The following is a 72,089-nucleotide window of genomic DNA, read 5'->3' as shown; positions in this document are numbered from 1 at the left end:
TTTTATTACTCTTTCTGAAGGGGTCTTCCGTTTTGGCACTCTTTGCTATCTGCTGTCTGTAATTTATTAGGCTATGAGGAGTTAGTAAGGAAATTTAAAATTCTATTATATTTTAAATTTGAAGGACAGGAAAGAGATGTTATAGAGTAGATACCATTGTAGTTCGAACATAAGACCCTAAAAGGGTCGTGCTGTGCATATGTCGAACAAAGGAGTAGAAAACTAAAGTTTCTCGTCCTTCTATTGGGAATGTTAAAATTTAAGCGTTTTAGTAAATGCTGGCTATCTACATTCCCATTGAATAGGTTATGTGGGGAAACTACACCCATCATTGTCCTACTAATGGTTAAACTTGGAAAGTTTGTAAGTAAGAGTCTACTATTTTAAGATGGAAGGTTAAGATTTGCATCCCAGTTGAGACCCAGCTAAGTGAAAAAGTTAAGAAATTCCTTTGTACTTTGTAGTACATCATGCGGTTCTGATGTACTCCATATTGGGGACTCCAGACACATGAAGTTCATGTGGTTCATGTCATGAACCGTACTCCAGTATCGGACGGACCAAATAAATAAATAAGCTTTTAGTTATGTAGGGGTCGTTAAATTCTTTTGACCACCTTTTAATGAAACCAAGGACTCCTTCACATCTATAAACCATTGTGGAAATATGGTCAGCAACTTTCAGTTTAGAGTCTAATGGGAAACAGAGATCAATAACCTGAGTTAATTTTTCTAAGGCAATCCCATAAAGATATATGAACGTAGTCTGCGGAGGGCAAGAACGATAAAACGACATAAGCTTGCATTATGATCCATTAAAAATTAAATCGTTAGCTGAACAACATTTTGGAAAGTCATCAAGGTCAGACTGAAGACTGCATTGGGCAGAGATAAATTTGTATTGAAGACAAAGCTTAACATCATCTGCATAAATAAGAACTAGAGAGTTCGTTAAAGCAGGGGGCAAGTCATTTATAATAAGAGTACATAATAACGGGCCAAGATGACTTCCTTGAGGGACGCCAGATGTATCACGGACCAAACGGGAATGTATTTTTTTTAATAAGACTCTTTGTGTTCTTCCTTCTAAGTAGCTGGAGATCCACGTTAAGAGGTCTGTAGAAAATCCCAGCATATTCAGTCTACTCAGCAAGAGTGAATGATTGACTGAAACAAATGCTTTGCTAAAGTCTGTATAATAAAATCGGTTTGAAATCATTTTCAAAACCTATCTCTAACAAAGAATGTCAACTCCAGTAAATACGTGGTGGGGGAGCGACGCCTAATGAACCCATGCTGACTTTGAGAAACCATCCAAGAGCAAAGGTAATTGGCAGCATCGGGCTTTCCTCTATTTTATGTAAGGGAATTATGAAAGATGCCTTCGACTTAAGGATGTAGTGTGAGGTTCATGTGTGAGGTTGAAAAAATCGATTTTTTTTCGAAATATTTCGAAAGTACTGTTTATTAAGAATGTACTGTTAAAGTTTCAAATAAAAATATCAAATAATGACAGAGATACAGCCCAAAATCGAGAGCGTGCCTACACCGAATAGTATGAGTTACTCAGTAGCGTCTAAACTTTAAAGGCGTTTTTCTCGGAACGACATTTTTGTGTGCGGCACAGGTGATTAACAAAATTCTATGGTACCGATCTAGCTGAAATTTGGATATGTTGTTCTAAAAAGTAACACCTCTGTCCCGTACGACAATAATTTATTTTTTAATGATTAGTTTTTTTTTTCCATGAAACAAAGGTGCAAACCAAGACTGAAGAGCACTTCCGAATCGTGTCCAAATATCTGGACACTGTACAGAAAAACTATTACACGTACCAGCTGAAAAGCAGTAAGGGCCTACAAGTGGTAGTAAAGGGAATAGAACCTGATGTTACCGCCGAGGAAATAAAAACCGCCCTTAAAGAAAAGGGCTTCGCCGCCAAGAATGTTATTACATTCTAAATAAAGATAAAAAGCCACAACCCCTCTTCAAGGTCGAGCTCGAGCCAGAAAGCAGGTCGCTGAAGAAGAACGAAGGCCACCCAATTTACAACCTGCAATATCTTTTGCATCGTAAAATCACTGTTGAAGAGCCACATAAACGCAACGGTCCAGTGCAATGCACTAGCTGTCAAGAGTATGGACACACAAGGTCTGACTGCACACTTCGGGCTGTCTGTGTAGTCTGCGGGGACGCCCACAAGTCCGCTTGCTGCACTACCAACAAGGACAGAACCGTGAAGAAATGTGGAAACTGCGGAGGCAGCCATACAGCAAACTATAGAGGATGTATGGTGTATAAGGAGTTAAAGAGTCGCATGCGTCAAGCGACCGCAACGCGCAACAAAAATCCACAGAATGCGTACATTGCGTCAAAAACTACGCCAGACGTCTTCTTCACCAAAGCTGCGAGATCCTCATTCGGTCCACTAAACACCACAGACGGCTTCTCCTATGCCGATGCTCTACGATCTGGAAGGGAAATTCCAATTCAGCCTAACTCTCAAAGCGCTCAACTGGCCCCAGAACAGCCACACAGCAAAATGGAAACACACAGCAAAATGATGCTTACCCTCCAACAAAGTATGATGGAGCTTATGTCATTCATGAAAACGACCATGCAAACGCTTATTCAAAACCAGAACATGGTGATACAGCTGCTCGTAGCACAACAGTCTAAATAATCTATGCAGGCGCTACGAAGATCAATGTGGAACGCCAATGGTGTCTCACGGCATAAACTAGAATTATCACAATTCTTAACCGAAAACCATATTGACGTTATGCAACTGGTGGAAACGCATCTTACAAGCAAATACAACTTTCATATAAGAGGCAACACAATCTACCGCACAGATCATCCAGATGGGAAAGCCCACGGTGGAACTGGAGTTCTAATCAGAGAACGCATTAAACACCACTTTCACAAAAGGTTTGCAACCATCTTCTTGCAGGCCACATCCATACAAATTCCGTCAAGCAACGGAATCCTTTCAATCGCTGCCGTTTACTGCCCTCCTCGTTTCTCAATCTCGGAAGGATAATTTATGGACTTCTACAATTCACTTGGGGACCGATTTATAGCCGCAGGAGACTACAACGCCAAACATACGCACTGGGGATCACGTCTAGTGACTCCCACAGGAAAACAATTGTACAATGCAATTATGAATGTGAAAAATAACCTGGACTACGTTTCCCCTGGAAGTCCCACATACTGGCCAACAGACTCACGAAAGCTCCTAGACCTTATTGATTTTGCAGTGACAAAAAACATATCTCGCAATCTAATAAGTGCCAAAGCAGTCTCGGACTTATCATCAGACCACTCGCCTGTGCTTTTAACGCTTCTTCAAAGCCCATAAATAACCCCTTCAGCCTGACGACGCCAAAAACGAACTAAAATACAAAAAGTACGTGAGTGCCCACATAGAACTCGCCCCAGAATTTAACATGGAATCGGACATCGACTACATTACGAGCGCGCTGGAAGAAGTACTCGTTGCGGCAGCTAAAATCTCTACTCCTCATGGGAAAGAAGTAGACCGAAACAAATACTTCAAGTCTAATCAGCAAATCGAACAGCTCGTGCGAGAAAAGAGGCGCACGCGTCGTGATTGGCAAAACAGCAGATCACCAGCTTCAAAACAACGCCTTAAGGAAGCAACCCGATCACTCGACCAGGCTCTTCACCAACAGGAAGAAAATGCACAGCTGAGGTACATCCAGAATTTTTCGCCAACAAGCACAAAGTACCCCCTGTGGAGGGCCCACCCAAATCTTCGCGCCCCAATTGAAACGACCACCCCGATAAGAAACTCTTCGAGATGCAGGGCTCGCAGCGACGAAGACCGTGCTCAAACATTCGCCACACATCTCCAAAGTGTCTTCCAGCCAAACCCAGCCTCAAATTCATTCCTCCTGCCAGTAATTCGGCCAGAGTCCTCCCATCAGCCAGCCGCACCTTCATTCCGGCCGAACGAAGAGGGCGTAAACCAAAAAAGGCTCCCGGTGGTGACCTATTGACCCCAAAGATGCTGATCGAACTTCCAAAATGCGCTATAGAGGTCGTCTGCAAACTATTTAATGGAATCATTAATCTTGGCTATTTCCCAAAAAAGTGGAAGAAATCCATCATTATAATGATACCGAAGCCTGGAAAAGACCACACAATTCCGTCATCATACAGACCAATAAGCCTTCCATCTTGTTTGTCTAAATTGTTTGAAAAATGCTTGTTAACTCGCATAATATCACATCTGGAAGCTTGCAATATCATCCCGGCACACCAATTTGGCTTTCGAAGAAACCATGAAACAATCGAACAAGTGAACAGATTAACATCCGAAATACGCTCAGCCTTCGAACAGCGAGAATACTGCAGCGCTATTTTCCTCGACGTATCTCAAGCTTTTGACCGAGTTTGACTCATGCACAAAATTAAAACGTATTTGCCAACATACACCACCAAGCTACTGGAATCATACCTCTACAATAGGGTATTCTCAGAGAGATGCAACGCAGCTACTTCGGGCGACTAGTTCGAAGCTGGAGTTCCGCAAGGAAGCGCACTCGGCCCGTGTCTATATGTTTTGTATACTGCGGATATTCCTACGAGCGCACAACTAACAACCTCAACGTTCGCCGACGATACCGCTATCCTTAGTCGCTCCAGATGCCCAACGCAGGCAACAACCGAACTGGCTAATCATCTCACAATAGTGGAAAGGTGGCTGTCCGACTGGCGCATTAAAATAAACGAACAAAAGTGTAAACATATAACGTTTACTCTTAATAGACAAACATGCCCTCCGCTTTTACTAAACGGTATGCAGATCCCTCAAGCTAACGACGTAACGTACCTTGGCGTTCACCTTGATAGACGACTTACCTGGCGCAGGCACATCGAATGCAAAAAGATGCACCCAAAACTAAAAGCCAGCAGCCTCCACTGGATCATAAACTCACGATCGCCACTGTGCCTGGACTACAAGTTACTACTGTACAATTCAGTCCTAAAGCCAATCTGGACGTATGGCTCCCAGCTGTGGGGGAACGCGAGCAGCAGCAACATAGACATCATACAGCGCGCACAATCAAACATCTTGAGAACTATCACAGGGGCACCTTGGTATATTCGCAACGAAAACATCCACCGGGATCTGGGCATCCTCGCAGTGAAAAACGAAATCCAAAAGCAAAAAGAGTCATACAAAGAAAAACTGTCTTCGCACCCACATTTTCTCGCTCGGGGATTGGCTCGGGTTTCTAGCGTATTCCGCCTGAGACGCAACGACCTCCCAACCCAGCAATCGATTTTTAGGGCCGTCTCACTCCGTATCAGTCAATATGACTGTTAGTTAAGTTAAAAATATAAGATTTGATACACCTCTTGTTAGTCTCGCAAAAAGAAGATTCAAGAAATAAAAGCAACGTTAAAATAAAAAAAAAAAAACGTTTTTTTTTATCATTAATTTAAGATACATTAATAATTTAATAATTTTTTAATTTTTTGTTTTGTGAGTTCGCCATTTTGTTGTTTTAGATAAAAATATTTCATTCTAGTACGGGACAGAGCCATAAGCTTACAAAACAATAATCTATTCTAATTTTTTGTTTCGGATGACTCTAGCAGTCGAAATCACCTGCGCCAGGGACCTACCTTTTTTTTATATGTATACTTTGGCATGCTATAAAGTGTATTAAACTACACAAGAATAAATTAAAAAAAATATTTTCAAATAGTTTATGATGGCTATAAAAACATATTTGAAAATTGAAACGATCGCATTATTTTGTATTAAAAAAAAATTTTGTTTAAATAACCTTTAAAAAGTAGGCCGGAACATGAGACTACATCCTTAAGGGGAAAACTCGAGGTTTTCAAAGATAGGTTGAAAAGTCTTAGAAGAGGTTTGCACAGAGTCCTGGCACAGTATTTTAGCACACAGCCTGGTACTCCGTCGGCGCCTGGCGAATAAATGGGTTTGACCTTTAAAGATCAGATAATAAGCTATTCTCGGAGAAAAACGGACAGAAAATAAGATTTGCTGATTGAATGTTATATGCGTAAGGCAGATCTGTCAATTTAGGCGGAGAATAAGTTGTTTGACAAAACTGTGCGAATAGATAATGCAATAGCCTGATCAGAGGTCGCAGATAAATTTTCAAACGTAAGCAGTGGTGGGAAAGTTATATGTGTAAGCTTTGTGTTTACAAAATTATAAAACTGCTTCGGATCCTGAGTAAATTGTATCCGGCAGCGGCGTATATAATTCCTGTGACATTCAGCGTTATGCACGGTAAAATTTGACCGTGCTAGTAGATATCTTGAGAAATCAATACAACTGCGGGTTTTATATTTATATTTTAGTAAGAGCCTGTTTTTGGTATTTTTTAGGTTAGTGAGGCGTCTTGTAAACCAAGGAGAAATTTTTGAAGCGGACGGATATTTCCATGGCACACAGGAGTCAAAAAATGTATTCAAAGTACAGTAAAATTTCCAGTTTTCCAGCGCAAAACTGCAAACCCTGGAAAACTCGACACGCAGAAATGGCCTGGGAGAAAACGCGCAAAAACAGTGCTAGTAGAAACAGTCAGTAAAAAATATAAAATCCCACCACTCTTTAATATTGAACAGCCAGACGCAGTTTAATCGACAGCCCTATGCCACAGCGCAAAGTACCTAAGGATTTTCCTAAGCCACACAGCTTGAGCTGTGTTTTCTATGTCAGACCAAAAAAAATGAGGATGGCCTCGCTTTTCAGATGGCCTTTTTATACCCTTGCAGAGGGTATTATAATTTTGTCCAAAAATGTGCAACGTAGTGAAGGAGACATCTCCGACCCTCTGAAGTATATATATTCATGATCAGGATAACCTCCTGAGTTGATATGAGCATATCCAACTGTCCGTCTGTCTGTCTGTTTTTACGCGAACTACATCCTACATCCGCCATGTTTTAAAGTAAGAGAGTTCACTTTGTCAATTTTGTATGAATGCTACTTTTAGAAAAATAATACGACATGCCAAATTTCATAAGGATAGGCCGACTACATCATATAGCTGACATATAACCGAAAAATCGGAACTGGTTTTGGTGGAAATACCAACTCTAATATTTTTAAAGATAGAAGTTAGGTACTTTTATTTTAACGTTTGCGATATATATCCGGTTTTAACTGCAAGGGTGTATCAAATTCGACTACGCCCAAAGTTAGCTTTCCTTTCTTGTTATATGTGTTCCAGGGATGTCTTATAGTTGGTTCAGAGGCTTTCCTCGTTTCCGGCTTCCGCCCTGTTGAACAAGGTTCTGCTTGCCGTTTGGAGCGTGGCTAGCTCTGGTGACCACCAGAAGGGTTAAATCCGCTTTTTTTTGGGGCATGCCTTTTTTAAGGCGTTGTTGCATGTTAAGGCGTTGTTAAGTGAATATCCGAGAGGGTTTAGACTTTCTACGGTTTGCGAATAGTCTGGTGGCTGAGGTGTAATTTTTTTTTTGCAAGGATTTGTGAATATTTAGACCAGTTAGTTTCCTGAGGTTCTGAAAAATGTCTTATTTAGCTTTTGAAAAGTAAAGATGGTTTTATGTATCTATGGTCGAAGAAAAAGTGCTGATTCAGCACTCTCCAATGAGATGCAGAGCTGAGTATCCGTTTCGATACTAGTGTTAAATCTATCGATACTTTTCGGTTTTTAATAATAAAAGTGGGGTCATTTTCTCTATTGAAGAGGAACGAGTTTGAACTGAGTATAAAGTCAAAAAGAGACTCACCGCGGCCGTTTGTGTTCGTGCTCGTCAACTGAGTGTGGTGAGCATTGGCGTCGCATCCTTTCACGAGGCCATAGTACCCGGGTCGGAGTTGGCTGAAACTCCACGCTTACCGCCGCCATGTCATGCAGGCTCTAGTTTTACCTTCTGAACCTGCTATTAGTAGCTGTTAGTCCTTGGTCCCTAGTCCAGAGACCCTTCCTACTACTATACTCAGGTTTCCTGGACCAGGGCGATGTCGGCTCCATCCTCAGCGAGATGAAGCAATAGGGCAACCGAGCCGAGGCTGATGGAGGTATGTTAATCACCCTCCACACCGCGACCTCTTCGTCGTCGGAGATTTCAGGCCACAGCCTTGAAAATTGCCTGGAACCATCTCACGTCTTTGCATACGGGTGCTGGGCCCGGTTCCCTGACCAGGATTTCGAAGCACTTTGTGGCTAGGGTGGATTTCACCCATTTCCACATATCCCCCCGAATCCAGCCTTTGGGGTTGCCTCGGTCGATGACACCGACGAGGATGCGGCTTTTGGCTATCTCCGCAAAAACCTTTTTGATTGCGTTCTTAATAGCTTTGCCGTTGGTCCTCCCGGCATGTCCTGGAAGCGCACCCGCTTGGGCTGCGGTCGTTTCTTCTTTGGTTCTGTTTTCCGAACTTCGGTTCTGCCGAAGATGTGGGCTTCGGCGTCATGCCATATAAAGGTAGCACACTCTTGCCCATTCTACCTTTTTGAGCTACTTTTGGGCTAGGTAAAAATACCAAATGCCATTCGCGATCATTTCATATGATCATCATAATATGGCAGCTTTAGGATACCGTCTGCCGTTGCATTCATAGGTCGGTCATTTTAAAAATAACTTTATTTGTTAATGATATTAAAACTAAAAAATTCGAAATGTTGCGGTCTAAATGGATTGACCTGACCGATTAATAAATATTGACAAATTCTTTAGTGCTTCGACTTTATTATAGTAATTTTAAGAAATAGTAAATATAGTAAGTATTAAAATTAAAGAACGAGAAAAATTTAAAAAATATGTTGCGTTTCATTAAATTATTAGTGTGTCCGTTTATCCATATCAGCCAAAATTCCCCTTTGCGTAGTCGGACCATATTAAAGGGATCGAAGAAATATTTAAATTTTGCATGTAAACAGAACAGAACTCTCCAATGCTTCCCCTTACGAGGATCGTGCCAAAGAAGTCTAATGCCGTATATGTAAAGAGTCTTTCAAAGGAAGCAAGTCTGGCAGATGGTAGAGGCACCATATGTAAGCCTTTGTGATTTTTCATCTTTGGCATATCTTTTGGACTTTCTTAAAAAGAACTCGCGAACATGAACTACAGAACTCTTTCTGTATCAGGTTGATGACAGAGATTGTGATAAAATTTTGCGTGATAATCCTTGGCAAACAATTTAAAGATAATTGCTCTAAATCTGGGTTGATTGGGTTGGGCCTAAAATGGGTTGATTTTGTGGTTGATACGCGTCCAGATGTGATGGCCGGTTTGCGTAGATTTAGAGCTATTTATGGGTTGAACTTCTTTATGTGGATGTTGTGAGCCATGTGCATCTTGGGAAAATGCCTTCTCTTAAGTTTCCGTTAATGATCGTGATCATATCTGGACCGAAGCTTGCCTGACATGGATAGTCTTAGCTACTTCTATAATTTCTGGAAGTAGAAGTGGGGTTCTGTTGTTCCGCTTGGTGCTGAGTAGGTCTGCGTCGGGAAGAGGTGTTCTACAATGACTTTTATTATGGCTGCTTCTTAGGCCGTTCCCCACGGATCTTGCTCTGCAGCGTCGTACATTTTAAGAAAGCACCTTGTTTTTCCCTCCTTTATCAGCTTCCTCAGGATCTTTCTTTTTTCAGCAAAGTTCTCTCATTTCTGTTCGAGTTCCGGCCTTTCTCTGGTTCTTTGATGCAGCCTTATGACACTCTCTACGCGCTATCTCCAGGGACCCCCAGAGCACCATGAAGCCTTGAGTGTTCAGCAGGGCTACGTCTAAAGTCGCAAAGGTCTCTTGGAGGGTGCGACCAGTGGCGTTGGCGCAGGATGAGCCATTTTCCTCCGCGCAGGCGTTAAAGTCGCTTGCGATAACCACCTTGGATTCGTGCATCCCGTCCTGGGCTATCTCGCCCAGGGTGTGAGAGAACAGCTGCAGAGTGAAGTGCAGGGGCAGGGGCAGTCGCTCACTTTGGCCCGGATGAAGCCTATGACACTTAACGTACTTTCGGGCTGGCCGTCTGGAGCCCAGATTTCTGCTGATTTGGCGGAGTCTTTGATATAATTTTGGGTATCAGTTTTTTTATACGGCTCGCTGATTAGGGCTATATCTGCCTGCTTCTCTCTTAACACCTGCTCAAGTGTGCAGCTGCACAGAGGAAGCACTTTGCCTCGTTTCTGCAGAAAGCCACTTTGTGTTCTGGTTTCCACCATCTGAGACACCAATTGCTTCTGTCCGTATGTTTTTTGCAGATAGCGGCGATGTGCCCGAAGCTAAGAAACCTGAAGCAACGGCGCTGGGCCGTGCGCTTCCTGGCTCTGCACATGGTCTATCCTATCCTAATCCTGCCCTCGGACAGAATCTTAGATGGAGATTTGACTCCATCCTGATGGCCTCCTCCTGAGCCCGCATCGAGCTCAGAAAGCTGCCACTATTTCGTTCTTGGTGATTAGGTCGTCCAGGTCGCGGAACTCCAGGATGGTCTCATTTGTGACCGCTCGCATGCTGGCTGCCTCGCCTAGCACCTGGGATGGCGTCTGCCGCTGCTTGAGCGCGTTTGCCTCCTTAGTTACCACCAGTTCCAGCAAGAGTTTGTGTGGCTTTTGACCGTGTGGCTGATCTTTATGACGCTTTGGCTAACATCGTGTAGCTAACCATCTTGCCGGCGGGTGACTTAACGCATTTTCTTTCAGCTATTTGGTTTGCTCTTTGTGGATGAGGGATCTCCGCTAGGCCTTTCGTTCTCGCTACCTCGCTGTAGAGGCTCGTTCTGGTGTTGGCGTTTAAGCGTCGCTTCGTGAACTATTACTGCCCACGCTTCCCGGCTGCATCCGCACCTAGCACTTCCCTTCTGGGTTGGTCCTTCAGAAACTCCTTCAATCCCGCGAAAGAGTTCTTCATTATCTGGTTGATGCTTCTTACCTTTTGGTCGTTAACCTTTTGCCAAAAGGTCTATCAACATCGCGTCCATCTCGTCGATGTGAGTTTGAGAAGTTTTGGTCTTTTTCTGCGGTTGGGAACTACATGGCGAGGACAGATGATCCCGGCGTATGATCGCTCGCCATTTGCTTGGGAGGGGTTTCTTTCATTTGGTTTCCTCGCCCGAACCTCGCCTGAAGCTTCTTTAAGGGGTCACTTGTAGCTATCACCGGTTACCGGTTTCTGGGACACTGGTCAAGTGCGCCGCCGGCGGAGCAGTTTTTTTTTTTAATATAAGTTTGGGCTTCCATAATCCTTGCCCTGGCCGCGGAAATTTACGCGTGGGGGCTTCCGCTATTGTGGGTGACACCTGGAATTGTATTGTTTCTACCTTCAATTCCGTTTTTTTTTTTAATTTTATACTTGCTGCCAGGATTGCAATTTATACCTCCTGCCAGGCGACATAGCTGCCACCCAATGGCGCAGATGTAGACCACGCCGCCGCCCAGTGTGGGTCAGACGCTGCGTGTTTTTTAGATCCATCCATCCATTTTAGGAAATCCATCAAAGCTACGATGGGAGTTGTACCACCTCTACTCGGTCGCCAGTGCCCCATTTCCCGCATGTACCGCCGCGGCTTTGGGGTTGGCATTCGGTCAGGTCCGCTACCTTTAACACCTTGACTACCTCTCTCTCTCTCTTGGCGTCCTGCGCGGATGGTACGGCTGTACTGAGCTAATACAGGTCCGTTCAACCTCTTCACACCATATTCCATATACTTCAGGTATTTCAATATTTTTGATAAAATTCTGGCGGCTGTTGGCTTTAGTTGTTTATCCATATCAGCCAAAATCCCTCTTTGCTTATTAGGACCATATATTAAAGGAATCGAAGCAGTATTTATTTTTCCGCGGCAACATTTAAAAAATAATTTATAAAAGATATAACGTATTCTTTTCCTGATAGCCGATTCACATTTCCGCAACTCTTCACATATAATAACAAACTGCAAAACACATAGAAAATATGGGAAATTGTAGTGCCAAATTTGTTTAAGATTTCTTACTAGAAAAGCTCTTTTAAATATACAAAGGCACTTTATTAGTGCTTCTTTAAAATTTTTATGTTAACGATAGCGAAAAAACACACTATTTTTTTCGCGTAGGAGATGTTGTCTTTCTTAGTTTCCCGCTACTTACACACTTACACACCACTTACTGGAAATATATTGTTGGATTAAGCAAATATAAGTGGAATTAGTAGCTCCATTATTCACATTTTATCCCACATACGATTAACCCCCAAAACCGAAGTCTAGTTGTAGCGCCAGTTTATCAATGTTTTTGGGGAATTATTTAATTTTAAACTATTTCAAAGCTAATCTACACCTACAATTCAAAATTCAGCCAAATCAGACAATTTTTACTTTTTAAACTGCTTCCATACTAAATTGATTCAGTTGTTTTTTTTTTTTCAAGCGAAAAAGTATGCAACAAAATGTTTTTGCTAAGAATCCGTAACTTTAAACTTTAGAGGTAAGTAAGTTATTAGGTCACAAGCTTCGATCTTCAAAAATACCAAAGTTGGGACATTTACAATCGTTCAGTCATGTGGCAGCTATAGGATTTATTCGTTTTATATTCGTTTTTGTAACATGCTAGACTAGCAAATCTTGATCAGCAAACAAAATGCAGCCAACCTGGTGGACTTTTAAATTAGTTAAAGACATTTATGTTTTTATTGTTCTCGGCTTTTTCTTTGAATTCTGTTTTCGGAGACAAAAAAGATAGAACTGGACTCCTATTGTACCCACGCTTTTGTGCCATGCCCACTCCCGCTCGTAAACATGAAATATTGTTGTAGCGCCAGTTCGCTTTAGTGTTTAGAAAAATTTTTTAATGAAAAACTATTCTAATGATTAATCAATACCAACAAATGGTTACAAGAGTATGAGTGAAGCATACTGGAAACTTTTAGGTACGTCTCACCCCGTAAAGGTGAAAAGCGATAAAGCGAATAAGTAAAAAAAGGTAAACGGTTAAAACAGTGTGTAATAATAAATTAATAAGTTAAACTAAGAAAGGACGGCTTGAGTTACCATATTATGTTATACCTCAGCCCATCCATCCACACTTTAACTAACCTTAAAAAATGTGGCGGGAAAAACACATTTTTTTGTTCACGCAAATACTGTGCGAGTCCAAGTTCCGAGATACACGCGAATTAGTTCCGAAAAATTATAACACTTTAGTATGGAAGTCGGTATGTAAGCTACGGAAAAAGTTTTGGCAACAAAACTTCTTAAAAATATTTTTATGTACTGGCGCTATAGATATATGTTGGACGGAGGCGGTAGGGGGCATGACAAAAGTTTAAAGTAATTTGACCTGCGCTTCTGTCGTAGGAATCTTCATGCCAAATCCAATAGTTTTAACTCGTATAGATCTCAGAGATCGATGCGTTCATACGGGCAGACGGACATGGCTATATCGACTCGGCTGTTGATGCTGATCAAAAATAAATGTATACTTCATGGGTTCGGAGAGGATTCCCTTTCTATGTTATAATCATATAAACGAATAAAATATATCCTTGTACTCTATTAGTACCGGGTATAAAAAAAAAACTTGGGTATATTTTAAGAAAAAAACCAAAATTCTTGTGCGAAATTTGATATTCCAATAGACATAAATATTAAAGACAGAAAAAATGCTAAGTATTATATATTTTCCTTCCATGTACTTATACGAAACTATGCAGCTGTGCGCCAAGACAACAATAACTGCGTCTAAAAGCTTTTATTCGAATATAATGTGGATATTGGCGAAGAAGTTCCATTTAAAGAAAATACACGAATTTCGCGATGTTAAAATGAAGGTAAAACAAGAAAGAAAAGCTTACTTCGGGCGGAACCGAAGTTTATATACCCTTGCAGTTAATACCGGATATATATCGCAAACATCGGATATAGATGGCCGCTCCTTATGAGAATATCATAATAAAATCAATTGATTACAATAAAATAGCTAAAAAAAAGTACTAAGCTTCTATCTTCAAAAATACCAAAGATGGTATTTCTACCAAATACCATTTCAAATCGTTCAGTTATGTGGCAGCTATAAGATATAGTCGACCGATCGTTTTGAAATTTGATAGGTCGGATTAACTGACCAAAACTAAAATCTGAGGATGATCCTGACCAAAACTAAAATCTGTACCAAGTTCCAGCTTTCTATCTTCATAACACAAAAGTTGGGTCACTTCCGATCGTACAGTAATATGGCAGCTATAGGAAATAGTCGGCCGATCCTCATGAAATTTGGCATGTAGTATTATTCTGCCAAAGCTCTCGTATAAAATTTGAACTCTCTAACTTTAAAAACATCAAAGTTTTACCACTTCCGATCAATCCGTTATATGGCAGCTATAGGATATAATCGGCCGATTCAAGCCGATAGCTTTAAAACTGAGAGACTAGTTCGCGTAGAAACAGACAGACGAACCGACGGACAGACGGACATGCTCATATCAACTCAGGAGATGATCCTGATCAAGAATATATATACTTTATAGGGTCCTTCACTGCGTTGCACACTTTTGGACAAAATTATAATACCCTCTGCAGGGGTATAACAATGAATAAGATAATTCAATGTGGATGTATTAATGTTTAAAATTACTCGCTTAGGAATTTTTAAGAGCAAAAAAGTCCCGTTTTTTTTCAAATAAATCAAGATTTTGAGGGTGATAGAAAAATTTCAAACACGGTTTTATACTAAATTCGACCTAATGAAGAATTCCTACTAGGTCTCTCTAAAAGTTCCAAATCACAGTCGCACTGTGTTAGTGGTGGTGGAGCGACGCTTAATGAAGCCATGCTGACATCGAAAGATAATCGAAGAGCAAAAGTGTTGAAAATGAGGAGTAATTAGTTTTTCAAATAACTTTGGAATTGACGACAATTTAGAGATTTAGTTGGCAGCATCGGACTTTTCCCTTTTTTATGTTATGTAAGGGAATTATAAAAAATTCCTTTCACTTAAGGGGATAAATCGAGGTCTCCAAAGATAAGTTGAAATGTCTACTAAGAAGTTTGCACAGAGCCCTGGCACAGTATTTTAGCACACAGCCTGGTACTCCATCGGGGCCTGGCGAATAAATGGGTTTGACCCTTAGATCATATAATCAGAAAATAAGATTTGCTTAGTAAATGTTGCCTTACGCATAGGCTTTTCTGTCGTTTTAGCCAAAGTATAAAATGTTTATTGTCAAACGTAAGCAGCGGTAGAAAAGTTATATGTTTACGCTTTGTGTTTAAAAAATTATAAAACTGCTTCTAAAAGTTATTAAAATTGAATCCTATGAACTATGCATAGCTAAATTCGACCGAGCTAGTAGATATCTTGAGAAATCAATACTACTGCCGGTTTTTTTTATATTTTAGTAAGAGGCCGATTTTTGATTTTTTTTATGGTAGTGAGGCACCTTGTAAGCCAAGAAGGATTTGTTGAAGCGGACGGATATTCCCATGGCAAAAATGAGTCAAAATTTACTTCAGTCCATGCCAGAATATCAGACCAATCGTATGTATCAATAAGGCTATTAAGTTTGTGAAAACCACCTTTACGGAAACGCATGGAAACTTCTGATAGATACCAGAAATGGTTTAGATTGAAACCTCAAGCGAGGGGTGAAGTGGACCCTCTTGAATTGAAAGTGCTCAGCTCTGGAAAGTGTGGTATCATCAGGATTCGATACAAAACATAAGTCTAATAGCCGACCTAATGAATTTCTTACATGGTTATTTTGGCCTAGGGAAAAAAAAGGCCCCCAGTGCTACAATCTGGTCGCGATCTGTCATAAGATTAAATACATATTGATTAGCGGACAAATCATGCCAGTATGTGCGCGTGTTTCAGACGAAGGAGGTATATATGAACAGGTAATGCATAAACATTTAGCGGACAAAATGATTTTAATGCAAATAAATTCTATGTCATTAAACTGTTGTGACTTAACCTCTTCAGAAGCTAGCTGGCAGTACCGAAGGTCGTGTACGACGTAGGCTGGGATGGGGCGATTTTCTTGTTACAAGACTTCATTGAGCAGACAAGTTTTAATTCCATTCTGATAATTAAAAATATAAAAAAATATATAAAAAGTTTAAAAACAGTGTAACTTGAACCAAGGTGCCAAATAGGAGCCGAAGCGGGAGCTTTGGAGAGAGCGAAAAAAAATTGCAAAAAAAAGATGAGAACTTCTGTTGCCCAAGAAAGGATAAGTTCGGAGGATAAGTGAGGAGGATAAGTTCACTAATTTTTCTTATTCGGTTTATTCCATTTCTATAAGTTTTTCGAACTTAAGTTTTTTTTTCGTATTGGCTTGAGTGATTTTGTTTTCACTTATATATTAGTCATTGGAGCATTAATTAGTTTATGCTGGGCTCTGGTACAAGTACCGGGTTAAATTTTCCAGCAATCGATTGTCATGTCCCTCTGCTAGCAAGAACCACGTGACGGTCGCCAAGTAAAGCCACAAGGGCAAAGAAGGATTTGACATTTCAAAATATGTTTTTGCTTTGGCCGGATTTGCGGCCGTGTGTTCTATAGCAGAAGTAACTAGTTGCTGCCAGTAAATCTCTTAAATTTTCAAAAATCCACTTAACGGGTGGTGAAGTAATCTACCCTTGTGACCACAATAAACTCAACTCGTTTTTTGCCAGGCGTATCGTCGTCCAGCTGGACACTCTCTTAAATGAGCACAATGACTTATCAAAATTGTTTTAATTACATATGGGCATGTATAAGCTAAAAATTGACACTCACACTATTGTCATCAATCTTAAAAGAACACCAGCTGGAGAGTATATACGTAGATTCAACGAACCTCTTATTAAAGATAATGCTGGAATCATGGTTGGCGACCATGCAGCTAGGCGAAAAATCGTGACTCGAAGAAGAAATAATGGACTCCAGTTCATCAGTAAAATACACGAACACTTGCCAGCGAGCATTGGAGATATTCCAGGACGGCACAGGAGCTAACCTCTCAACTGAGCTTGGGGTACTTAGTGTTGCCACAACGGTGATCTTGTTATGATCACACAACTCCCCCACTCTCCACTCGAATGTAGCCCACATCGATGCTGCATCGTTGGCAACTTTGATATCACTACGTGCGAAGTATGTATCCAACGTGAACACCGGCTAGGCTGGTTGAGGGCGACGACGGACATTCTCCAGCATCCACACAGACTTCTGTCTGTCAGACTCAGCACACACCGTCTGTAGTTTAGCTAACTACTACTTAGGTTCCGGGGGAGTTTGCTAAGCCACATGGGGGACAAGCATTCGCGACGAGTCGCAGAATTGCGGAGATTCTGTTGGCCTACAAAAGGCCACATCCATGTACCTGAGGTACGGCTCAGCTGTACCTGAGGTATCCTGGTGATCCACGAGGATGTCTGCCTTTCCTAGGTGTAAACTCGCATTTCATCTGGAAGCACATCTTTCGTTCCCGTGCAAATGTATGGCTCCTGCAGCAGGGCAAACATGCAACCGGACTCCCTGAGCCGGACCGCGAGCTCTATGGCTGCAGCTCGGCCTCGACCACAGTTTGCTTGGATGAAGCCAAACATTAATGTCTAGCGTTCACCCTCGCAAGCACCGCCGCGTACATCGGACAGCTCGGTGCAACTGTTCAAAGCTTCGTGTCTAAATAAACCGCCTTTCGGAACTCCGCCTTAGGGATCTGCTCCTTTAGGTTGTGCTCTAGACAGAGTCTGGCATCCGGGCCTCCTAATGAAGATTAGGAGAAGTGTGGCCCACCAGCTCTACGCTTTTCTGCAGTCATACCTGGAAGGCAGGAGATTCCTAATAAGATGCGGCGATGCCATCAAGTGCATCAAGAAGGAGTTCCGTAGCGGTATACTTGGCCAATCTTGTGCATGGTGTATATAACCGACATTCCTGTTTCTACAGAGGAAACATGGCAGTTTATACAAGGTACTGTAATGTGTACGCGACACATGGCTCTGTAGGTTGAAAATTGTGTATTGTGTATTTTTTATATTATTTATGGTTATGATTTTCCATATTTTTAATGGATTTTATACGGCGAATATACTTGATCGTGCCACTGCCAACTTGAGACTCCTCCAGCATTTCTAGCTTACCGAAAATGCCCTCCAGAAAAGCTACAACGAACATTCTTGTATCTCTGTCTCTCGCAGTGGCTCAATCATACACGCACAACAATCGTAGTGCCCATCTCTTTCTCTCAAACCTCTAACCTCATGCAACATCTCTCTTCCTTATTCGTATCGAACTATCCTGACCATCTGGCGAATAGAAGGAACAAAGTGTACTAACAAACAACAATTGCAGGGACGAGAATTTTTCTTTGTTACACTGACTACCATAATTTAAGATCCGACACGGCCATTCTGACAATTTACACGTCCTCGTGTACTGTAATCTTAATATTACAAATATGACTTATAAATCCGTTATTATAGCTTGTGTTTTCTTTTACTCATCAATTTCGAATACCATTTTTTTTTATATATTTCCTTATTCTGAAAATTCGCACTTACTTCAAAATCTTTCATTATTTTACATTCTACACAACATTATACACAAATTTCAATTCTTATTCTCATTACAAAATTAAATTCATTTTAACGTTTAATTTATTTCATTTGCTTCTCAGCAATTCAAAATTCGACTCTAGTTATTGTCACTATGATTTCTTCTTGTTTAAGAGCATAGTCCCATCAAGAGCGCCACACGCCATGTTCCAACTTTCGTTTTTCACTTGTGCTTGCCCAATGACGCAGATAGCTCAAATCTCAAAACCATATCTTTAACTCATACATTTCAATCAAATATTGTCATGGTTTATAAACCATGCATAAACTTTACATCAGCCAGGCTATTTCCATTTGAATTCTCAAACACATCCGCCATTCACAAACATTTCTTATCGAAGTCTATTGCAAACTTCATTTCAATCATTCCATTCTCTATATGGACATTTGGTTTTCACATAACATATCCTCTCACACGGATATATCATAACCATTTCAACAAGTCTCAAGCGGGCACTCCAATTCAGTCAGAACATAACCATCTGGCATCTTTCTCAAATCTTCATGACAATATTTATAAGTTCTCTTATTATGCAATGACTTCAGGATATATCTATCTCCTTCTAGAACTTCACTAACCAAAAATGGCTCTTTAAACTTTACATCCAATTTAGTTTGATGTCGTTCTTCATTTTTCAGTAACACAAAATCTCCGACTTTATGTCGTTCAACTGCTGCTTTATTTCAATCGAACCTTATTTTGTCGTTACTAGCTTGATTTTTCATATTTTCAATTGCCCTATCTCTAGCATTAACTTTATCTACCTCCATCTCTGTATCATACGGTGGAATCAATTCAAGGAAAGTTGTATCTCACCTAAAGCATCCTGCCAAGATCGGTGACTCGATTCAACCGCTGACAGTAGATTCTGAAGTGTGCTCATCACACGTTTAACTTGACCGTTTTCACGGCTTCCTCCTGTAGCTGTAAGATTAAGCTTAATCTTCTGTGATGTACAAAATTTTAAAAATTTCCCACTAGTAAAACATCTACCCTGATCAGCGATTATACGCTGCGGTATTCCGAACAAAGAAATAGATGATTTCACTGCCCGAATACAACTGTCAGAATCTAGTCTTAAAGTATGGAACAAATAAACAAATTTTTTTTAAAGCATCAATTTGTACTATCACGTACTCCTTAAGATCATTCTTCTCACTTAATTTTCCAGTTATGTCGATATGCACAGTGTGCCATGGCACATTCACTTTTGGAATTGGATGTAACTCGGCTTGTATCTTCCCAGATGAACCCTTAACAGTTTTACACGTAATGCAACTATCGACAAACTTCCTAACATATTTATTCATCTTAGCAAAACAATAGTATTGGTAAGTCTTGCCAAAAGCCTTTTCCATCCCAAATGCATGATGGACTCGTGCACTTGATTTATTACTGACCATCGAAATGCATGGGGTGCCACTGGCAAACAACGGGTTCTTCCATTTCCCTGAACTTTACGAAACTAGACACCTTTTCTCAACTGATAAGTCTGTGCAACGTCATCTGTCCACTCTTTAGAGTTAAGTTTGTTAATGATATCGGTAATTTCAGAATCCTGGCGCTGTTCAGCAGCAAGCCAGTCACTTGAGATTTCTGCCAAGTTTACACGCTTTTCAGGGACTAAAGAATTTCAAACTTCACTGGCTTCCTGAATATGATTTCTCGACAAAAAATCCACATGCGCCATGCGCTTTCCTTCTCTTTATCCTATTGTAAATTCAAACGGCTGCAAATACGCCCACCAACGATGCACCCTTGGTGTCAGATCAATTTTTGTCCGCGATGATTTAAGAGAATTGCAATCAGTATACACTACTAACGTACGACCAACTAAATAATGACGGAACTGTTTAACGGATTCTACCACTGCCAAGGTTTCTAATTCGTATGAATGGTATCTAGACCCTGCAGGGGAAGTAGTTTTACTAAAATACTCTATTACATGGGGACTACCATTTATTCGATGAATTTATATTGCTCCATATCAGTAAGAGTTTGCATCTGTGTGTAACTCTATTGGATATTGTGGATCAAAAATAACAAGTACAGGCTCATTTACAAAAACCAAATTCGGTGGTGGCAAGGAATTTAACGCAATAATTTTTCACGGATTGGGCCTTAACTCTCCAGCTCGTACCTCATACCCCAAGTATTGTACAGTAGTTTTTAAAAATCCACATTTTGTTATGTTAAAAGAGAATTCCGCTGCAGTAAATACATCCAAAACAATCCTCAATCTTTCCATACCTCATTATATGGTAGATGACACCACCATTATATCGTCCATATAGACTATTACATAAGAATAAGCCAGATTTCTCAATGCGTTTATAATGGCTCGCTGGAAAACAGACGGGGCGTTCTTGAGGCCAAATGGCATTGTCAGATACTCATAGTGCCCATCAGGTGTAACAAGCGCAGTATATTCAACAGAATCGGAATGAATGGGTATCTGATGGTAACCACTAGCCATATCCAGACAAGTAAAATATTTTGCACCCGCAAGTCTAGCAATCTGATCGTTGATTAGTGGTAAGGGATATCTGTCAGAAACAGTATTGCTGTTCAGTTCACAATAATCAACACAGAGTCGATCGGATGCGTTCTTCTTTTTAACCAAGAGTATAGGGCTAGCATAGGGAGAACAACTAGGTCGAATAATGTTACAGTTTAACAACTCAGTTATCCTTTCACGTACAGTTTCTTTTTCATTTGGACTCAAACGATATGGACGCCGCTGCAAAGTTTTGTTTGGATCAAATAATCTAATAGTCATTTCACCCGTATTAACCTTTGTGCAAGGGTTTCCATCAATATATGCAGCTGAATAGTCTTGAAGTAATTTAATTAAGTTTTCTTTGTCATTACCAATCATTTCAGTATCAACATTAAGTAGCAAGGCAGATGGCTCAGAGACTTTACAGATGTTACAGATTTAGACTTAACCAATTTAAATTTATCAGGTGTCAAGATGGACTAAGGATTTCCCTACCAATTACAATATTGTATGTGAGATGCTTATCTGCTATGGCGTGAAACAGTATTTCTACAATATTTCCATTAATAATACATTTAGATAAATCTTGTAGCTTACTGGAAATGCCAGTGTCACCAATACCTCGTATTATGACAATATTATTAATAAGTTTGCCATTAAATTTTTTCGGCAACACTACTTTGAATATGCGAACATTCAGTTCCAGAGTCAAAACAAATAGGAAAGATCTCACCCTGATGTGTCAAAACTCCTTTTGGCTCAGCCACAAAACATTGATTACATTTCTTCTCAGTAACTGCTCCAGATTTAGCTGCATTGTTCGTGCACCGATTCGCAAGATGCCCAAGTTGTCACCACCGGTAACAGGTTACATTCTGTAAATCGCGATGCTGTTTGTTCTTCGGTCCAGACCGCTTTAATTTACACTCCGCCATTTTATGTCCTGGGGTCTTGCATAAGTGGCACACAATTTTGGCTCGTTTGCAGTCGCCGCTATTACCATCAGTATTTCCAGCACTCCGCTTTTTGTCAAATGTAAATGCTTTCAGTTCCATTTGGAGTTGACTTCTAGTTTGTACATTTGACGAAAACACCATAGGCCGCAAACGGTTGTCAAATTTGGCCATATGCGCAAATATAGTGGATACAGCTATTTCCTCGACGTTCATATTGCGCCATTTTGTGGTCAATGACGTCACCATACGGCTTGCGTACACTGCAGGGGACTCATTGTGATTCAGGAACATAGCTGCCGGCGTTTCCTTAATCTCGAAGAGCTGGATAAATAGTTCTTTAAACTGCTCCCAATTAATGCCAGGATAGCAGATCTGTGAAAGCCACGCTGAAGCACTGCCCAGCATGCAACTACTCAACATCATGATAAGTGCGCTGCCATCAATCTTTTGTTCCTCCATGATAATGCTTGCCGTTGCACACCATTGAGTCGCATCCACTCCTGATACATCTAGGTTAAATTTTGGCAAAACCACTTGATTTTGTGGACGCACAGACGCTTGCATAGCTTTACACATTTCGACGAAGTTGCGATTTTGTAGTTCCTAATGGTACGCCACTGATCTTCAGTAAATGCAGGAGTTGGCACTGATCCCACTTCTGATGTCAGGTTCTGATTATGATTTTCCATATTTTTAACGGATTGTATACGGCGAATATTCTTGATCGTGCCACTGCCAACTTGAGACTCCTCCAGCAATTCTAGCTCACCGAAAATGCCCTCCAGAAAAGCTACAACGAACATTCTTGTATCTCTGTCTCTCGCAGTGGCTCAATCATACACGCACAACAATCGTAGTACCCATCTCTCTCTCTCAAACGTCTAACCGCATGCAACATCTCTCTTCCTTATTCGCATCGAACTATCCTGACCATCTGGCGAATAGAAGGAACAAAGTGTACTAACAAACAACAATTGCAGGGACGAGAATTTTTCTTTGTTACACTGACAACCATAATTTAAGATCCGACATATATCCGCCAACATCTAGTTTTCATCCTCTTAAACCCTGTTCGAAATACAAAAAATCGCATATAAAGTAAGTTACTACCTCATCAGACTGACAAACTACCATAGCATTTTAGCTCAATTTAACTCAACTCAATCCTTCATCATTAAGTAAATACATAAGATCTATTTATGAGTGTTTTGTACAATGATCAATGCCAAGAAAACGCAAAGGGGTTGATTTGGGCCGTGATACAAGTAGATCTCGAAACATGCGAAATAGAAGATCCAAAAGAATCGAAGAACAAATCCAGCAACATAATTCTGATGTACGTGTTAGAATAGCGCAATTGCAACAAGAAGAGCCAGAAGATACACGAGCTGAACGCAATGAAGTCAGAAGATTAGAATAACGACAATCACGCCGTTTCATAGTCAATAGACGCAGACCAATAGTCTAGCATTCCAGTATGAGCCTGATATTGAGTATTATACTCACTCAAAAGTGGTAATTGGTGCTATGAACAAGGAAGGTCTGCGTTGTCATGATCTAAAAGTAAAAAATGAGCCAGCTGGGATGTATATTTTGAAATTCAAAAAAACTTTTTTTTATCATCGTTCACGTGGAAATGGCCTTATTATACTCTTGCAGAGGGTATTATAATTTTGTCCAAAAGGAGACATCTCCGACCCTATAAAGTTTATATATTCTTGATCAGGATCACCTCCTGAGTTGATATGAGCATGTCCCTGTCTCTCAGTTTTAAAGGTATCGTCCTTTGCACGCAGTATATAAGTCGGAACGGCCGGGATCGGTCGACTATATCCTATAGCTGCCATATAACTGATTGATCGGAAATGGTATAACTTTGGTGTTTTTAGAGTTGGAGAGTTCAAATTTGACACGAGAGCTATTTTTGGCAACACTTTACGACATGCCAAATTTCATTAGGATCGGCCGACTATATCTTGCTGCCATATAACTGAACGATCGGAAATGACCCAACTTTCGTGTTTTTGAAGATAGAAAGCTGAAACTTAGTACAAATTCTATTTTTGGTCAGTTAATCCAACCTACCAAAAGGATCGGCCGACTATATCCTATAGCTGCCATATATAACAACTTTCGTATTTTTGAAGATAGAGGCTTGGGACTTTTTTTAGATTTTTTATTGTAATTAATTGGTTTTATTATGATGTAATCATAAGGATCGGCCAACTATATCCGATGTTTGCGATATATTTCCGGTTTTAACTGCAAGGGTGTATCAACTTCGGCTCCGCCCGAAGCTAGCTTTGCAGTCTTGTTTTTCCATTATTTTATCTGACACAGACGATATTTTCTTATTGTTGCTGCCCCAAATATTAAAACGTCTCTATGACAAAACTCCAAGGTCCCTAACTATTGTAAAATTGTGAGAATAAGGGGAGGAACGGGGAAAAAGTGAAAATGAGCGGTGCCGAACCGCACATTCTTGGACAAACTTACGTCCTTGGTTTTTGTGGCGTGACGTCGGATCGTTAGTTTTAAACGACGAAACACAGGGAGCGCATGTTACTTTTTTACAAAAAAAAAACATATTTATTGGACAGAAAACCAAACTAGCAGACAAAGATTATACATAAATTCACTATACTCAGTGATCAATGCATACCCTGACCTTCACTTTCCAATATTTTTTTTTTTTGGACAAGGGATATTTATTTTTTCGTTGAAACCCAAACAATAAATCGGCGCCAAGCTCAAATACCAAACACCTGTTCGTACAGTACAGTTGTGTACTGTTGGCAAGCGCATAAAAAGCTTCAGCGAGGATTTTAACGGATTTTTTTTTTATTATTACATTTTAACTTTAAGAATTCAAAATCAAAAATACAAAACAATAACATTAAAATTCGACTTTATGCCAAAAAAAAATCGACTTTTAATACATAGTGTGAATTAAAAGACTTTTATTTATATATCTACAAAAAAACAACTTACATGCTACTTAATAAATGCCTGATCATCAAGCCAATCAAAACACCCTTGCATATAAGAGCCCTATGGAAGCTAAGGACCTCTTCGAAAATCTTAATCTACAAGGCGATTTTTCGGCCAATTTGGACATACGGGATCCAACTTTGGGGCACGGCCAGCAAGACTAATATTCAGACTATCCAGACGTTTGAAAATAGAGCCCTCCGTATCGCCACTGGGGCCCATGGCTTTCCATGGGTGAAGGAGGAGATCCAGAGAAGCAGCAGCAAGTACATCCAGAGACTACACAACCACCCCAACGAGTTGGCGACCACTCTCCTAGACAACAGCGAACAGATGCGGCGACTGCCCAGAACTCACCCGCTGGACCTCATCCGTAATAACTCTTAGACTTTCTTATTTTTCCACCTCTTATGTGTAACTTAAGTTACACATATGCCAAGTTTTCTGCCACAATATTTAATGGTTGTCTCTGTTCGGACAGTTTTAAATAAAACCACACCTGTTATAATAAAACAAAAATATAAGAGCCCCACCTAATTCGCAAGAAAAGTGTTAAAATTTAAAAGGGCCCGCTCAATTGGCTCATTTAAAAGACAATTGGCCGTGTAATACTTGATCCGAAAGAAGGTACGAAGATCCCTTTGAGGAACAGGCGAGTCTTGGATCTTTCCGAACTTGTTTACATGTTGTTCCACTTTGAAGGGATTACAATCAGGGCACTCGAGGTATACCTACCGAACATACCTACTCGAATATAACCTCGATTACAATCAGGGCACTCAAGGTATACCTACCGAATATACCTTCTCGAATATACACTCTGATAAACCTACCTACTATAGCTATGTACATAGCGACCAGCCTGGTACCTTTCGAATATGTGCTTGCCGCGCAGCATACTCCGTGAGGGTACGACTTATAATTAGACAAAACAAAATTATGAAAATGAATTTAAGTTATTTTAACTAATACAAAGTTGATAAAATACCAGCTGCACTGTTATACAAATAAGAGCTGTTAAGCGCGAACTTTCTGGCACCTCGCTCGCCTTTCAAATAAGGTACGGCAACCTCTTTCGCTGCCTTTTTAAGATGCGCCGGATACAAATGTTCTTTTGCATTTAAACTTCTGAAGAGAAAAGACGCAAGTTAAAAGAGTGCACCTCAAAGTAAAACCCGGGAAAATATTTAACCCCAAAGTAAGGTGACAACGCAGTCAAATCAGTGGCGCAACAGCAACACAAAATTGGCCGTGTTGTGCGCAGATTTCGGCAACTACACGTGGGTGGGAAAACCTACAGGTGAGCAGGGAAAATATCCAAGCGTTAGGTGACTAACAAAAGCCTTTTAAGTAGAACTTGGAAAGCCACCGGCGAGCGAAAAGTACCCTCGGCGATCCAGAAGTCACAAGCGAAGCACAACCACGCCAATTGGTCAAGTGCAAACATACCTCGATCAGCCCCTAAACGTGCACGGAAACGAGCCGCGTCGGCGAGAAGTTCCTGCAGCTTCCGGGAAGTGTGCGTGATTGGGGCAGCATAGGATCAGGAGAAGGGTCGAAACCTTGCGGAATGAGAACCTAAAAGGGAACCTCATGTCTACATAACCTCACTACCTTGGGCGAACCTCATGTCTACCTAAGCTCGCGTTGGCTATGTTCAAGCCAGACTCTCCCTCTTGTGCATAGTGACAATATTTAAGAATCTATATCACCCACAACGATGGAAAGAGCGTATCGAAGCGTGGAGCATTAAGTTAAGCAGATTACTTATTTTTTTATTTTTTGCTTAAATAATTTTTTTTGTTGAATCAGACCTGTACTCATACTCTTTTTCTAAAAACCATTATTCGTTTGTTGGCATCATGGTTAGCGAGACCCCATAATTTTACTTTGAATTTATCCCCATTCATCAAGCTATACAGCGCTATACAGTCTACAGGCCTGCAGACGTCGAGGGATTGGTTTGTGAGTACCCATATAATCTTGATTGCCTAACTATGCTATTATAAAAGAAAGCGTATGAAAAATTAATCTATAAAAACTATTAATCTAACTTAATGTAAGATTCCAAAACATTCTTTATTAATCTACCACTTTTTACTTTAAGTCTTCGTATTCAAACTTTATTAAAGATTTAGTGGTTAGGACAAATTAATTTCAATTGATTAGGGTTAAAGAAAACCAGTAGGAGTAAAGATTTAGGCTAAGTAGATTGTAAGAAATAAAGAAAGATGAAAATTAGAGTAAGTAAATAATGGATTGTGAACTTAAGAACAGTTAAAATGAAGTAAATTAGATTTGTTTATGGGAACCTGAGCTAAGCGATTTCTTTTTATATGGGTAAAGGCGGAAATAATTAGTAAGTCTTTACAGAAAGGGCGGGACAAGCAGAAGAACTGCCACCTCAGTTCTTCAATAACAAAGGCTGTTTGTCTCATATTCATGTCCACCCGAAATGACTGTATCCCCTCCTAATCCTTTCCAACTCTGTCTAAAAAATTGTATTGTGTGGCGGTGATCCTGATTAGGAAGTAACCCAACCCCCTGGACTCTTCACTGAGCTAGGCCGTTCCCGTAGGCAGAGTATGCTACCAATCGGTATCCACTTTACCGTGTTCGTCACAGAATAAATGGCGCCCAACGTGGGGTAAGCCGGCAGGCAAGCGAGCGAAAACAAAAGCAAAAGAATAACTAGAATACCACCCTGCTTTTCCGAGCTTTCCCCAACATACCCTAACAGTCATCCCTTTAGAAAAGTTATTTTAGTTTCCGTAATCCTTTGCTTATTCTTCTAGGATTGCTGCGTTTTGGGAAACACCTCAAGCCAGACCAGGGAATAAAATAAAAGTGTAGAAGATCCTATATATAGGATCCTATATAGATCCTATATATTTATTTAAGTCAAAAGAAATCGAGATTGTATTCATTGGGAAATTCAGTAGTAACTCTTTCTTAAACACTTGAAACCCTAATACAACCCATTAATATTTCTAGGAGCAGTACCTCATTCCAGAATATTATGGTTTCAACTATTGTCACAATACATTTGGTCAGTTAAGTTTCTTAAACGAAATCGAGATTGATTCTGGCTGGAATACTCTTCATACGCAGGATATTCTTTCATTTACAGCAATGAACACATGAGGTACTTTTAGATTCAGTATAAATGTAAAGATGCAGACAAAAGCTATTGTAAAATCTAAAAGGAAATCGTTATAGCAATGGATAAGACCCAGATTAACAACTGAAAATTCAGGCTTCCGAATTTTGTTAGAAGTACTAATTAGTAGTAGTTAGTAGTATAAGTAACTGCATATAAATATCCTTTGTTGTGGTAAAATATTGAAAACGAAATAATGTCAGTTAGGCGCAGTACTTGAGCATACTTTGAGATTGCCCAATGAGTCGGTGCAATGCAATGAATCCAACGCGGATACAGAATTTGTTAAAACACCCTGTAAACTCCGTTTTCATCATACGTGTGTAACTACGTGGTTACAGCAAAATGAAACATGTCCCAATTGTCGTCAGCTATGTCTACCCTCGCAGATAACTAATAGCGCAAGGGAAACACAGGACTCTAATTTAGAAATTCCAAGGGTCCAAAACGGATCCACTTCAAACTCGCGAACAGGTGCCATTGAACATATTCCAAGATTGCCCATTGAGTCGGTGCAATGCTCCATATGCAATGAATCTAACGCGGATACAGAATTTGTTAAAACACCCTATAAACTCCGTTTTCATTGTACGTGTGTAACTACGTGGTTACAGCAAAATGAAACATGTCCCAATTGTCGTCAGCTATGTCTACCCTCGCAGCTAACTAATAGCGCAAGGGAAACACAGGACGCTAATTTAGAAATTCCAAGGGTCCAAAACGGATCCACTTCAAACTCGCGAACAGGTGCCATCCCAAGAAATCGCCCCAATACTAGACCTACCACAAGATCAACAACTACTGGGTCCAATAGTCGTCCAAGCACAAGTTCGCAAGCTCAGCGCTCACCACGTGTAGGAGGTTCGCAAAGAACAAATAGCGTTTCAGAAGGGAGAATTCAGGAACTTAGAGCAAATGCGTTAGAATCTTACCAAGCCCAACTCTCTTTAACTTTATCAGAACAAATTAGTCTGGCGATGCAAAACCTTAATATACCGTCCTCCCTAAGACAATCCCTTGAATGGGATACGGAGCTGCCTGCAGCAGACCCCATAATAAATCAGCCTTTTGATCATCACGTGTCACGTAATCGTTCACTAGATAAGAGTAGAGATAGTAGGGTTACTTACGTATTCCAGTTGTCATGCGAAACATAAATGAAATATCGATAGACAAAGAATCCGAAGTACCCGAACCACAAAAGTAAGAAAACGAACCACAGATTTCGGCGATTTGAAGTGAGAAGCGAACGAAATGTTGGAACTGTGAGACTATAGGGCAAAGATTTAAAGATTGTCTCCAGCCGCACCGAGTATTTTGCTATGGTTGTGGTGCAGTAAATATGTTTTAGGCTTCATGTCCAAAAGGTTCACAAAAATCGTAAAACTTCCAAGCGGCAACCGTGCCAGTCTGAGAACCGATGCCCGAATGTAGAATCGGATGAAGACAAGAATAAAACTACCGAACGTGTACAAATCAGCAATGGATCAGTAAAGTCACCTGACCATTCTAATACCCCAACGTTTAAGCCATGTTCGAATAAAAGAATATATCGAAACGAGACGAAAAATCTTTACAAACAATACCGATAGAAAAACTAGAAGTCGCTCAGCAACAAGACATTGGGGCTTCTGGAAATCAAAGCATCAATACCAAAGTTGTTTAATATCAGCGATAATATCAGTAAGCAATGACATTCGTTCTTTCGCAAATCCAGTTTTACTCGATGAACCGTATTTATGAACTTTAGCTAAAAGTATTGTTTCGGGAAAATACAAGTAGGTACTCTAGGGCGCACGGCAACGTACAAACGGCAGACGGAACGAAACAATCCACTTTTGGCACTTTAATCATTCGGATTAATTATAATAACACAAAAAAAGAGATGGAAATTTTAATAGTACCATCTATTACAAAAGAAATTATTTGTGGGATAGACTTTTGGAAAAAATTCGGAATTTCCGTCTCCTTAGGAGGCTGGGTGAATGAATTGAACTTTGAAGAAAAATCCACAAAGCTCAATTTATCGGAAGTCCAGAAATCCAGACTAAAAAGTGTAATAGATTTTTTCCCGCCATCCGACAGAGATGGTCTTGGCATGACAAACTTAATCGAATATTCGATTGATACCGGCAATGCGAAGCTGATAAAACAAAGGCTTGTTACCCGCGCGTGAAAAACTTCTATGTACGGATATAGGATGATAAAACTAGGAGTTATTGAGGAAGCCCTAACATCGAGGTCTCGCAACTCTGCATAAATCGCCATTAGGACCCCTCATCAGGATCGCTACATGACCATGCGGCGGTATCGCTAAGAAACGCATTGAACGACAACAAAAAGCCAGCGCGCATCGATAATCCAAAATCTGGATTTGGATATCCAGACGAGACGTCCGGGCGAGTCAACGTCATCCCACTTTTTCTGCCAGTCCGACAGAAGGCACTCTTCACATCGCGCAACTCCCCCAATGGGAATACACGCTTAAACTTGTACTTGACTACAATTATCATAGCAGCCAAGAATAGAGGCGAGGCTCCAGCAAGCATCTGCAGTGCCAGAGCTGAAACTGTTCGGCATACCGGAAGGCATCCTATAAGAACCAGCCTATGGCAAGGAAGAAGTCGCCTCTTGGCTACAGCTTGCCGCGTCGTACTACACCGAGATACCAACAAAGTTCATGCGTTCGGCGACCGTGATGCCAAGGTACCGCCACCAGCGCACGTATGGGAGACATGCTCCTGCAGATCTCACACACGGGGTACGTGCGAGGGACCCTTTTAGCAGCATTATCACCGTCTTGCTGGCGGAAATGGTGACACCGATTTGTTTGGTACGGAAATCGATGGCTTCAACGATGGACATCAGTTGTGCTTCTTTTTCTTCGAGCACGGCTCGGGATTTGCCCTCGACAAGGAGCAGCAGGTCATCCGCATACGTACATACAGGTACATCCGCGCAGTATGGCTGGAGGCGTCGCAGCAGGACGTCCATCAACATATCCCAAAAAAATGGGCCACTAATGGACCCCTGCGGGCAGCCTCTAGTTACTGGAACCGTTACGGCGTCAGAACTGCTTTGGATCTCTCCGCTCCTATCTGAGAAGAAGCTCTGCCACAAGCTGAACTCTCGACATCGCAAGTCAGCGAGCCGGCGCAGCGCAGCACTCCATTCCGCATTGTCGAATGCTCTTTGAAATTGACGAACATTCCGAGCACGTATCCCACCAGGCTGTCGGCGACACTGCTCTTCACATGACTCCAGGCACTGTCGACTCATCGTCCTTGGCGGAATCCGAACTGCCATCTGCATCCTTCCGGAAAAACTTCATCCTTCCGGAAAATGGCGACACAAGCATAAACCTCTACTTCCTCGAGGGCCGGTGGGACCTCCTCGGCTCCAGCGATCGGGGCACCTTTTCGGCAACCTTCTTACCGGAAAGTTTCGGGTCCTTCCGGGAGATCACGGCCGACCACGTGTCGCGTGGTTTTTGCAGTGCGGGCAATTGGCAGCAGAAGAAGCTGACAAGCTGGAATACGCAGATGCATACCCAACGAGAGCCCGATTGAGCACAGCTGACGGTGCCGATGGCATCTGGGTCGGCTGTTGTGGCAGGGGCATCGCCGCTCGCGGTTTGTTGGGCCTGGACGATGCCATCATCTTGGTTGATGCATCTCATCAGCCTACTTGGCGTTCAACGAGGAGTCGGTCACCAAGCTGACGAACATCTCCTTGATGTTAATCATTCTAGGTCCTCTAGGTCAGCTCCGCCCTTAACGATGCTGTCCAGGCATTGTGTCGGGACAGTCGAACGCACCGGGACGGCAGCAGAGGCATCAGCGACGACAGCAGTAGCATCAGCATCAGCGGCACCACCTCTGCAGGGGCGACGAAAATGACGTCATCAGCGGCGGAGGCATAAACAGCGGTGGCAGCGGTAGTCTCCGGCATCTCCAAAGAGTAAAGTGACGTCTCCTCCAACACGCCCACTGGCTTCGGTTTCTCCGCTTCTGGAGTTGGTGCAGATATGGAGTTCGCCTTGGACTTGCGTACGCGGCGGTAGCACCGGTCGCATTGCTTGCGCGGCTATTTTCCCGACTGTTTGCGGAGAGCTCACTCTCCGACATCGCGCACATGGTGTCCTCTATGGGCACAATGGCGCCGCCTGGTGTTGGTATTATTTAAAAAAATAAGCCTAGAAGTATGCAACGATTTTGGGCGCCCAAAACTATGCTACAAAGTGGCCGCCCAAAAGTATCCGAAATGCTTTCTGTTTACGTGAGGGGCCGTTGTGCCGCAACTTTAAGAGCGCACCCGCGCTGAAGAGCACACCAGCACTGAAGAGCGCACCCGCGCTGAAGAGCGCATCCGCACTCGCCCCTCTTTGCGCTCTCGCTCCTTCGTCGGCCGTCGTCGATCGTATTTTTTCTATTACTTTTGCCTTGTTTTCTTTCTAAGTTAAGTTATTAATTCGATGTACGCAGCCAATAAAGCTGAACGCGCTTCTTTTGTAAATTACTGAAGACGCCCCCGACTTTTCATTTCATCCCCAATTCTGGAGTCTTTTGCGGAATCAACGCCCCCCTACAAACATTGGTCCTTCGAGCCGGATAATTACTGGATTTTCTTCTGCCAGCAGTTCTCGGCATTGTTCCGCCAAAAGATAAGTACATTTTTCCGTCCCCATCTCTCTGCCGGTCTTCAGCAGTGATCCGAACATTAAATTTCGTTCACACTGCTGCAAGATTGTTTTTCCCTCCGTGTCAACTCCAAGTCCGAGTTTTCCGACACAACGGCAGGTTGAGTTTTTTCTAATAATCTATAATAATCTTAAAATTCGGCAAATTTTTCTATCCGTCTCCGTTTTGTGTGCTGCCATATTCCTCGCCGTTTTCGGCCTCTCCGTTATTCATTCGCTTGCCAACGGTCGAGGCATATGTGCATCCGCATACATACATACGCACATACATATTTATACCCTTGCAGAGGGTATTATAATTTTGTCCAAAAGTGTGCAACGCAGTGAAGGAGACATCTCCGACCCTATAAAGTATATATATTCTTGATCAGGATCACCTCCTGAGTTGATATGAGCATGTCCGTCTGTCCGTCTGTCCGTCTGTCCGTCTGTCTGTCTGTCTGTCCGTTTCTACGCGAACTAGTCTCTCAGTTTTAAAGCTATCGACTTGAAACTTTGCACACACCCTTCTTTCCTTTGCACGCAGTATATAAGTCGGAACGACCGGGATCGGTCGACTATATCCTATAGCTGCCATATAACTGATTGATCGGAAATGGTATAACTTTGGTGTTTTTAAAGTTAGAAAGTTCTAATTTAACATGAGAGCTATTTTTGGCAAAACAATACGACGTGCCAAATTTCATAAGGATCGGCCGACTATATCCTATAGCTGTCATATAACTGAACGATCGGAAATGACCCAACTTTCGTGTTTTTGAAGATAGAATGCTGGAATTCCATACAGATTCTATTTTTGGTCAGTTGATCCAACCTACCAAATTTCATAAGGATCGGCCGACTATATCTTATAGCTGCCATATAACTGAACGATCAGAAATGGTATTTGGTGTTTAGTAAAAATAACAACTTTGTTTTTTTTGACGATAGAAGCTTGGGACTTTTTTTTAGATTTTGTAATTTAATTAATTGGTTTTATTATAATGTAATCATAAGGATCGGCCAACTAAATCCGATGTTTGCGATATATATCCGGTTTTAACTGCAAGGGTATATCAACTTCGGCTCCGCCCGAAGTTAGCTTTCCTTTCTTGTTTTTTGGTGCAATTAATCCGCGAAAAATTCGCAAGTGAACAGTGAAATTGTGTGGTGACAAAAAGAAGGCATAATTAATATTGGCCACCGGTGTGAATTAGTTCCGGAATTTCCAAATTCACCGAACAGTCCGCCGCTGTCGTAATATTTGTTTTTATCTTCCTCAATCAGTGTCATTTTTTACACCACATAACTTTTCTGTTTCCCCAATTATACAGTCCACTTATCAAAGCTCCACTGTGCCAACATATGCCCACATGCCCTTACATATATCCGTACCTGCATGCATGTCCATATATTTTCTGCCTTCAATTTCAGGAAATATATAACCGATAAAATTTAACATATACAGTCCACTTATCGAAGCTCTACTGTACCATCATATGCCCCACATGCCCTTGCCCTACTTGCATGCATGTCTATATAATTTCCAAATATTTTCTGCCTCCAATTTCAGGAAATATATAGCCGATAAAATTAAAAAAAAAATTTACATTTTCTAAAACCAACAATTATAAACCGCCATTTCACTACAAATCCGTGATTGTGTCGCTTAAATTCTCGACCTAGCCGTGTTGTGTTTTTCGGTTCTGTTTATTTTTCTTTGAGGTACGTACAGGGTGCCGACGGTATAACCGGCTGCATAACAAAATAGATTGAAAAATCAATTAATTATAAAATTATGTATTTATAATTATAACTACGAAAATTTATTTAATTCTTATTTTCCGTTCGAGCAAAGGGCCAGGTTTTTTAATTCACCTTTCCGGCCACTCAATAATTAAAGTCGAAGATTTAATTATCGGAAAATTATAATTAATTAATTTAATTATCTACCTTCTGTCCGAATAGAGCCGCGTTTTTTTTTAATTCCATCTTCCCGGCTTCGTGTTAATTAAATTCAATTAATTAAATATTTTGGTTTCAATTCCACCGTTCCAGCTTCGTGATAAATAACCTCAATTGATTAAAAATTAAGATTTTCAATTAAGATGTTGACTCTGTTCCGTCTCAGCAGCGACGATAGGATGGGCGCAGCGAGCGCGTCCTGCGGGGCCCTCGAGGAGAGGCGGAAAGTTGAAAGTTGCGCGGATGACGCGGGCGGAAGAGCGGTGGACGGCACCCGATGAGTGGCGGACGAAAGCAGTGGAGCGCTTGACGACTGCCAGCCAGTGGCGGAAGAATGCCAAGGAGTTGCCGACGAGCGCCGGGAAGTCGATGGCCGTGGCTTGTGAGTGCCGGAAAATGGCGGACGCAGGGCGAGAAGCACCCGAACCGCGCCGGGAGTTGGCGGATGACGGCCGACGAGAGAGCGAGATACCCCGTGTACTGTCTCCCGTGGGCGGTGACCGGTGCTCCTTGGTCCCGGGGTGCAGCAGCGTGTGGTGATCTTGACCACACGTCTTACAGCCGTCCCCACGCCGACAGGATCCTTCGGAGTGCTCGTGGGCCAGGCAGCTCGAGCAATAGCGGTTCACGAGAACCGCTCGGAGCCGCTCCTCGGCACTAAGGCGTAGGAAGCTCCGACACTTCTTCAACGGATGGATCCCATTGCAGACTCGGCATCGGTAGGATAGTGTACCTCGAGTACATCTACTCTCCAGTGACGGGGCGTTGCGTGGGCGTGGCGACATCGTGCTGAAAATGACCTTGGAATCTAGAATTAGGCCCGGATCAGTCGGATCATCAGCTGATTGCCACCGTGCAGCGTGATGCGATGTGTAAATCGAAGGAGTCGTAACAGAATTATGCTCGCATCCTGAATCGAAACCCTGAACCAGTGAGTCCCCGAGGCTGCTGGCAACTCGTGCGGAAAAAACAGACACGCTGCGGGGGTTGGCTGGAGATAATAGGCCTGTCAGCACCCATCCGAAAATGGTCTCCTGACCGATAAGCGACCCGCAGATGTTAGCCTTGGAATTACCGAGGAGAATGGACGGAAGAATGTCAGCTCCTAATAACACATCGACTTGGGAGCTCTCAAAGAAGTTGGGGTCCGCCAGGGTAATATTGGGCAGCCCCTTGAGACGATCTCGCGAAATCGGATATGATGGCAGATTTCCTGCCAACTGCGGAAGAACATAAGCCGCAGTCTCTAATTGTAGCCCGGGTCTAGACGGCGACCGAATGGAAAAATGGCACAATTTAGTAGACTGCGCGGAAATGGTCTGATTGAGGCCGGAAACTTGTGCGTGAATCATCTTGAAGGGAAACTTGACAAGGTTGAACAGTCGTTCCGTTATGAACGTCGCTTCGGAGCCTGAGTCTATCAGTGCTCGTGCTTGGACGGTGCACCCCAAATGGCACACGTTGATAAGGGCCGTGCCCAGTAGGACGGCTCCTGACCCGGAAGCGAAACACACCTGCACATTCGACTGATCCTCTGAGCCGTTTGTTGACGTAGGCGGACTTGGAGCGGTAAGCTGCGTAGGCGGACTTGGAGCGGTAAGCTGCGTAGGCGGACTTGGAGCGGTTGCGAATGGATTGCCGCGGTGCAAGAGGGTGTGGTGTCTGCTGTGGCATGTGGAGCAGGTATGGGCGCTCGTGCAGTCTCGCTGCTGGTGCCCTCGGGCAAAACAGTTTAAACATAACTGCTTCCTCCTTATGTAGTCAGAGCGCCCATTTACATCCATTTCTAGGAAACGCGAACATAAGCGAATGGGGTGGTCCTCCCTCGAACAGAGATCGCAGCCCTTTTGGCCCGGAACCACTCGAGTCTCGTATGAAGTAAGCCTCCGAGCAGGGGCAGTAGGAAGTCCCGACCTTGCCGGAAATTGAACGGAGCCACTAGGCCTAACGTCGTCGATGGCCTCCAGAGTGCGATGGCGCTCTGTCAGGAAGTTATCTAATTCCTTCCATGTTGGAATCTCGGCCTTATTATGTACGGATTGCGCCCATATAGAAAGTGTGACCTTGGGGAGCTTTGAGGAAATCATAAATACCAGGAGACAGTCCAAGCCTCAACATTGATGGAGGACATTTCTAGGGCTGTCAGACTCTGACTCTGAATGGTGGCTTGCAGCTCCTTCAGCGCGACCCCGGACTCTTGAGAAATAGCCTGGATGTTGAAAAGGATTTTTAACTGGCTGTTGACCAATAGCCGCCGGTTCTCAAAGCGGTCTGTGAGGCTTTGCCATGCGGCGACAAACCCCTCATGGGTAAGCGGAGCCTTAGAAACAATGGCGTGGGCGTCACCACTTGTTTTGGACAATAAGTGGAACAACTTCTCTACCGGGGTGAGCCGCGAGTTTTGGATGTAAATGGCCGTAAACAAGTCTCTGAAGGTGGGCCACCGAAGATAATCACCCGCGAAGACCTCGGTATCCACCGGAGGTAACCGGCAGCCTGTAGGCGCGGGCGTGTGGACATTGACGCGAGCCTGAGTGGATTGGGAAGCAATTTTCTCCCGAAGCTGGGCAATACATCTCAAATAGACGGAGTAACAGTAGTTGTACTTCGCTTCCAGCACTGTCGAGGCGGCCGCATTGTCGTCGGACACGGCTAGCAAATCGGAGCAGCTCTCATAGCTCTTCTCCACCTTCTCCCATAGTGCCTGAATTTGGTCCCGATGAACTTCGCACATGTATTGGGAGCCTATTTCCGTTTCTGGGGCGCCCGGAGTACTTATGTTAGCCTCAAATTGGGTAATTCGATCTGTTGTGGCGATGCACTTTTTCAACGCCACTTCGACCGCACTTGGAGCCATTTTTGCAACGGAGTGAGTCTGCCTCTGTGAAGGACCGGGGGTTGTATTGACGGATTCGTCACTCCTTGCCCTTGGACTGGCACTGCGGCGTCCGCGGAGATGCGGATTGAGATCTGTCCAAAAGGATGGCTGGGATCGAACGCGGCTTTTTGTCGTCTCCCGTGGGCATTCTCAGAGTCCAATTCGCTGGTCAGCGCTTGTCGACTGACTCGCGCAACAGGTGCCCCGTACAAAGTGGTGGCCGGTCGCACTAATGTGATGAGAACGGTGAGATCGCGGATGAAAGGCAATTACAAGGAGCAAGTGCGAACTAGTGGCGCCGATGTGAAAAGGAAAGTCGTGTGCGGCACAATTCGAATGTGGAAAGAAAAACTTCAGGCACCAGAAAAAAACCCAAAAGGAGACGAGGTTTGTTCGGATTGTAGACGGATGTTGCCTGATGCGGAGTAGAAGCAGAGTTGGAGGCACGAAAAATGGAAAAAGTACCGGAAAATTCGTGCTTGTTCGGAAAAAAAAGATGGTCTATATATGTATGTATATTTCGACTTTTGTGGTTCGTACTGAATTTAATACTTTCTTTTTCCACAAGTTATTATCTACTTATCCAGATTTGATAAGGAAGTACCACTTATGTAGTCTGAACTTTCCATTAAATCATTTGGAAATGCTTTATTTATTGCATAGATCACCTTTGAAATATTCTCTTTCAAAATATACAAGCATGCCTTGATTAGACTCTTTCATTGTAATCTTAGCGAACGTATCAAAGTCACGTTTTTGAATTGCTGATTTTAATTGATTCCCTCTTTCGGGGACTTTTTTATTAGCACGATGCTGAATTAGTTGAGACGTTTGAACAGAACGTTGCATTCCTAGCATACAACCAGTATTTTTACGTTAGTATTTTTTTAAGTTGATCATTGACGACTAAAATAATCACATGCATATTTGGCCAAAATGTTGATGATACAACTTGTTTACAACACCTTATCTTATTCATTGTTTTACCTTCATTTTAACATTGCAAAATTCGTGTATTTTCTTTAAATGGAACTTCTTCGCCAATTACCCACATTATATACGAATAAATGCTTTTAGACGCAGTTAATGTTGTCTTGGCGCACAGCTGCATAGTTTCGTATAAATACGTGGAAAGAAAATATATAATATGTACCTTTGACACCCTAATGCAGATGATTTTAAGCTTTCTCTTCAATACAATTTCGTCTCTGCCCACTGCAATTATCAGTCCGATCAATGTCCGAAAATTTTCAAAAATGGTGTTTAGCGAATGATTATTATTATTATTTAGAAAAATTTACTCATGTAATGATCTACGACACTCAAAACTTAAGTTTGCCGACTATATTTCTACAATGGTTTATAAGGAAAAAGGTGTCCTTGGTTTTATTAAAAGGCGGTCAAAAGAATTTAACGACACCTACATTACTAAAATTTCATTCATTATATTGGTTTGTCTAATACTGGAGTATGGTTCACGTGTCTGGAGCCCCCAATATGGAGTACATGAGGACCGCATAGAATCCGTAAATGTCTTTATACCTTACACGTTTTACTAAGAGGTCTTATCTTTATCTTTGGAAATGGAAGTTTTCATTTTCCATCACATAATAGCAGGCTCCTACTAATAAACTAACCAAGCTTAACAAATCAGTTTAATAAAACTTACCAAGCTTAACAATACATAACCTAATCAATGGGGATGTAGATAGCCAGCATTAACTAACACGCCTATATTTCAATATTTCTAATGGAAGGACTAGAAACTTTAGTTTACCTTAGTCATAGTAGTTTGAAATATAAAATAATATAAATTGGTTTGTGTAATAATGTTGTTGTTGGTTATCCCTCGCTGCAGTCGGTGATGCCGCAGACGCTGGAGATATGTTGTAAGATAATTACCCCTGGCGGTTGCCGGGGGGTGTTGCTACTCCTTGTAGGTAGTGGTTGAGATCCCTGGCGGTTGCCGAGGGAAGATCCGTTCTGTGACGGGAGTTATGATGGGAGCACTTGCCCCGTTGTCACGGCCCTTGAGGCGCGGTGACCAATTCAACAAATGAATTTACAAGTTAACGGCAGTGCCGGAGATTGGTTTTATGGTGCTCTTTATTGTATGAGACTCTGACACAAACTGAAACTTAAAGCTAACAAAAAGTATTTCATAGCGGCCACGCAAATGTGCAGTGCTTGCCGCTATGCATGGGCTTCCGGCCACACGCTGTATCAGCAGTTTGGCCAGAGCGAGCTCTTAAATAATCGGACATTGCCGCTGCTCGGTTAGTTAACTACTCCCCCTTCAAGAATGAGGCCGCCCTCGGACGACCCTATTTGGGCAATCATCTCCTTCAGCTGGGCCGCGGTTTTTCGGGCCTGAGTGACTCGCCGATAGGACAAGCCGATGCAAATTAAAGCGCAGCATATTGCTCCCGTTATGAACACCAACTGATGTAGCCGATGGTGGTTAATCTCCTTCCCTAACTCTTTGATGTGCTCCAGATTACGTTCACTCAGTCGGTGAAGGTAAGGAAGGCTAAGAACGTAACGTTCCATGGTGACGTTCAGGGAAGGTGAGCTGGCCACTCCTGGAGCCCTCTTCTGGGCTGTGTCATGATTGACCAATCGGGTTTCGTCGACCATGGCACTCTTTTCAAACGTGATGAGATATGTGCCTTTTATTTGGACACAGGTGCCATTGTCCACACACACGTGAGCCGAGCGATCATTTACAATTACTATTCCTTCATCAACATAAGTGATGGGGTGTAAATCGCTTTGCTGGATCTCGCAATGTGCCGTGCGTCCACCGTGCAGCTCTTGGGCGCATGATCTTCTGCAAGCCAGTCGGCAAAATGTAGCTCCTGATGTCGGGGAGCACTTTTCCACGGTGTGGATCTCACTGTCGCATTCGGCAATGACGTTATCTTCCAGCCTGAGCATGGTGTCGTGATGTGGCACTGGGAAAACGGTGATCTTGCTGCAGGCCGACTTTATCTTTGGAAACTTAATAACAAAATGTAATATTGTATCGGACTGTAAGATCTTAACGGACGATACGGACAAAACATCTCTAATCGCGGTCTCGGTGGACTCTTACATCTACACACCTTCCAGGTCTGCATGATCTAGGATGCTGGGGCTAACAATATTAACTTTGGCAACTGCCACTTCTAGCATCAAACCCTGTAGCTCCATTGCTATTACCCTATTTCGAGTTAAAAGCATCTCGAATAGGTGCCCAGTATCAATTTGGGACTTTTTTGCTGACCTCAGAAGTTGGTTGACGGTAGCGGAAATTTTATTGGTTTAAATTTGTACTTTGTTGTTAATATTAACCTGCCTATTGTTTGCATTCGTTAATTGGAATTCATTAAATTTAATTTTTTCAAAATCTTCTGCGTCTGGCGTTCCTGCCACTACTTTTAGCGCAGTCCCTAAGAAGTCTAAACTTCTTGCTACTCTATGATGGATGCTCAAAGAGTCGAGCATGTCGCGTAGGTGGGCGACGTCAACAACTAGGAGTTTCTGCATGTGGGATTGTGGGAACATGACGGTCATCCCATTAGTTTCTTCGATGAAGCGCCTATATTCCGAGTTATTTGCTGAGGCAAAGTGCTTTACAAAGGCAAATACCTCCCATATCAGGATTCGACCATCAATGATGGGAATGTATTTGGCTTTGGAATAGTCCAAGACGCGTGCCGATGTTGCGGCCAAAAGGAAAAACAGGGTTATGGTTGAAAACCTGTAATTTGGATGTGCTGTGAATTCAATTGAAACTGGGTAGCCCACCATTAAAGCATGATTAAAATAATAATGGAAGCAAAAGTTTATGCCAAGTGGCTAGGAAAAAGACAATAAAAAAAAGATTATAATTTATTAGCCGGGCGATAGTTGAGTCACGCTCGGCCTACCTAAGGGTTGACAGGTGACAGTTTGTTGCTCAGTCGCCTGCTAGACTACACTAAGATCTTTTCGCCAACGTCGAAAACCCTGTTTTGCCGGGAAGCATTTTTCCTCTCGCGGAACTTATCCTGGGCGTGTTTGATCGTATCCTGTATCGCGTATTGCGGGTCATTCGATTCCGTTTGAACCCCGTCGGCTGACCTCTTGTCGTTGGCCAACGTGTAGCAAGGATATTCCCTTAAAAAATTAATGACGTCCGAATCATAATCTTGAATAACGTCGTCGTCAATTTTCTGAGCCGTGCTTGAAGCTGCGGCTGTATATTTATTCCCGGTGCCGCCTGCGCTCTGCGCGACGTGGTTAACCTTCTGCTTGTTGTGTGGGCCCGATCGATCGGACACGGTTGGCTCCCTGTTTTGGTATGACGGGGCCTGAGATGGATTAAGAATCTTGGACCGCGATGGGTCGATGTCCATGGGTTCATGGGTATTTGCACTGCGTGGAGCAGAGTGTACCTGCGCCTTGCGTTGTTTGGCGTAGTACGGATTTTTGTCTTTGTCCTCCTGGCTTTTGGCAAATGAAGCCGCGAAGGAGTACCTTTCGTGGTTAGATTCCACTTCTTGTGCCAAAGCGAGAGCTGAAGGCATATCTTTCGGCTTTGCCGAGAAAAGGACATCCGTGAGGCTGCGCTTAAGCCCCGAGATAAATACTCGGAGTGCGTCATCCCGGAATTTGTCACACAAAACTTTTGCCGCCGAGGCTTCGTACGACATGGTAGCTTTGTTGGTGAGCAAGGTGAGTTTTTTCTCGACCTCGTAGTATTGCAGGAGGGTAAGATTTCCCTGCCTGAGAGTACCCATTTCTGGCTCGATAACGTGAATCTGACGCTTATCACTGTACGTAAAGTCGAGTCGATTTATAATCGCGTCAAAATTTAGTACAGTGCGAAACGAAGACCGTGTGGCATCGGCAGGGCCCCTTATTTTATTCCTAATAATAATAACTGCCTGATAATGGCGCGAGCTATTTACATAATTCCTGAAAATATAGTGTGCGGCTACTGCCGCTTGTCTCCAGGAGACGTATGCGTCTTTTGCTCCCGTAAATTCGGACAGGCACTTGACGGCATCTAGGGGCTCGTCACATTTGACGTCGTCCCTAATTTCTATAGGTTTATAGGCTTTAATTTGGGAAGCTTCCGCTTGAGCGGAAGCGATTTGTGTTGCGTCGACCCGTTCGGTCAGTTTTTGTATAGCTAGACGTAGCTCATTTCGTCTACGCTGGCTTTCTTGAAGAGCCAGGCGCATTTCGTTTTCCCTACGCTTTTCCCTACTAAATTTCGATATTGGCTTCCCGAAAGGCATGGGTAACGCCCGCCTGTATAGTGGCCGTCATTTGTTCCATGCTGAATGCCATATTTGCGGCCTCGGACTCAGAGTCGCTGGAGAATTGTCTTATACTCCTTTAGTGGTGAAAGGGCTGCTCATGTGGAGCTGTACCTATAATATCGCCCAAAAGAATTAATGCATGCTCGAATTGCATGTCTATAGAGACATTTGGGCTTGTGGGGGGGTCGCGGGGGCTGAGCCGCCGCTTTAGTTAGGTGTGCGAGCTCGTTGAACTGCGCTGTTGCCAAGTAAAGACAAGGTGAGGGGTGCGCGGGGACTGAGCCTCCGCTTATTATAAACAAAGAAAAAAAAATAAAAACAACAAATTGCCACACACTTCTTGTGCGGCCGTATCGTGTTCTTGAAAATGGGGTGGGGAAACAAAGCGGAAAAGAAAAATAAGTAACCAAAACTGCGCGGCTAATACCAAGAATTCTTGTGTTACAAAAAATACATATAAAAGCTGAATTATATACACGCGATTATATAAATTATTTCCGATTGAAATTTAAAATTTTCTGCCAGTGATTTTTTGGGTTTGGTTAGGAATTTTTATTCCGCACTTTTTGTGTTATGTAGGAATATTCATTTATTTATTCACAAAAAACAGAAATGCAAACAATATTGGGACAATAATTGGTTTACAAAATAAAATGGTTTAAACATTTTATAATAGATAAAAAATGTTAATGCTAAACCGTCAGCCAACTAATAAAGATTATTTAAATTTTAAAAATTTTATGGGGCTGCAGTTTTTTGTTAGCGTAAGGCACAATATTTTACTATTCTTGTCTTTCTTTCTTTTTTTTAGTACACAACAAAAAATTGATGCAGACTTAGAAGTACTGTGTAAATAAAAGTGCTCACTTACATGGTTTTTTACGTTGGGCGCCAAGTAATATAATTTGGTGTTGTATTATGATAATGTTGTTGTTGGTTATCCCTCGCTGCAGTCGGTGATGCCGCAGACGCTGGAGATATGTTGTAAGGTAATTATCCCTGGCGGTTGCCGGGGGGTGTTGCCACTCCTTATAGGCAGTGGTTGAGATCCCTGGCGGTTGCCGGGGGGGGATCCTTCCTGTAACAGGAGTTATGATGGGAGCACTTGCTCCCTTCCTGTAACAGGAGTTGTCACGGCCCTTGAGGCGCGGTGACCAATTAAACAAATGAATTTACAAGTTAACGGCAGTGCCGGAGATTGGTTTTATGGTGCTCTTTATTGTATGAAACTCTGACACAAACTGAAACTTAAAGCTAACAAAAAGTATTTCATAGCGGCCTCGCAAGTGTGCAGTGCTTGCCGCTATGCATGGGCTTCCGGCCACACGCTGTATCAGCAGTTTGGCCAGAGCGAGCTCTTAAATAATCGGACATTGCCGCTGCTCGGTTAGTTAACTACTCCCCCTTCAAGAATGAGGCCGCCCTCGGACGACCCTATTTGGGCAATCATCTCCTTCAGCTGGGCCGCGGTTTTTCGGGCCTGAGTGACTCGCCGATAGGACAAGCCGATGCAAATTAAAGCGCAGCATATTGCTCCCGTTATGAACACCAACTGATGTAGCCGATGGTGGTTAATCTCCTTCCCTAACTCTTTGATGTGCTCCAGATTACGTTCACTCAGTCGGTGAAGGTAAGGAAGGCTAAGAACGTAACGTTCCATGGTGACGTTCAGGGAAGGTGAGCTGGCCACTCCTGGAGCCCTCTTCTGGGCTGTGTCATGATTGACCAATCGGGTTTCGTCGACCATGGCACTCTTTTCAAACGTGATGAGATATGTGCCTTTTATATGGACACAGGTGCCATTGTCCACACACACGTGAGCCGAGCGATCATTTACAATTACTATTCCTTCATCAACATAAGTGATGGGGTGTAAATCGCTTTGCTGGATCTCGCAATGTGCCGTGCGTCCACCGTGCAGCTCTTGGGCGCATGATCTTCTGCAAGCCAGTCGGCAAAATGTAGCTCCTGATGTCGGGGAGCACTTTTCCACGGTGTGGATCTCACTGTCGCATTCGGCAATGACGTTATCTTCCAGCCTGAGCATGGTGTCGTGATGTGGCACTGGGAAAACGGTGATCTTGCTGCAGGCCGACTTTATCTTTGGAAACTTAATAACAAAATGTAATATTGTATCGGACTGTAAGATCTTAACGGACGATACGGACAAAACATCTCTAATCGCGGTCTCGGTGGACTCTTCCATCTACACACCTTCCAGGTCTGCATGATCTAGGATGCTGGGGCTAACAATATTAACTTTGGCAACTGCCACTTCTAGCATCAAACCCTGTAGCTCCATTGCTATTACCCTATTTCGAGTTAAAAGCATCTCGAATAGGTGCCCAGTATCAATTTGGGACTTTTTTGCTGACCTCAGAAGTTGGTTGACGGTAGCGGAAATTTTATTGGTTTAAATTTGTACTTTGTTGTTAATATTAACCTGCCTATTGTTTGCATTCGTTAATTGGAATTCATTAAATTTAATTTTTTCAAAATCTTCTGCGTCTGGCGTTCCTGCCACTACTTTTAGCGCAGTCCCTAAGAAGTCTAAACTTCTTGCTACTCTATGATGGATGCTCAAAGAGTCGAGCATGTCGCGTAGGTGGGCGACGTCAACAACTAGGAGTTTCTGCATGTGGGATTGTGGGAACATGACGGTCATCCCATTAGTTTCTTCGATGAAGCGCCTATATTCCGAGTTATTTGCTGAGGCAAAGTGCTTTACAAAGGCAAATACCTCCCATATCAGGATTCGACCATCAATGATGGGAATGTATTTGGCTTTGGAATAGTCCAAGACGCGTGCCGATGTTGCGGCCAAAAGGAAAATCAGGGTTATGGTTGAAAACCTGTAATTTGGATGTGCTGTGAATTCAATTGAATCTGGGTAGCCCACCATTAAAGCATGATTAAAATAATAATGGAAGCAAAAGTTTATGTCAAGTGGCTAGGAAAAAGACAATAAAAAAAAGATTATAATTTATTAGCCGGGCGATAGTTGAGTCACGCTCGGCCTACCTAAGGGTTGACAGGTGACAGTTTGTTGCTCAGTCGCCTGCTAGACTACACTAAGATCTTTTCGCCAACGTCGAAAACCCTGTTTTGCCGGGAAGCATTTTTCCTCTCGCGGAACTTATTCTGGGCGTGTTTGATCGTAGCCTGTATCGCGTATTGCGGGTCATTCGATTCCGTTTGAACCCCGTCGGCTGGCCTCTTGTCGTTGGCCGACGTGTAGCAAGGATATTCCCTTAAAAAATTAATGACGTCCGAATCATAATCTTGAATAACGTCGTCGTCAATTTTCTGAGCCGTGCTTGAAGCTGCGGCTGTATATTTATTCCCGGTGCCGCCTGCGCTCTGCGCGACGTGGTTAACCTTCTGCTTGTTGTGTGGGCCCGATCGATCGGACACGGTTGGCTCCCTGTTTTGGTATGACGGGGCCTGAGATGGATTAAGAATCTTGGACCGCGATGGGTCGATTTCCATGGGTTCATGGGTATTTGCACTGCGTGGAGCAGAGTGTACCTGCGCCTTGCGTTGTTTGGCGTAGTACGGATTTTTGTCTTTGTCCTCCTGGCTTTTAGCAAATGAAGCCGCGAAGGAGTACCTCTCGTGGTTAGATTCCACTTCTTGTGCCAAAGCGAGAGCTGAAGGCATATCTTTCGGCTTTGCCGAGAAAAGGACATCCGTGAGGCTGCGCTTAAGCCCCGAGATAAATACTCGGAGTGCGTCATCCCGGAATTTGTCACACAAAACTTTTGCCGCCGAGGCTTCGTACGACATGGTAGCTTTGTTGGTGAGCAAGGTGAGTTTTTTCTCGACCTCGTAGTATTGCAGGAGGGTAAGATTTCCCTGCCTGAGAGTACCCATTTCTGGCTCGATAACGTGAATCTGACGCTTATCACTGTACGTAAAGTCGAGTCGATTTATAATCGCGTCGAAATTTAGTACAGTGCGAAACGAAGACCGTGTGGCATCGGCAGGGCCCCTTATTTTATTCCTAATAATAATAACTGCCTAATGGCGCGAGCTATTTACATAATTCCTGAAAATATAGTATGCGGCTACTGCCGCTTGTCTCCAGGAGACGTATGCGTCCTGTGCTCCCGTAAATTCGGGCAGGCACTTGACAGCATCTAGGGGCTCGTCACATTTGACGTCGTCCCTAATTTCTATAGGTTTATAGGCTTTAATTTGGGGAGCTTCCGCTTGGGCGGGAGTGATTTGTGTTGCGTCGACCCGTTCGGTCAGTTTTTGTATAGCTAGACGTGGCTCATTTCGTCTACGCTGGCTTTCTTGAAGAGCCAGGCGCATTTCGTTTTCCCTACGCTTTTCCCTACTAAATTTCGATATTGGCTTCCCGAAAGGCATGGGTAACGCCCGCCTGTATAGTGGCCGTCATTTGTTCCATGCTGAATGCCATATTTGCGGCCTCGGACTCAGAGTCGCTGGAGAATTGTCTTATACTCCTTTAGTGGTGAAAGGGCTGCTCATGTGGAGCTGTACCTATAATATCGCCCAAAAGAATTAATGCATGCTCGAATTGCATGTCTATAGAGACATTTGGGCTTGTGGGGGGGTCGCGGGGGCTGAGCCGCCGCTTTAGTTAGGTGTGCGAGCTCGTTGAACTGCGCTGTTGCCAAGTAAAGACAAGGTGAGGGGTGCGCGGGGACTGAGCCTCCGCTTATTATAAACAAAGAAAAAAAAAATAAAAACAACAAATTGCCACACACTTCTTGTGCGGCCGTATCGTGTTCTTGAAAATGGGGTGGGGAAACAAAGCGGAAAAGAAAAATAAGTAACCAAAACTGCGCGGCTAATACCAAGAATTCTTGTGTTACAAAAAATACATATAAAAGCTGAATTATATACACGCGATTATATTAATTATTTCCGATTGAAATTTAAAATTTTCTGCCAGCGATTTTTTGGGTTTGGTTAGGAATTTTTATTCCGCACTTTTTGTGTTATGTAGAAATATTCATTTATTTATTCACAAAAAACAGAAATGCAAACAATATTGGGACAATAATTGGTTTACAAAATAAAATGGTTTAAACATTTTATAATAGATAAAAAATGTTAATGCTAAACCGTCAGCCAACTAATAAAGATTATTTAAATTTTAAAAATTTTATGGGGCTGTAGTTTTTTGTTATCGTAAGGCATAATATTTTACTATTCTTGTCTTTCTTTTCTTTTTTTTTTTTTTTAATACAAAAAAAAAATTCATGCAGACTTAGAAGTACTGTGTAAATAAAAGTGCTCACTTACATGGTTTTTTACGATGGGCGCCAAATAATATAAATTCGTTTGTGTAATTATGTTGTTGTTGGTTATCCCTCGCTGCAGTCGGTGATGCCGCAGACGCTGGAGATATATTGTAAGATAATTACCCCTGGCGGTTGCCGGGGGGTGTTGCTACTCCTTGTAGGTAGTGGTTGAGATCCCTGGCGGTTGCCGAGGGAAGATCCGTTCTGTGACTTATGATGAATGAATTTACAACAAATGAATTTACAAGTTAACGGCAGTGCCAGAGATTGGTTTTATGGTGCTCTTTATTGTATGAGACTCTGACACAAACTGAAACTTAAAGCTAACAAAAAGTATTTCATAGCGGCCACGCAAATGTGCAGTGCTTGCCGCTATGCATGGGCTTCCGGCCAGACGCTGTGTCAGCAGTTTGGCCAGAGCGAGCTCTTAAATAATCGGACATTGCCGCTGCTTGGTTAACTTCAGTTAACTTATACACAGAAGGACCCTCTTAGGGTCCTATGCTCGAACTTTAATGGTATCTACTCTATAGCATCTCTTTCCTGTCCTTCAAATTTAAAATCTAGTATTTTAAATTTCCTTACTAACTCCTCTTAGCTTAATAAATAAAGAACGCGCCTCGGTCGTCTGGGCCTCTAAGCTTTATGATGAATACAGGAATGCTAGCTGCTGCTCTAATTGATACACAAGCCATTTCCAAAATTCTTAAAGACCGTGAAAACAAAAAAAAAAAATACAACAAATATACACATTTTGTTTATTGTTGCTTTTATTTCTTAAATCTTCGTAAGACTAACAAGAGGTGTATCAACTCTAAAATTTGTAACTTAACTAACAGTCATATTGACTGATACAGATTTAAACGGACTGCTTGATTGCAAGATCGTTGCGTCCCAGGTGAGATCAGTAGTAACTACAGACTACAGTTACAGTAGTAACTTGTAGTCCAGGCACAGTAGCGATCGTGAGTTTATGATCCAGTGGAGGCTGCTGGCTTTAAGTTTTAGGTGCATCTTCTTGCATTCGATGTGCTTACGCCAGACAAGTCGTCTATCAAGGTGGCGCCAAGTTCCGTTACTTCGTTAGCTTGAGGGACCTGCATACCGTTTAGTGAAAGGGGAGGGCATGTTTGTCTATTAAGAGTAAACGTTATATGTTTACACTTTTGTTCGTTTATTTTAATTTGCCAGTCGGACAGCCACATTCCACTACTATTAGCTAATTAACAAGTTGGTTTGTTGCTTGCGTAGGGCATCTGGAGCGACTGAAGATAGCGGTATCGGCGACAAACGTTGACGTTGTTAATAGTTCGTTCGTTGGAAAATCCGCAGTATACAGAACATATAGACAAAGGCCGCGTGCGCTTCCTTGTGGAACTCGATGATGTCGCCCGAATTAGCTGCGTTGCATTTCACTGAGAATACCCTATTGTAGAGGTATGATTCCAGTAGCTTGTGGGTGTATGTTGGCAAATACGTTTTAATTTTGTGCATGTGTCCAATAAGCCAAACTCGGTCGAAAGCTTGAGACACGTCGAGGAAAATAGAGCTGCAGTATTCTCGCTGTTTGAAGGATGAGCATATTTGGGATGTTAATCTGTTCACTTGCTCGATGGTTCTGTGGTTTGCAAGCTTCCAGATTTCGTATTATGTGAACTAACAAGCATTTTTCAAACAATTTAGACAAACAAGATAGAAGGCTTATTGGTCTGTATGATGACGGAATTGTGTGGTCTTTTCCAGGCTTCGGTATCATTATAATGATGCATTTCTTCCACTTTTTTTGGAAATAGCCAAGATAAATGATCCGATTTAATAGTTTGCAGGAGACCTCTATAGCGCATTTTGGAAGTTCGATCAGCATCTCTGGCGTCAGTTGGTCACCACCGGGAGCCGATCGGCCGGAATGAAGGTGCAGTTGGCTGAGGGGTAGCCTCTGGCTGAATTACTGGCAGGAGGAATGAATTTGAGGCTGGGTTCGGCTGGAAGACACTTTGGAGATGTGTGACAAATGTTCCAGCTCGGTCTTCGTCGCTGCGAGCCCTTCATCTAGAAGTGTTTCTTATTGGGGAGGTCGTTTCAATTGGGGCGCTAACATTTGGGTAGGCTCTCCACAGGGGATACTTTGTAGTTGATGGCGATACTTTGTAGATTGAGTATCTCCAAAGACGCGTTATTTAACAAACAAGTTTATCAGGAACCGAATTTTTTTCCTGAATATACGTGCTGTTTATCACATGAGGTTTGTCCGGGAAGCAGAAATTGAGTAACTTCTATCCATTTTGGATTACAGGTAAAAGTATTAAAGAGATCTGGCCGACCGTAATGACGAACATATGTCATTGCATCTTGTGCATATGCGCATATGACGTGGACTACAATTGTATGCGCCGGACGAATAGATAATCGACCAATATTAGCAGCATTTCCTTCAGTACTCACTGCATCACGTAAATGGACTCCTTAGAACGCAGTTTGGCTTGGTTTAACTCTGCTTGGCTTTTAATGTTAAACGTTCCGTTTCTATTTTTACATACATGTCAACGCAATACTGCTGAAACAATCGACGTTGTCAGAATTCGCAAATAGTTGTCAGCATTTTAGCGAATATTCAGTTTTTCTTCAGTTTTTTCACCTGACATAAAAAAATTTATAATTAACCATTTCAAAAGAAAATTTCACTGGCAAACAATACAAACATTAATAATTTTTTTTAAAAAGCAATATTTTAAGTCAATTTTTTTTACAAATAAATTAAATAAATTATGATACTGATACTCACCATTCAAAGGATTTATCATTTTAATATTAAAATGATATCCATCTTCTCCTTGCCAAAACATCAGCGGGTATTCCAATGCGTCATATGATCGATGAGTTTCAGATATTTGTTGAGATGCACAGTAAGAACAATATCGCGTTTTTCCAATTGTTCACCAACAATCAGGATGGTAATCAGGATTCTTCTAATGTTGGAGCATCCAGATGGTCCAGACTTTATAGTCATCATTTGTTATGCGCTCTAAAGCACTCTTAAATAACTTGACCAACGCATGATGTTCTTGAAGAATTGCTCGCTTCATTCCTGCAATGATCAATACAATGACTAAGGAATAAAGGACTAAAGTTTCTAGTCCCTCTATTAAGAATATGGAAATTCAGGCGTGTTAGTAAATGCACCAAGAACCAGAACACCTCAATCCTTATTATCCATTATGGAAATAGGTCGGCCAACTGGACTTTTGAGTCTAATAGAATCTAATATCAGCGACGAATAAAAGAATGATCACAAAAGCTCAGTAAGCCGAAGAAATAGCTTCATCTTTTACTGTTCAAGTTACGTTACTTGAGGGACTTGAGCTTGAGGGACCTGCATACCGTTTAGTGAAAGGGGAGGGCATGCTTGTCTATTAAGAGTAAACGTTATATGTTTACACTTTTGTTCGTTTATTTTAATTCGCCAGTCGGACAGCCACATTCCACTACTATTAGATAATTAACAAGTTGGTTTGTTGCTTGCGTAGGGCATCTGGAGCGACTGAAGATAGCGGTATCGGCGACAAACGTTGACGTTGTTAATAGTTCGTTCGTTGGAAAATCCGCAGTATACAGAACATATAGACAAAGGCCGCGTGCGCTTCCTTGTGGAACTCCAGCTTCGATGATGTCGCCCGAATTAGCTGCGTTGCATTTCACTGAGAATACCCTATTGTAGAGGTATGATTCCAGTAGCTTGTGGGTGTATGTTGGCAAATACGTTTTAATTTTGTGCATGTGTCCAATAAGCCAAACTCGGTCGAAAGCTTGAGACACGTCGAGGAAAATAGAGCTGCAGTATTCTCGCTGTTTGAACGATGAGCATATTTGGGATGTTAATCTGTTCACTTGCTCGATGGTTCTGTGGTTTGCAAGCTTCCAGATTTCGTATTATGTGAACTAACAAGCATTTTTCAAACAATTTAGACAAACAAGATAGAAGGCTTATTGGTCTGTATGATGACGGAATTGTGTGGTCTTTTCCAGGCTTCGGTATCATTATAATGATGCATTTCTTCCACTTTTTTTGGAAATAGCCAAGATAAATGATCCGATTTAATAGTTTGCAGGAGACCTCTATAGCGCATTTTGGAAGTTCGATCAGCATCTCTGGCGTCAGTTGGTCACCACCGGGAGCCGATCGGCCGGAATGAAGGTGCAGTTGGCTGAGGGGTAGCCTCTGGCTGAATTGCTGGCAGGAGGAATGAATTTGAGGCTGGGTTCGGCTGGAAGACACTTTGGAGATGTGTGACAAATGTTCCAGCTCGGTCTTCGTCGCTGCGAGCCCTTCATCTCGAAGTGTTTCTTATTGGGGAGGTCGTTTCAATTGGGGCGCTAACATTTGGGTAGACTCTCCACAGGGGATACTTTGTAGTTGATGGCGATACTTTGTAGATTGAGTATCTCCAAAGACGCATTATTTAACAGACAAGTTTATCAGGAACCGGATTTTTTTCCTGAATATACGTGCTGTTTATCACTTGAGGTTTGTCCGGGAAGCAGAAATTGAGTAACTTCTATCCATTTTGGATTACAGGTAAAAGTATTAAAGAGATCTGGCCGACCGTAATGACGAACATATATCATTGCATCTTGTGCATATGCGCATATGACGTGGACTACAATTGTATGCGCCGGACGAATAGATAATCGACCAATATTAGCAGCATTTCCTTCAGTACTCACTGCATCACGTAAATGGACTCCTTAGAACGCAGTTTGGCTTGGTTTAACTCTTCTTGGCTTTTAATGTTAAACGTTCCGTTTCTATTTTTACATACATGTCAACGCAATACTGCTGAAACAATCGACGTTGTCAGAATTCGCAAATAGTTGTCAGCATTTTAGCGAATATTCAGTTTTTCTTCAGTTTTTTCACCTGACATAAAAAAATTTATAATTAACCATTTCAAAAGAAAATTTCACTGGCAAACAATACAAACATTAATAATTATTTTTAAAAAGCAATATTTTAAATCAATTTTTTTTTACAAATAAATTAAATAAATTATGATACTGATACTCACCATTCAAAGGATTTATCATTTTAATATTAAAATGATATCCATCTTCTCCTTCAGATATTTGTTGAGATGCACAGTATCGCGACGTGTAAGAACAATATCGCGTTTCCCAATTGTTCACCAACAATCAGGATGGCAATCAGGATTCTTCTAATGTTGGAGCATCCAGATGGTCCAGACTTTATAGTCATCATTTGTTATGCGCTCTAAAGCACTCTTAAATAACTTGACCAACGCATGATGTTCTTGAAGAATTGCTCGCTTCATTCCTGCAATGATCAATACAATGACTAAGGAATAGAGGACTAAAGTTTCTAGTCCCTGTATTAAGAATATGGAAATTCAGGCGTGTTAGTAAATGCACCAAGAACCAGAACACCTCAATCCTTATTATCCATTATGGAAATAGGGTCGGCCAACTGGACTTTTGAGTCTAATAGAATCTAATATCAGCGACGAATAAAAGAATGATCACAAAAGCTCAGTAAGCCGAAGAAATAGCTTCATCTTTTACTGTTCATCCCAGGATTCTGAAGTGGAAAAGACCAATCGCTTCTGCTGACCGATGAACGGAAAATAGCACGATCTTGCTCAGCCGCTCTGCTCACTTCAACACCCACGTCATGTAGTTCGCAATGTGAAACACCCCTTCCATGACGAAAACAAATTTTCGAGCAACAACAAGCAGTGTTTTAATTTCTGCAACCAGAGCAAAACCAACAGAAAAAACTACGGCAGCACCCAATATCGCGATATTAACGATTTCAGCTGCAGATCGCTACATTCATAAACACAATCTCAATCCGCAGATTCATCCGGCAATAAAAATAAAGTAAACCGCTTCCAGATGATCAACTGAAGATCCAGTAACAACAGTTTTGCCCTGCTGGCGATGGTTGAACAAAAAACCATCCAGTGCAAGACACTAAGGTGACAAACGCCCTTGAAGAAAAGGGTTTTGCTAAGGTTTTTATTTTAGACAAAAACTTGACCTCGAGGCAGACAGCAGACGAAAAAACGAAGTTCATCCAATCTACACTATACCAGATTTATTGCATCGTAAAATCAGTGAAAGAGTGCAGTCCCAAATGCAGCTGTAAAATAATAAAACCCTCATTTTGGTTGACGTCCCCAAAAACTTACAACACAAATACGTGAATTTTCATAAGGATCTCGCCATGAAGGTTGAATAGGACATTGACTACACTACAAGCACCCTGGAGGAAGTATTCGTCGTTGCGGCAACTAAAATATATCTAATCTTCAAAGGAACGAAGTAGACCCAAACAAAGATCTGAGCACCCGGGTAAGGCTTCTTAGAACGGTGGATCGCCAAGTACCCTGAGCCCTCCGTGAAAAAAGGGGAGCGTGTAAAGCTACTTATAAGAGGCGGCAACACAAACGCATCTTCGGTCGTCTCTAACGGCGCGAATAGCTTATAGCTGTCCGGGGCTGTTTATTTATAAGGAGTGCCCCTCAAGGAAAATCCTACTATGAGCCCTTCGTTTTATCGTTTTTAAACAAGTTACAACTTTCCATTTTCAAAAACAATTGAAAAAATTTGGGACATTTCCGATTGTTCAGTTATAGCTATAGGCAGCTATAGTATATAGTCGGCCGATCCTTATAAAATTCGGCATGTCGTATTATTTTGTCATACAACTCATACAAAACTCTCTAAATAATCTAACTCTCTAAAAACACCGAAGTTATACTATTATCGGTCAATCAGTTATATGGCAGCTATAGGATAAAGTCGACCGATCCCAGCCGTTCCGACCTATATACAGCGTGCAAAGGGAAGAAAGATGTGGGCAGTGTTTCAAAACTGAGGTTTAAATCTGAGAGACTAGTTCGCGTAGAAACAGACAGATGGACAGACGGACATGCTTATATCAACTCAGGGGGTGATCCTGATCAAGAATAGGGTCGGAGATGCCTTCTTCACTGCTTTGTACACTTTTGGACAAATTTATTTACCCTCTGCAAGCGTATAAAAACTTTTGGAGAAAAGAAGCAAATTCATATGTATGAAACGGATCACGAAAAGGTATAACGGGCCTTCAATAGGGGCGGCGCGGAATGCAAAGGACTAACACCTTTGCATATTTTTATGCTTATGTTTATATCCCCCAATATTGGTCCTTTTTTATATTCGATAATCAAGCATGGAAGTATACGAATATAATAAACACGATAATTTCCTCGTAAAAAGACCCGGCTGCATTTTGAATCTAAACTTTTATAAGTCTCAGACAGCATGAATTCTTGCCTGGGGGGTCCACCACATCTTAGAAAAGCCTTAAAAAAATATATTCTGAAAATGGTATACTTTTGGCAAGATATCTGCTAGCTCGGTTGAATTTCATGTTTGTCAAAAATTCCTAAAATGACAGATCAGCCTTACGCATCTTAAATTCAATCGACCAATCTTATTTTCCGTCAGTCTTTCTCCGATAGCTTATTATTGGACGTTCTATTGGTTAAACTGGTTTACTGCGCCAGGCCCCGATGGAATACCAGGCTCTGTGCTAAAATAGTGTGCCAGGGCTCTGTGCAAACCTCTACATAGACTTTTAAACAAAACTTTGAAAACTTCGATTTTTCCCCTTAAGTAGAAGGAATCTTTCCGTTGCTGCCAACCATTGATTAAGTCAATCACACACTCTTGTTGAGTCAACTGAATATTTTTGGATTTTCTACAGACCTTTTAACGTAGATCTGCAGATACTTAGATGGGAAAACACAAAGAGTCTTATTTAAAAATATACATTCCCAATTAGTCCGTGATACATCTGGTGTCCCTCAAGAAAGTTATCTTACCCCGTTATTATTTACTCTTTTTATTAACGACTTGCCCCCTGCTTTAACAAACTCTCTAGTTGTTATGCATGCATATTATGTTAAGCTTTGTCTTCAATACAAATCCATCTCTGCCCAATGCAGTCTTCAGTCTGACCTTAAAATCTTTCAAAAATGGTGCTTAGCAAATGATTTAATACTTAACCCTTTACATGGCAATAACTCCGATTTTCTTGATTTTTTTTTGTTCGGTAGATAAGTGAAAATAAAAAATACACTTCTTTTTATTTTTTTTTTAAGGTTGGTTTTTCTTAATTTTTTTTTACAAAAAGCAAAAAAAACCGATATTTTAAACTTAGCGAAATTAATGATTTAATTGTATTATAATGCAACAAACACAAAAACTCAATAATATACAACTAAATATAATATTTACCTGTTTTTAAACATTAATTGAATCAACTATACAATTTTTTTTGATTTTTTAAATTTGGGTCAGAAACTGCACAACCAATTCAGATTACCACATTCACCAAATTGGTTGGAAAAGTAATCACCTGTTGAGTATTGGACAGAATTCTGAGTGATCAACACTTTTTATATAAAAAACGAAAGTTTCTGAACTGCATAAAAAAGTTTTTATACAGTTTTGTAACGCAGTTTGATAAATAATTGAATTTAAACGGTATGATGCAGATCTGCATCACCACCATGTAAAGGGTTAATGGATCTTAATGCAATCTTATTTCTTTATATCGTTTTTGCCTCTATAAAAAGATAACTCTCTATGGGCTACGTATACTCTCTAAAATTTTCGGCTTTCGCCTTGAACTTAGAACCGACTAACTCGTGATCAACCACTGTTCACACGAAACCCTTCTCCACTTCAGTCCTCCAAGGTCTCATTCGATTATTTACTACTGTCACCAAGATCTGTACCAATAGCAGCTCCATGCAGGCTTACGCATTCTTCTGCACACTTCTACGCATACCATTGTAGCTTTCTACTCACTAAAGTTTCAAAATTTATATTGGATCGGTACATTGCCTTCAAGGACGCCCGCAGAGCACTAAAGCATGCCATCCGGGATAGCAAAAGGAAATGCTTCCTGGAACTATGTGATTCGGCGGAGGAAACCCCATGGGGAGCAACCCCATATCCACGCATACCGGATAGTGATGAAGAGGCTGCGCGCATGATGGCAGTTCCCCACGGACCCGAACGCATTAAGGACCAGCGAGCGCTGTTCCCAGCCGGCAGACAGATCACCCAGCTACCCACCCCCCCAGCAGACATTGAAGAGGTTGAGGGGGTAACGGAAGAGGAAGTTCTAGCCATAGGGAGAGGCCTAGCCCCCAACAAAGCACCCGGCCCGGACTCGGTGACTAACCGAGCCCTGAAGCTGGCTCTGGGACTGCAGCCGGGAAGTTTTGCGGAGATATACAACAAATGCATCCGCGAAGGCACCTTTCCCACCAGGTGGAAGGTGCAAAAGCTCCTGTTGTTACTCAAACCAGGGAAACCAAAGCCTGATGGACACAATGGGCAAGACCTTTGAGAGGGTTATCGCGGCGAGGCTCGAAGCCGCCATAGAGGGACGGAAGGGCTGTCTCCCAAGCAGTATGGGTTCCGGAAGGGAAGGTCGACAGTGGATGCCATAACAGCGGTGGTTGGAATTGCTCGCAAAGCAATAGCGGGAATCAGGTGAAAGGGTGGCTCCAAGCAACTTTGCCTAATAGTCACCCTGGACATCAGGAACGCCTTCAACACGGTGGACTGGGGCAAAACACTAGCAGCCCTAAGGCGGTTCAACGTTCCCAGTGCCATAATGAACGTTGTCAGTAGCTACTTGAACTGCAGAGTGCTACTTGTAGACACGAACAGAGGCACGGAGTCCTACGACGGCGTTGGTAGTTGTGGCCAAGCATAAGGAGGAAGTGGTGAGAACGGCGAACAAGGCAATTGAGGCAATGGAGCAGTGGCTCCAAAATGCTGGACTAAGCCTAGCCCCGCAAAAGACGGAAGCGGTGCATGTCAGCAGCCACCAAGTACTAGAAACGGCGACGATTCAGGTTGGTGGAATGGCCATAACCTCCCAGCGGGTCATAAAATACCTGGGTGTGATGATCGACGCCTGGCTCTCCTTTTGCGAGCAACAAGGGTACATCCAGGGCAAGGTTGTAGCTCTTACCAGGGGCCTCGGTAGGATCCTTCTGAGCATCAGAGGAGCGAGGCAGAACCGGAGAAGCCTGCTCGTGAGCGTTGCTTCGGCGCAAATTTTGTACTCAGCACCCATCTGGGCTGAGGCGATGAATACGTCCAGCTATAGAAAAGGGGTAGATGAAGCGTACAGGCTGGGAGCCATAAGGTTAGCGTCCGCCTTCAAGACGGTTTGCAGCAACGTCATCCTGGTCATTGCGGCGATGGCTCCGCTGGAAGAGCGCGCTCGAGATTTCAAGAAATTAAATGAAACTCACGCCCGTTATATGGGGGCTGCCGGTGCCCTCGATATAACCACAAAGGAAGAGGCCAAGGAGAGATCGCTCAAAGCGTGGCAGGAGTGCTGGAACATATCGACGAAGGGACGCTGGACGTACACCCTCAGTCTCAACCTAAGGAAATGGGTGCTCCAAAGCCATAAGCAGATTGACATTTACCTAACCCAGGTCCTGAGTGGGCATGACTGGTTTCGCCAATATCTCTAGAGTTTTAGCCACGAGGAGGAGGAGAATTATTGGCCGGAGTGTGGCAGCTCTGTCGTCGAGGACGTCAAACATGAAGTCGTTGAGTGCCGCCGGTTCGCACGAGAGCGTCACCGACTGGAGACGACGGCGGGCCGCTCAGTCCATTGTAACGAACTTTCTTTTCTGCTTCCGCTCGCCACAATTTGCCGCGGCTAGCTTACAGAGTTTCGCGGATCCGTTCCACCGAATTTATAAATTCGACGTGATTGCCCAAGCCCAGAAAGTAATACAAATAGCTTGAAGTTTCCACACTCTTTATTTTGAGGCCTATTTACACTACAAAAGGCTTTCTTTCTCTTTTACTCGTTGCTCCTTCCGTTTCTGCTGGCTCCGTCGTCGGCGTCCTATGCGGGTTGTCCAGGATACGCCGCCGCTACTCCGTCGCCGCCGCTACTCCGTCGCCGCCGTTACTCCGTCGCCGATGGTACTCCTGTTGCCGCGCTGCTGGCGATTCCGCTACCCTCCGCCCTTTGGCCTTGAGAAACACCCCCTTGGGTCGACTACGACTGATCTGACGGTTGGCTGCGGTCGGTCGCCTCCGCTACACCGGGACACCGTGCATACCTCCGGTGCCAGGTTTGGAAGCCGCCGTATGCCGTATGTCGCGCTCCCGCTACACCGGGACACCGTGCATACGCGCCGGCGAACCCGAGTTTGTAGTGGCGGGGCTGGTGACCAGGGTGTTCTCACTTGGTCTGTGACTTGGACGCGAGTTCTCGAGACGGCCGATCCTTGTTTCGCAGGACCACGCCTGTTGGTTGCGATTCAAGGAATCGGTAAGGCGTACGCCAGACTTATCCTTTCTTCACTTCCTTGCAAGGCTACCTGCCGTGTTCGGGAATGGCCCTACTTGACTCTGACGCCCCGGGCTCGTAGAGGAAAACCGTCCAGCAACGGATCCTTGTCTCCCTTGTTTTGTACGTCTCGTGGTTACCGGGCGTGTGATCCCAAGTAGGCCTCCTTGTTTCGCAGGACCAAGCCTGTTGGTTGTGATTTCAGGAGTCGGTAAGGCATACGCCAGACTTATCCTTTCCTCACTTCCTTGTAAAGCTACCTGCCGTGTTCGGGAGTGGCTCAACTCGGTCTCCCCACCCTGTTTCTGTTTTATGTCTCGTCCTGTACGTTTCGCGAATACCGGGCGTGCGATCCCGAGTCGGTCTATCATTGTCTCGCAGGACCACGCCTGTTGGTTTCGATTTCAGGAGTCGGTAAGGCGTACGCCAGACGTATCCTTTCCTCACTTCCTTGCAAAGCTACCTGCCGTGTTCGGGAATGAACAAACTCGACTACACGACCCTGGGTTTTCAGAGGAAGGTCCAGCAATGGATCCTTTCCTTATTATCTTATTCGCTCTCCTTGCGCTTGGCCATCGGACTCTCCAAAAGCGGTCCTTCAACTCAAACAAACCGAATACTTTTTAGAAACGCTCTAACACTTGAATGGCGGACTCTCCACAGGCGGTCCTCCAACTCAACGCTACAAGCTTCCTAAAAAGATTCGTCCCGAGCCGCTCCAATGGGCCTCCTTTTATACTGACTGGAGCGCCCGTTAATTCTCCTGGATTCTGCTCCTGCCGTTAATCCTGCTTCCAGAATCACGCCACTTTCCCGTTGGCGTGGTCCCTCTGTCTCTGTCCGTGGCCCCTCGTTTCCCCCGGCCACGGATCTCTGCTGCTGGTATGTGGTGCACCGGTGGGGTTCCAGGGCCCGATGCACTCTTCGTTGCAACCCCCCCTTTGCTCCTTGCCACTCCCCCCACCACACTTTCTAAGGCACGCCTGCGCATGGTGCTGATTCCCCCACTGGACTACTTTCCCAACGTTGCCCCGGGACCCGTCCACGTCGATTCCTTCTTCCCCCGGGTGGCGCCGTTTACCCTTTCACCGGCCACCGTTACGTTCCACGTGGATCCCCCAACCTTTCCCCCAACGCCCCGTACTGATCCTGGCGACATTCCCTTGGGCTGCCCGGGTTGATGACCGGTGGTTGACCCCCTTTTTCCGCCTCCTCGGCCCAAAGTGGATGCCCATCCACTTCCCCCCTCCTTCGGAAAACGATTGTGCGCTCCCCTGGGACCCTCTTAGAGCACCTAGCCTATGTACCCCATTCCATGCTTTTTCTTTTTTAGTTTTTTTTTTTTGTTTTTTTTAATAAAATTAATTTTTTTGACTTCTAAATAATTTTTTTTTGAAATATTCTTTTTCTTTAATAATCTTTTCTTAATTTGTTTTTTTTTTTATAATTTTATCTTTTTTATTTGCATGTTTTTTTTCCGTTAAAATAAAATTTTTTTCTATTTTATTTTATTTTTATTTTTATTTATTTTTTTTAAATATTTAAATTTTATTAAAATTTGTTCTTTTTTAATATTTTGTTTTTTTTTTTTTCTGTTTATTTTTCTCCTTTTTTTTTTTTTACCCCCCTCATTTTTACTTCTGGGACCTCCTCGACGCCTCCATCCGACGCTGACCGCATTAACACCGGCCTTATCGGCCGCTCCTCCGGGCACGAGTCCTGCCGGCCCAGCGCCGGCCTCCTCGGTGTTGGCCACACCCACGGCCCTTCGTCCACGGCTCCTCCTCTTTGTCCTCCTTCCTTGGGCGTCGCGTCGGTCGTGCCGCAGGCCACGTCATCTCCTGCTGCCTCTTACTGGCAGCCGTTGCCACCTCCTTTTCTTCCGGGCGTTCCGATCGAGGGCGTGGTGTTGGTGGCACCGCGGGCCACCGCGTTGCTGGCCGGGTCCTCTTTGCGACCTCCATCAGCCGCCTTGCCCGTCGCAGCCGCATCCTCTTTGTCATCGCCCTCCTTATGGCTCTCTCCCGTCCATCTCTCATAATCTCCTTCTACTCCCTGGCGTTCTCCTCGCACATCTCCTGCGCTCTTTGGGCCCTCTTCCTGGCCATGTCCGAGATGGTGACCATCGCCTCCTGTGGCAGCCCCTCGCTCCGGCACCGCTCCTCCACAGTGGCGCGACCGACAGGTATGCGCCTCTGTCCTCCTGCTGCCCGTCCTATCGCCCACTCCGTCCTCATCATTCTCCCGTTCCAGGACGGATCGCCGACCACCTCCAGGTCGCTCTCGTCTGACGAGACGATCATTGTCGCTTCCGATTCGTGGGACATGTTGCTCCGCTGATTAGAATTTTTGAATAGACCGTGCTCCTCCCAGCCGCCGCCTTTTATAGCACATCTAGTTCCCGTTACTGGACATGTTATGGCTCCCGTTACTGGACATGTCCCGTTTTCCACTGTGCAGTCCTCTTGTACACTTGTGCGGGCTTAGGTTTGCTGTTCTATTCTTCTTTCGCCGGTGATCCCATGTCTTGGCACTTCAGCTCACTCACGTGTGCCCCTTCTCTTTGTTGATTCTTCCGTAATTCCGTGATGACAATTACCGGCGAAACGAAATTGACGACCGTGTGGGGCCCATCGTACCATGGCGCTAGTTTTTCTGCGAATCTCTCTGCCGTCTTCGACAAATTGTGCTCCTTTGCCCACACTGTTTCGCCAACCTTTGGGCTCCACTTCCGTCTCCGTAAATTGTAATGCTTCGCCTAGTCCTGGGCCGCCCGCTCCATGTTCCTCCGCAATATTTCGAGGACTTCCTTCAACTTCGTGGCGTTCTCCGTGGGCCCTTTGAAATGTTGCCGAGGCTGAGTGCAACCCGAACGTCATCACCTTCCATTGGTACAGACCCTTCCCTGGAACTGTGAAGGCGGTGTACTTTCTGCTTCCTTCCTCCAGAGGGATCTGCCAATACTCGTCCTTCAAGTCGATGCTGCTAAAGAATCTGGCCTCCCTCCCTCAGAATAAATATGAAATTTATTCGTGGCATTGGGTACGCATCTTTCACTGATTTTGCGTTGATATGCCGGAAGTCCACGCACATTCTCCACTGACCCGTCTTTTTCTTCACCATTACAATGAGTGAGCTGTATGCGCTATTCGAGGGCTCAATGCATCCCTTTTCCAACAGCTCCTCCACTTTTGCGTTTATTTCCCCCTGTATTTTCGGGTGGGTGTTCGAGTTGCAGCCGTATGACTACGTCATCAGCTACAGGAAGGGTAAGCTGAACATGGTCGCCGACGCGCTATCTCACCAGCCGGTGTTGGAACAGTTAAAAAGAACCGTGGATCTGGAAGTCCAAGAGTGCGTGTGGATAAGCGCGTTAAAGAAAAAAATGGATGTAAGCCCGCAAAAATTCCAGGACTACGCCAGGTACTTCTGGCCAGGGATGCAAAGGGACATCCGTAAGTACTTTGGTCGAACTTGGTCCGCCAACTTTTCGAAGTATCCTTTCGGCAGGGAAAAATTCTCGAAGCTTGCCTTGAGCCTCGCCCATGTTGGCCATTCTTCGTCGTTCATGATGAACCATCTTTGGGCCCTGCCCTGCAGTAGTTCTGGCATGGCTCTGGGAATCGTGTTGATGTCCAATCCATATGTCTTTGCGGACCACGTCACTCGGTCCAGGAACTCTAACGGGTCCCCTGTGCCGTCGAAACGAAACGACCAGTCTCGCACCTGTATGGCCACTTTGGCGTAATCCATCAGGGCCGGAACATACTTTCTTGATTGCGGCTCTATGCTCCTTCCCAATCTTGGATCTGTTACCGCCAGGCTCTCTATAAACTTCTCGGTTTCGGTGGCTGCTCTCTGCCTGGGGGTTGATCTTTGTCCGAACCTTTCCTCTAGGCCGTGCGTTAACGGCAGTACTTCCTCTTCCTTGGATTCGTCGACCCACCTCGCCACTGAGTATCTCATCGTTTCCACAGTCCCGTCTGCTGGTAGACTGAGCTCTCTACACACTTCGCTCAGCTCCTCCTTTCTCAATGTGTAGATCCAATTCTTTTTTCCCATCTTTCTGCTATGTTATTTTCTAGGCTAAATGCAATCACGAAGTTTGGGCGCCAGGTGTAACAAACTGTCTTTTCTGCTTCCGCTCGCCACAATTTGCCGCGGCTAGCTCACAGAGTTTTGCGGATCCGTTCCACCGAATTTATAGATTCGACGTGATTGCCCAAGCCCAAAAAGTAATACAAATAGCTTGAAGTTTCCACACTCTTTATTTTGAGGCCTCTTTACACTACAAAAGGCTTTCTTTCTCTTTTACTCGTTGCTCCTTCCGTTTCTGCTGGCTCCGTCGTCGGCGTCCTATGCGGGTTGTCCAGGATACGCCGCCGCTACTCCGTCGCCGCCGCTACTCCGTCGCCGCCGTTACTCCGTCGCCGATGGTACTCCTGTTGCCGCGCTGCTGGCGATTCCGCTACCCTCCGCCCTTTGGCCTTGAGAAACACCCCCTTGGGTCGACTACGACTGATCTGACGGTTGGCTGCGGTCGGTCGCCTCCGCTACACCGGGACACCGTGCATACCTCCGGTGCCAGGTTTGGAAGCCGCCGTATGCCGTATGTCGCGCTCCCGCTACACCGGGACACCGTGCATACGCGCCGGCGAACCCGAGTTTGTAGTGGCGGGGCTGGTGACCAGGGTGTTCTCACTTGGTCTGTGACTTGGACGCGAGTTCTCGAGACGGCCGATCCTTGTTTCGCAGGACCACGCCTGTTGGTTGCGATTCAAGGAATCGGTAAGGCGTACGCCAGACTTATCCTTTCTTCACTTCCTTGCAAGGCTACCTGCCGTGTTCGGGAATGGCCCTACTTGACTCTGACGCCCCGGGCTCGTAGAGGAAAACCGTCCAGCAACGGATCCTTGTCTCCCTTGTTTTGTACGTCTCGTGGTTACCGGGCGTGTGATCCCAAGTAGGCCTCCTTGTTTCGCAGGACCAAGCCTGTTGTTTGTGATTTCAGGAGTCGGTAAGGCATACGCTAGACTTATCCTTTCCTCACTTCCTTGCAAGGCTACCTGCCGTGTTCGGGAGTGGCTCAACTCGGACTCCCCACCCTGGTTCTGTATTGTGTCTCGTCCTTTACATTTCGTTTACACCGGGCGTGCGATCCCGAGTCGGTCTATCCTTGTCTCGCAGGACCACGCCTGTTGGTTGCGATTTCAGGAGTCAGTGAGGCGTACGCCAGACGTATCCTTTCCTCACTTCCTTGCAAAGCTACCTGCCGTGTTCGGGAATGAACAAACTCGACTACACGACCCTGGGTTTTCAGAGGAAGGTCCAGCAATGGATCCTTTCCTTATTATCTTATTCGCTCTCCTTGCGCTTGGCCATCGGACTCTCCAAAAGCGGTCCTTCAACTCAAACAAACCGAATACTTTTTAGAAACGCTCTAACACTTGAATGGCGGACTCTCCACAGGCGGTCCTCCAACTCAACGCTACAAGCTTCCTAAAAAGATTCGTCCCGAGCCGCTCCAATGGGCCTCCTTTTATACTGACTTAAAGGAGGCCCATTGGATCCCGTTAATTCTCCTGGATTCTGCTCCTGCCGTTAATCCTGCTTCCAGAATCACGCCACTTTCCCGTTGGCGGGTCTCTGTCCGTGGCCCCTCGTTTCCCCCGGCCACGGATCTCTGCTGCTGGTATGTGGTGCACCGGTGGGGTTCCAGGGCCCGATGCACTCTTCGTTGCAACCCCCCCTTTGCTCCTTGCCGCTCCCCCCACCACACTTTCTAAGGCACGCCTGCGCATGGTGCTGATTCCCCCACTGGACTACTTTCCCAACGTTGCCCCGGGACCCGTCCACGTCGATTCCTTCTTCCCCCGGGTGGCGCCGTTTACCCTTTCACCGGCCACCGTTACGTTCCACGTGGATCCCCCAACCTTTCCCCCAACCCCCCGTACTGATCCTGGCGACATTCCCTTGGGCTGCCTGGGTTGATGACCGGTGGTGGACCCCCTTTTTCCGCCTCCTCGGCCCCCTTCCCACCGGCTATCTTTTTTTTTTTTTTTTGGATTGCGCCATTGAGGTGAAAATCTATCCTAGATACTATTGGCCCGTACCAATAGCATGCACGATTCACCGGCATGTCTAGCCGGCGCCTACGTACTAAAGACACCCCCGCACACACCACAGACCCCGCGGTACCACTGCTAAGTATTACTTCGCGGGGAAGGGTTGCCTAATCTAGGCATTCTCCCTTAAGCGACGTTCATTTTCGAGTCTTCTTAAGTCGCCCTGTGTATAAGCTATCAACTGGCTTACCTAGTCCCATTGCTCCTGTGAGCTACACATTCCACAAGCTGCTCCAGATCTGGTAGCGATCCGACGATGGCACGATATCTCCTACAATTTTATAAGAAGTGCTCTGGGTCCTCGTCTGCTCCTGGGCAGTTATGGCACACTGGACTTTCGTCGTGTCCGAATCTATAGAGGTATTTTCTGTACCCCCCGTGACCTGTAAGAAACTGGGTAAGCTGGTAACTAACCTGACCGTTATTCTTTCCGATCCACTCCTGGATGTTTGGGATTAGCCTGTGCGTCCATCTACCTTTGGTCGTTGCGTCCCACCTCTCCTGCCATGAGGATAATGCCGCTTGTCGGGCTGACCTCTTAATGGCCTCTCGGGATGAATTCCTTCCCCGTTGCCGATTGGATGCGTAGATTTGCTCCGCTTCATTAGCCAGAATATCAATTGGAATCATTCCGGCTAGAACGAGGGCGGCTTCCTCGGATATGGTTTTAAAGCCGGATATGACTCGTAGGGCCGCTAGTTGTCTGTTGTCGTTGCTTGTTGTCGGTTCTGGCTCTCTCTCTCTCTCTCTTGTGCTCTCACGCTCTCATTGCTTTTTCAGCGAGTAATGAAAGTTGATGCTGATCATGAGTGGAGAGCGGAGCGAGTCGAACACCAGCAGCAGTCTGAAGCGGATCTAGTCAAGACTAATAAAGGAATTATAAAAAGCAAAGTGTGGTGCTATACTTGGGACATTTATTATAGCCTTACAATATACAAGAAAGAAACGTAGGAATCCGATATGAGAAATTAAAACTACTGAGGATCGTTTTGGAGAAAAAGTAACGGAGCTTCATGAAACCTCCCCACTCCCGCCGTTCCTTGGCATTACTTAAAGACCACGAGGTTTCCATGAGGCGTGGAATCGACCCCCCTTTTCCCTTGCCTAACTATTAAAGTAGCTCTCGCGGATCGGTGTTCTGCGTTCTACCATGCTGCAGCCGTTATTTCCCCAAGAGAATTAACTGAAAAACTAATACCTTGTAACACCCAAAGTTTTAAATGAATAACTGGACTGCCACTGTAAGGAATGTACAACTGTAAAGAATTTCGAATCAATTTTGTTAATTTCTAACATTATTAAGCTTTTCCAAATTTTTGACTTTTTTAAATTAATTACGTACTACATCCTTTAATATCTATGTTTATATATATACATATTTATATATATACATTATTATGAAGTAAACTTTTGAAAATACGTATAAAATAGCTGCATCGGAAGTCGACAGCCCTGCTGACCTCGAGGAACGAGCTGTAAGTACGGCATAGCCTCAACATCCTAAAGTATATGTCATAGAAAAGATATATACATATGTATATGAATATTTGGGGATGAAGTGAAATCATTTAAGTAAAGTAGAGTAATTTTCTTAACTCAAATCAACGTAAATTGCAATCTTTATCATTTAAAGTTAAGGTTAGGTTAATTACTTTGAATTAATAATTTGGATTATGATTAGAATTTATTATATTAAGAATAGTGAACCAAACACTGAAATACCTATTGAATACCTTTACCAATTGAATATATTGAAGTAATGAAGTTATAATGAATCGCGTCTAAATATTTCCGTGAGGTTTCCAGAGACAAGCTAACTCAACGTGGGTTGCCCAAAGATAATGGTGCAACAAGGCAGGGTGGGTAAAGAGGATATCTATAACACCGGAGTTCTCCAAGCTAGTACCCTCAATCTCGCTTCCCCCCACAAATTTGGCCACTTCCTTTCCTTTAGCACTGTCGATGACTTCTTTTATTTCGTAAACCTGAGTTGGGGAAGCACAAGAACCCTCCCTCTGGCCCTCAGCTAGGCCGGCAACAGATAGTGCGTGCTCCCGATCAGAACCAGGACGTTACAATAGCATAGCATTCATGGCAGGGATGTGTTCATAGAGACTCTATGTTCCCAGAACTCTCAAAAGTTAAAAAGTTGTTAACTTGCACAACACAAAAAATGCCAGGCATTTCTAACATTTACATTGAAAAAAATAATACTTAAAATATTTCTCACAAATGAAAATAACAGGGACCGTAATAATTATGAGTTTTATTTTAAAAATCTGAAAATAAATCTTATTCTCTGAACGAAAAAAGAAAAATCAGAAATAATTATTATTTTCTGAGTAAAATGATAAAAATCATGAATAATCATATTAACAGTCCCTGAAAAATAATAATTTTTTATTAAAAGCGCTGTATATACTGTGTTTGTTTTTATACCTATGTAGAGGGTTTTATAAATTTGGTAAATGTATGCAATGAAGTGTAGGAATCATTTCCGACCCTATAAAGTATATACTATTGATCAGAAGCACCTCCTGAGTTGATATAAGCTTATCTGTCTGTCTGTTTCTACGCAAACTAATCTCTGAGTCTCAAGCTATCGTCTTGAAACCTCGCACACATCCTTCTTTTATTTTCACGCAGTGTATACTATAGGTCAAAAAGGATGGGATCCGCCGAATATAGCCTATATCTGCCATATAACAGATTGATTGGTGCTGAGAAACGGAATCTATTCTGGCAACGATGCTGATATTTATAGTGACTGATGTTCATGTTGCTGAAAGGTTGTGCAATATGCAAGTTTCTACTTAAAATATGTATACCAAGTAAAAATGGCAACGCAGATTTACGCGTCGTTATCTCTTATGTGTTAGTTCTTTTTTCCTAGCTTTTCTGTATACTCCTTTTGGCACCGCACCGCATTCAGTAAATAAGTCTGTTATTTTTAGCAGTGAACACGCAGTTTGTAGACGACCACTCAAATAAATTATTTTGGGGAAAAAACAACGACACGTTTCATTTCTCATCATAGATTCGTTTGGTCCTTCAGACCCGGATTGACTGGAAGGATAATTCGCCAGGTATTGCCTTAAATGGAATACAAGCTACTGGTTGCTGGCCGCCGAAGTCTGAAGGATCATGTCCTATAGCTGATAATGTACGATAACGAGGATCATGTCCAAAGCTGAGGTTTTACCTGCAACACGATTAAAGGATGGAATCGAAGTTTTGCTGGAGCGATTTGCATGGAAATTTTGCATGGAGCGAATTCGAAAAGTTTAGAGACGCATTATCAGTTCATGATCAGGTCGATGGGTACGTAGATCCAGCCGACGTCGACTCATAATACGAAGAAAGGTACCTGGGCAAGGGAATTGTCTCAGCAAAGCGATCACTGGAGCCACAAATACAATCAAAAACTTAATGCAATGAATCAATGGGAAATGGAGACGCACTTCTCCTAGCAAAGCCCTAGAGTGCTGGATATGTCAGAGACTCCAGGAGGCTGCTCCACGGTCGACGCAATTTCCCTGGTCAGGAGGATGGCAGCCAAGGCAATCGAGGGGACCAGATGGGCGGGCGGAAGCAAAGAGTACTGCCTGGTCGCCACTCGACATCAAAAACGCCTTTAATGCTGCCAGGTGGGATGTCATAGTGGAGGCGCTGCGCAATCTCCTGGCATAGTGGGGGTCATGAGGTCGTACTTCAGCGATTGTACTATTAGTTACGAGACGACCTCAGGCGTCCGAGAGCACCTGCGGCGTCCCTCAAGGCTCAGTCTTAGGCCCAGCCCTTTGGAACGTAATGTACAACGGTGTCTTCAGACTAGAGCTCCCGGAACGGACACACCTTGTCGGATTCGCGGATAACATCGCGGTAGTGGTCGTCGCCAAGACAATCCAGGAAGTTAAGGAGTACTGCAGTGCTGCAATTGTAAAGGTCATCGGTTGGCTCGAACAGGCAGGGCTAAGCCTAGCCCACTACAAGACGGAGGCTGTCCTGATTGCAAGCAGGAAGCGGGTGGAGACGGCCACAATCGATATAGGCGGACATGTGGTCACATCAACCAGGGCCATTAGGTACCTGGGAGTAACGCTGGATACGAGGCTTAGCTTCAGGGAACACTTCGCAGAAGCAAATCGCAAGGCAGCGAATGTCGCCAGAGTACTAGGGAGGATCATGCCCAACTGCAGGGGCCCGAAGCAAGGACGTAGACTACTGCTCCATACCGTCTGCGGCGCAACAATGCTCTACGCAGCCCCAGTGTGGGCGGATGCAGCCACAACATGGTCGTACACCAAAGGATTGACACATACAGACTTTGCGTCTTAAGGGTGTGCTAGGGATCCCGCACGATCTCGGATGACGCAGCTCTCGTCATCGCAGGCATGGTGCCAATCGACCTGCTCGCGGTGGAGCGACAAGCGCTATACCAGGCCCTAGTAGCGCTGAGCGGGCAAGCTGCGGCAGCGACACGCCATCGGCTAAAAGCGAGCTCGAGAGCTACGAGCATCCAGAAATGGCAACAAAGATGGGACGAGTGGACCAAGGGACGCTGGACCCACCAACTAGTCCCCGACCTTAAGAAATGGCTCCAAAGAAGTCACAGGGAAATAAATTTCTGGCTTACGCAGGTTATCAGCGACCAGGTTGCTTCAGGAGTTATCTTTACAAATTTGGACACGATGACGACCCAAGGTGCCCTGAATGCGGGGTAGACGAGACGCCGGAACATGTGGTCCTGGACTGCCCACGCTTTTTAGTCCCAAGGCGGAGACTCCTAGGGGAAATAGCGACGGCGGACCTCATCGGAAGGAGGTTGCTGGAGGACGCCCAGTTCTAGGCAGGCATGAGCAGCTTTGCCGCCTTAACGATGAAGGAGCTGAGACGGTTAGAGAGAAACCGAGCGGCGGCTAGGCTAGCCTACACAGACAATAGTAGTTGGGCGCTTAGGCACGCCAATCCTGGCCCTGCGAACCAAAGCCTAGTGGCATTACCGCAGGGTACAGAGACTTAGGAGACACCCCATTGTTAGAGCTTAGTTTTAAGTTTTTTAATAATAACGCAGAACCAATGCACAACGAAGTACTGAAAATTCAGATTAAGCGTTTTGCTGGGGACTACAAGGAATTGCCAGCACTTTGAGATATATATTAGAAACGAAATATATAATATTATATATATTAGAAATATATAATATTCTAATATTAGAATATTAGATATATATTAGATATTCATAAGAAACGACATCTATCAAATACGCAGAAGTTTCACTATTTGAAGGCACTGTTTTCCGATGAGGCGGCAAGCCCTATTGCGCATTTACCAATTACATAAAGCGGATACGAAACAGCAGTTTTGCGTTTAAATCAGGGATACGACAGACCACGTCACATTGTTTATTTCCTATTAGAGAAATTCATGAAGCTACCGGAGACCACAAAGATTGATGTATCAGTGCTACGTAAAGTAACTAATGGAGCAAACCAGATAGTTGGTGCATTAGACGCGATCGAGGAAAATACACGGGTTTGCTGGATCATCTTTTTGATTTAGCAAAAAATGGATGCCGAAGCACGCCATAAATCTGATCCAAGACAGCAGCTATCTGAAGTCACCAACAACTAACGATTTGTTTAAGTTCCTGGATCTTTGCTGTGACGAATTTGAGTCATTCCAAAGAAATTGATATGGCAAAAGCAGTAGGAAAAAGCAAAAAGACCTATGCACGCCATGTTGGCTGTAGAAAGGGGCACTGACGTGAAGGGCAATATGACTTCCTGGCGCTGAGTGGTGAGCAACGGCGATCAATGGCAAAGAAGAAATCTGTATATTTCAACTGCTAGAGACCGGTACATAGAACCAACTGTAGAACCAAATTCAATAACTTCGCAGGCTACGGTACAGGTCGTACCAAATGGAAGGGTGAATCAGCGTAATCAGGAGCTCCTCAAAATTAATCGGAGACAGTGAGTCACATAGCACGAGCACCTGGCTCACAATTGGCTGCAATTGTGCCTATGCAGGCCTTGCAGAAATAACACACAAAAGTGGGTGTCGCCAAAGCACGCTTCCGGTATATGTTCAGAACGCAAATAAAACATATCAAAGCAGCCGGCTTCTATTGGAAAGTGATTTTGTGTTGTCACACATTTCGCAACGTTGCATTAACACACTTTGACTTGAAAGTTCATCATCACGAAAGTTCAGTTGAATCTCAAATCACGACTCACAATTAATTTTTAGCCTTTGACGAACTTGTTCGACGCGTAAAATCCTGGCAGAATCTGGTACATACCC

At 43.6% G+C, this 72,089-nt stretch overlaps 1 protein-coding gene across 1 annotated transcript; it reads left to right on the top strand.

Annotated features, from left to right (window-relative positions):
• The first annotated feature begins 58,090 nt into the window (after window positions 1–58,090).
• LOC138925598 (uncharacterized) lies at window positions 58,091–58,825 on the top strand. Its single transcript, XM_070276439.1, has one exon. It carries the CDS (start codon window positions 58,091–58,093, stop codon window positions 58,823–58,825), a length of 735 nt encoding a protein of 244 aa, XP_070132540.1.
• Window positions 58,826–72,089: the final 13,264 nt, after the last annotated feature.

This window comes from Drosophila bipectinata, chromosome XR (genome assembly GCF_030179905.1).
Source record: "Drosophila bipectinata strain 14024-0381.07 chromosome XR, DbipHiC1v2, whole genome shotgun sequence".
Taxonomy (NCBI): domain Eukaryota; kingdom Metazoa; phylum Arthropoda; class Insecta; order Diptera; family Drosophilidae; genus Drosophila; species Drosophila bipectinata.
Note: the sequence above shows the minus strand (reverse complement) of the source record. Positions and strands in the feature narration are given on the sequence as shown.

Excerpts from the sequence above, each read along its gene's own strand:
- LOC138925598 (XM_070276439.1), top strand. The coding sequence starts at position 58,091 with ATGGAGCAGTGGCTCCAAAATGCTGGACTAAGCCTAGCCCCGCAAAAG.